This window comes from Henckelia pumila, chromosome 3 (genome assembly GCF_033568475.1).
Source record: "Henckelia pumila isolate YLH828 chromosome 3, ASM3356847v2, whole genome shotgun sequence".
NCBI lineage: Eukaryota > Viridiplantae > Streptophyta > Magnoliopsida > Lamiales > Gesneriaceae > Henckelia > Henckelia pumila.
In genome coordinates, this window is record NC_133122.1 from 149,890,540 (window position 1) to 149,962,628 (window position 72,089).

The following is a 72,089-nucleotide window of genomic DNA, read 5'->3' on the forward strand; positions in this document are numbered from 1 at the left end:
CAAGAGTATTTTATACTCTTGCTTATTTATCTGAGTCTATTTATTTGGTTGCTTGTTTATTTTATTCAAGCTTAAATTATAATCCGCTGCAAATTACTCAAGGTGTTATTGAAGGTGTTGTCAGCACCTTGTGATAACACTTAAAACTGTTTATGTGCAACTACTATTTCCTAACAAAAATTAAAAAATTCACCGTTAATATAAATTAAATTAAATGGAGAAAGTGCAAATTATTACTGAACCAAAACGTAATTTTTTTCCTTTCATAAATATTCTTCTCACACCAAATAAGGGGACCAAACAATATATACATATATTAAAATTTTATTATTTTATTTAATCATTACAGATGGAGAGTGTAATTGACATTATTCTCTTATTTCCATCCCTTCAATAATGGTGTTCATAAAAAAGGGCATTAATGACGCTAGGCCTTGGGCATAGTGGCACCTAATATTTGTTTTTTTGGACTATTGCATTTCTTAATGAAAAAAAAAATCAAAACACATATTTGCGTCGATACTTTGTAGACATTTGTAGCCTGTAGGATCCCGAAAATCTAACATTCAATATAAAAAAATTCTCAATGAGCCCAAAAATATTCTACAAAATAAATTAATATACATTAACAAGTAATATATATATATATGTATGTATGTATGTATATGTATACCATAAAAGATCAAATATGAAGGTTGGGCTGGGCACGAGCAATGAAAGAAGAAAATAAAAAAGATGGAAGAAAGTTGACAGGGACAGGGCATGGAAGATGGAAAGGAATAAAATCCTAAAATGCTGGAATAATAATAATTAGGGCGAACATAGGGAATCTATGTCACAACACCACTTTCACTCCGGACATCAGGCACGTGTCACCACCCCTTGTAATCATTTCATATCATATGATATATCTTACTATATTATTAAAATAGAGACAATCTAATTAACAAACTTTCGATTAATTGGTGGAACTCAATTTGAATTTATCATTATTTTCTAACTTAATTTTCAATAAAACCAAAATTATTGGGCAAAATAGTTATTTTATACGGTTTCCTCTTTTCTAGCCATTAAAAACTCACTTTATGTCCTTTCATATTATTTTATTTACAAAAATGACACTCGCTTTATAAGATATATATTTTTTTGTGAATATTTGTTTAGAAAAACGTTATTTTTTTATTATTTTTAAAATTTTACAATTTATTATTTATTTTTTTGTTAAAAAACAAAATGTACGAGCACGTAACGCGTGCAGCGAAATACTAGTTTAAAATAACAAGTCACTCGTTGAACGATCTCACATATTTTTATTGATGAAGTGTATCGCAATGTCGATTTTGTTCGTAATTAGAGTAAAAAAAATAATATATATAATTTGTAACATGAAAGAGTAAAGTTTTTTTTATAGATAGGATTGGATTACAGATTTGTAGCAGATAATTCATTTGAGATATCGTCTCATAAGAATTTTTGCATATATAACACACGTAAGTTATAATTATGATCGAATCGAGTAAAAATGGGTCTAAGAGCTGAACAAGCATTACAAGGTTCTAAAATCATGAAGACCAAAAAACAAATCAACTAAAAAATAAAACTCACTGCAACACACAAACAGAAAATAAAATCATATTCAATAATAATAATAATAATAATAATAAAGACATGATACTTGACATAATTTGAACAACCTAAATCATCTGGAATAATTTAACGAAGAAATAATATTTTTTAATAAAAAAAGATGATTTTTTATGCAAAGAAAAAAGAAAAACTACAAAAGTTGAAATTTTTTTCCAATTTTCAACAAAATAATCGAGATGTCAATTTAGAATTTAAAATGGAGAAACCAAAAAATAAATAAAAGGATATTATTAAAAAAATTTGAGACCCCACACAAGGAAGGCCTAGGCAGCCGCCTAGGGTGCCTTTCCCAGAGCCGGTTATGGTCCCCTCGGTTTTGTTCATGCCGTCCGCAGGGTATTACCCTGCGGGCGACATGTAACCCTATGATTGGTTAAAATTAGTGGGTTTTACGTGGGGCCCACTGTTTTAACCAATCAAAATTTGCCACGCGGGGTGGCATCGATTTAACCGGTCCCCTCATGTATTAAGAGCTCGGCAATGGTTAAGGGCAAGTATTTTGTTTTTGCTTAGGTTCCATTTGAATATATTTTTAGTATTTTATAAGTGAAAAAATTTTAAAATATTTGTTTTGAGAAAAATTTTGTAAATTTTTTGAAAAATATTTTTAAAAAATTGTTCTCCGATTATAATTTTTAAAATCATTTGAGATGTATTTTTAGATGTTTTTAAATAGAATTATGGAGGCAAAAATGAACATTACATGAAATATAATGTTTATATAGAATAGTTGTTCAAACACATATTTATTCTTAAATTTTTTTTAAAAACATTTTATAATTTTTTTAAAAAAACTCTTTTATAAATTTGTTTTTATAAGTACATGTCTAAACAAAACCTTATATATTTATTTTCTTAGAAAAAATAGATCTCATAGATGCTGGTAGAATTTTTCACTTTAATTTTCTTCTCGTGAGACCATTTTACAAGTTAAATTTTGTGATAAGATCTTTTACATACTTAATTCGATCCGTGAAAAAATATTAATACTTATATAAAATATATTACTTTTTACTCTATATATGAATCACTAATCTCACGTAAATAAAGTATCACAGCATAACTAATATATATTAATTTAAAGTCCAATTGTAAAAAATATTTGAAGCAAAGTTTTGATAGCATGATAGCTGCTCATTACATGTGGGCTTTCGTTATAAATATTAGAAAAAATAGATCCCATAGATGCTGGTAGAATTTTTCACTTTAATTTTTTTTCTCGTGAGATCGTTTTACAAATTAAATTTTTTGATACAGATCTTTTACATACTTAACTCAATCCATGAAAAAATATTAATATTTATATAAAATATATTACTTTTCACTCTATATGAATCACTTCGACTAATCTCACATAAATAAAGTATCACATCATAACTAATATATATTAATTTAGAGACCAATTGTCAAAAATATTTGAAGTAAAGTTTTGTATCAATCCATAATAGCATGATAGCTGCCCATTACATGTGGGCTTTCGTTATAAATATAACGAGACTTATGGGTCCATACTAGCAAGGTGCCCTAGTTTGTTGAATATGGGTTTTACTGCATCGTATCTTCAATACGAAGAAAAAGCCCACATCTGCAAAATGAAAGAGAAACAAACCATGCCATGGGTTGATTCCATTATTTTTATTTATGAAAAGAATTGATTTAAACATATCCTTAATTATATGAAGGTATTATTTCCAATCTTGCATACAAAACACTTGCCATTAAGCAAATACATTGGAGAGGCAACTTTTGATTTCATTTCTTACTTCTTAATTATAATCGAATTTCGAAGTGCATTCGATAATAGAAAGTGCACGTTTGTTTGTATACACCCAATTAAGTCCGAAGAGACAATCTCAAATTTGTGAGTTACATTGTTGTTATAGTTAATAATATTTTGTTATTATTGATTAGAATCATCATATATCTTTAATGTATATAGTTAAATAGAAAGTTGTGATTTTTTAAATTTATCTCAAGAGTTTGGCAATATTAGTTAGTTTGCATGATTTTTTTAAGAAACAATAGTTATTTTATATTTGAAGGAGTGCAATAGAATAAGACGCAATAATTTTTATTTTTTGAACAAATTAACCGCGCGCGGACGTATATGGTACTTGATTAACGAAGATACTAGCTTCTGATGCATACCTTGCGTATCATGTATTTATATATAAAATTTTTGTAATTTTTTAGTTCTATATTATAATTAATTTAATTTGAATTAAATAAAAAATTTGAATATATAAATATGTTAAGCAATAAATAAACAAAAAATTTTGTGAGACTAGCTCTAAGACTGGTTAATTTTGTGAGACAATTTTCTGACTGACTCGATCTGACCCATGACAAAATATTACTTTTTGATGCAACTTGCAAGTACGAATTGAGTCGAATCATCTCACGAATATATATAGACTTATGAAACCGTCACACAATAGAACGACTCTTAAATAATTTGTATTGTTTGTTTGATTGATTAAAAAATTAGAGCGAGTAGGAGACTTAAGGCTACGTTTACTTGCCTTGATAAATGAAGGATAACATATTTGATTGACTGATCCTATGTTTAGTTGTAAAATTAAAAAACATTTTAAATTTTTAAGCCCGTTAATAATGAGATTTACAAATTATTCTTAATCCTATATTTTAGAAGGAATTATAAATCTATATATGGTGAAATTAAAGAGGGAAAAAAAAAAGTAAACCCAAATTTAATTCATCAAACTAAACATATTATTATTTTTTCATAGCCACTTCATATCCTATTAAATTATATTAATAATCACATTTTAATCTATCCTTACATAATCTCATAACTCAAAGTAAACACAACATTAAGAGAGAAAATTAGAAAATAAAGATGGCAGCTTCGCCAATACACCACCGACGAGTTTTAACTTTAATATATAATAATATAATATATATTTTAATGTTATTATATCAATATTTTTTTGACAGGAGTTATTATATCAATATTGATATATGATATCCCTATTTATTTTAGAAAACATTATGATCAAATTTCTTTTTTTAAAAAAGAAGTTTTTACAAGTTACAGTTGAATAATAAGATACGTGGTGGAAAATAAAAATAATAAAAAATGAAATATCGCATAAAGTGATATAATTAAAAATAGAAAATAATTAAATTAGTTTTTTTAAATAGAACATAAATTAAGTTGAAATAAAAGTAATAACGTTGATGGCTGATGGTCCATCTAACACTAATTAGAATATATCTCGAATACGACGTCTAATTTTAACAAAACACTCCCAAAACATTTCAAAAAAAAAATTAATGTAAAGAATAGTTTTTTTAAAAAAAATTTGAGTGTTTTTCTACCTTGATAGATATTGATTGAGAGAACAACTTCTTGACCGAAAAGATGAACAAATTCAAAAGGTGAGGAGTGAAACGAATTTCACCATCATGTTACGATCCACCATATAAACCATCATAAGGCCTTTTGGAATGTTTCGTGTTTCTTTTGAGAAATATTTTTCCAAAATAATAATAATAATTGACCCCTGTACTTCAATTTAATTATTTTTTCCTCAAAAATTGTTTTCACTCATATCTATAATATAATAATTATTATTCTGAAATTTTTTTAAAAAAATGCATGAGTTTTACATTCTCCTTTTATGATCAGAAATATAATATCTTAAAATTTTTGAAATACTTTTATCAACACAAAAGCTCCTGGTGAAACCTTCTCATGATTTAATTTGTGAGACATTTATCGACCGAATTATGAAATTTTTTTTATGTCAAAAGTATTATATTACACTATATGTAGATTAAATCGATTCATTTCACGAATAAATATATATGAAACCGTCTCACGAAATACCTATTTTTCGTCGAATAATGTCTTATAGCAAGCCACAGCTCAATAATATAATATTTTTACAAACTAAATCCATGTAAAATGGAGATTTTGTGACAAGAAATTAATGTAAAAAATAATTTGTATTGTTGTGTCTATAAGGGAACATTTTAATTTGGAGTTGTATATTCCCAAATAATTTCTATGCCCATATTTATGCCACATATTATTAGTTTTAAAAGGGGACACGGCAAAATATCAGACAAATATTCATTACAACAAACAGACAAATCGATCAGTAAATCATACATGCATGTTTACAACACTTTGCGAATATCAACAAAATATTTATTGACATTATATGATCTTATTTTTCAATCATCAAATGATAGTAACACCATCTGCTAAAAAATAATCATGAAATAAATCACATGAGATTATTAAGCTATATATATATGTACTGATGAAATCCCTTTGGAGATCTTGATCAGCAGAATAAACATATATATCAAGAAAAAATCATGACCAAAAAAGGGATTTACATAAAGAAATAAACAAAAATATTCAAATCTTGATCATAATAATTAGAATCAAGAAGATATATATATCATGGTACTGCTATCGATCTCATCTATTATGCAGAGGATTTGCTCCCGAGTAAACCCTCCGCTTCTCATCGCCGAAAATGTCGTCTCCGGTGATAGTTTTGTGCTTTCCATCTTCATTTTTATGCACCAATTTTGAGCCATCTGCATGGATTCTTTCAGAACTTGTGGCTGTAGAACCATAACCATTCCCCATGATTCCGAATTCTCCACTCGCCGGTAAAAATAATAAAAGTAAAAGGAAAAAACATGAGCATATTGATGATCTTCTCCCCAATCCCATGTGAAAACTATTCTTTTTAAAAGCAGAAATCATGGCATATATGGATCCCAATATAGTAGTGATAAAGATTATTTTTGCGTCAATTTTTTTAGGAAAAAAGTTGGATTCTTTGGCTTTGTGTGTTGAAGATATTGGTTTGGAGTCAAAATGGTGGGGAGAGGGTGTGTTATAATCAGTGTTGTGTGTGTGTGTTTTTGGGAAACTTCACTTTTGTGTGTGTGTGTGTGTTTTCAGAGCCAAAATTTCTGCACAATATCTTTAAGGAGATGGAAGGTTGGACTTTACTTGATTATATTATATATAACAATGAACTCGATAAATCCATCTTACGGTCGCTTTTGACTTTACTACATCCTACATTTTGAAGTAATATGTGTACGTATGTCTACATATAAATTTTTTTTTAATACAAAAGCTTTTGTGAGCTCATGTCATTGGTTAATTTTACGCGACAAAATTTTTTATTCGACTTGATCCATTAAAAGCTATTATTTTTTATATCGGTTAATTTTATGAGACGAAATTTTTTATTCGACTTGATCCATTAAAAACTATTACTTTTTTATACTAAAAGTATTACTTTCACTCTACATCATATCGAATCGTCTCAGAGACTACTTTTTTCTTAATGTGCATTATTTCTCGTGTCATGTGATTTTATGTCAAAAAAAATAATAATATCACGATTAAAAACTTTAAATACGATATATGTGTATATATATATATATATTATTTCAATAATCAATTACAATATATAATAATTTACGTAGGAGTTGATGTGGTTATTTTGTGATGATAATGTGACACCAAGTTGATTTACTAAAACTATTGTCGTATGTGTATAAGTCGAAATATTAATTATTTTCATAGAATTATATCATTTTTGGTAATTTTAACAATAAAAAGATCTTATAATATCAAACATATCAATATCTTTAAATGTTTCAAAATAAGTTTACCCAAACACTTTAACAACTTATTTTTTTACAAAAAGAATAACAACTTATTTTTAAAATAAATCCTAACAACTTTTAAACTCTAAGAGCTTAAAAACTCATTTTTAATAAGTTTAGCCAAATATTCTCTAGCTGATGTGTCTTCTATTATGGTGGCTCCCTCCATAATGATTCAGGCCATTTCATTTATAAATCGATTAGATAAACGTTCATGTTATTCTGATTCTCGGAGTCGATCCAACAAGTTAAACGTGATGTCTATATGAATGATGCGGACCTCACATCACCGATTGACCCGTAAAACAGGTCAAACTTGTCCATATATATTTACAATAAAAAATAATAATTTCTTCATAGTTACTCAAATATGATTTCGTCTTACAAAATTAACCCGTGAGATCGTCTCAAATGTGTTTTTCTCTAAAATGTTATATATATTTACACTATAAACGTTAATTTCATAATTATTTTCCGCATTTTCAATTCAACATCCCAATTCCCTACCTATTCAATATTCACATTTCTTTCATCCAAAACAACGTTGAATTGCTCTCCCCTAAATTAAATTATTAACATTAATATTTTCGTCCAAAAGTAACAAAAATAGTAAACTATTAGTTAACTGTTAACATATAAAAATACGCTTAAACATGAATAAGCGAATCGGTGTGAATATTGTACCGTTTTATTTAGATCTAAAATGATTTTTGGAATTGATATAGAATTTAAGTGCTTTGTTTTTTTTAATTTTAAAAAAATATGAGTTGTGCGTTATATATATATATATATATATATATATATATATATATATATATATATATATATATATATATATATATAGTTTCTTTCAAGTGCCCATCTACTATGCCCACCACCATGCCCATCAATGATGTGACACTATTATATTGGATGTGATAAAGATGTGATAAACTGTAGGTCCAATAGAATAGTACCACATTATTGGTAGGCATAATGGTGGGCATGGTAGGTGGACACTTGAAAAAAACTCATATATATATATATATATAAACATGCCCAATTCCGTGCCCACCATGTTCAAGTCAACTCACCTATTGTGCCGGTCAACTCACCTATTGTACATGGTGGGCACGGAGTTGAATATGGTTGGTGGGGCAGCATAACAAAACTCTATTTATATATATATATATATATATATATATATTTATATATATGTTTTCATTTATTCCAAATATATAATCTAATTTCTATATTTAATAGCATTTTTCTTAATTCTTACTATACCTCTATGTAATAAATTTTGGAAAATTTGAATTTTTAAATGAATTAAATAGAAATAAAATGCAAAGTTTGTTAGTAAAATTTACTCTTCCAATTATTTTTCTCAATCTATGTGAAAAAATAAAAAAAATCTATATATTTGGGGAAAGGAGAATTCATTAAATATTTGGATTGCCTTTTCTTTTATTGCAATTTTTCTATATATATATTTTGTGCAAACTAATTTTTTTTCCAAAAAATAAAATAAAATTCAATTTTTCCTTTAAAGTCTCATCTAAAAACATGAATACTGAAAGTGATCACTGGTATATCGTATTGTACTGAAAAAATTGTATAACATATACCGTACCGAAAATTACGGCACAAGCAAATATATACCGACACCGCATCAAATTTTTCGGTATATCAAAATTTTTGGTGCATATAATAATTAGCATATCGATTATACCGATATTTCGATAGGATATCCCTGTACAGTTTTATATCGAAAAAACTCTATATATTTTTTTATTTATAATTTTATTGTTTAAAAATAATATATATTTAAAATTTATATATTATTTTGATATTTCGATATATACCGAAATTCAAAATTCATATCGTTATCAAATCGAAAAGTTCGGTATCAATACCTTATCGTATCAAAATCTTCGGTATACCGAAAATCGATAAATTTGATATTTTTCGTTATGAAAAAGACGGTATACCAAATATTTTGAATTTTTTTCCTCACCCTTAGTAACTGAAATTCGACCAAAAAAAAAAAACGAAAAATACTAAAAGAGATTGTATTGCTTATAAAACATATAAAGTGGGGGACTACATTCGCAAACCTAATGCATCACTACTAGGAAAAAATTCAATTTGTCTTCAAAATCTCATTGAAATGGACTCTAACTACCTCCAATAATTTAGTCAAAAAAGTATGACAAGATTTCGTAAATCATTAATCGTAGAAGTTAGTATGACAAATGTCTTATTTTTTTTAATAAAAGAATTTCGTTAATTCACGTAAATTTTACGTATTTGTTTAGTCTTATTTTTAAATGGCCAACCTACTAATATCTAGCTAGAATATCTGAATTTTATAGTCTGACTTTTAAAATTGTACCTCGACTCATAATTCCACAACCAATATCTTATTCACAAACCCGCTAATCCCAAGAAACTCCGTATCTCTGTAGCATTCTTTGGAGTAACCCAATTTTTACGAGATCGTTTCATTAGTCGATTTTTGTAAAAAAGATATCCGACTCAATTCGATCCAAGAAAAAAAGTATTTATTTTTATATACCAAATATTATTTTTAACTATAGATATTGACCGATTCAATCCATCTAACGAATATAGATACGTATGATCACTAACATGAGACATGCTCTATGTTATTATAGTCATAATTAGATGATGGTTAAGATTCTATATAAGGTCATTAACGGTGTCTTAATTCGATTTTAAAGTGAGATTAGGACCCTAAAGTAGTATATGAGCTATCATCATTTGTAGGAAGACTAGCACAAACAAGAGTTTAATAATAAATGGGCCACAAAGATGGGATACGAATATCATAATTTATTTATAATAATATAATACAAACTACTTTCTTGTTAGAAATGATGTTGTCTCCATATATATAGTCCTTTCCTCACGCTCAAAGTCTACTTTCTTATTTATTTATTTATTTATTTTTTTTCGTATTTTTCAATTACAAATGATAAGCCCATCAAATTTTTATGAACAAATTTAAAAATTTTGATGACCAAAACCTCTATTATAGACACTCTCACATCAAGATCTTGAATTTGAAATATGATCTCAATTTCAAGACTGAATTATAACAATTTCTCGTTTCCAACTCAAAACAAAAATAAAATAAAATAAAATAAGAGATGAATGGTTGGCCCACCATATCTTATATTCTTATGATCTGAAAGAATGTTTGTTGAGGTGGTAACACCAATGGCTGGCAACTAGTTAGCATACCTAGTGCCAAATGCCTTTAATTGAATGCCAAAAAAACACCATAATTTGAAGCAAAGAACTTGAATATCATTTTTCTCTACATGAATCTACTAAGATTTCTCTTAATTTCTCATCATGTCTATCCCCTTCTATTTTCTTTTCGAGACGACCGACCGAAACAATTTCGATAAAAATAAACAACTATAAAATTTCGATTTAATTTTTTTACTTTGCAAAAGAAAAAAAACCATATATATTTTTCATGGAGATGATTCCAAATTTGAGCCTGATTTTGTATTCATAATTGGTTCAAAGCCATAGTCATACACATCAATTCTACATGAAATTTTCCATCATGGGCTTCTTTTATATTACTATACCGGTCATCAATATTATAATTATTCCGGATTTCTAAATGTCCTATTTGATGGACCCCTTTCGCATTTCTTTCTCATATTAATTAATAATGGGCCATCATAGCTCATCAATTCTTTTGCTTTCACTAATTTTTCATATGTACTAGTGATTAACACACATGATTTCATTCATGGATTGCAATATACGTATGTAATAGAAGTTAGAAATCCGCCCCCCAGATATCCGATAAAATTGGAACGATACAAAGAAGTTAGAAAGCTACCATATGAATCGAAAAACATAAAAAAGAGATAGAAAAATATGTACATCGATTGTCATTATATATTTTTTGAAAAAAAAATTTTGTATTTCATTTTTGTACAAAAAAAACATTATTTTATTCCATCTTAATAAGTGGGTACTAAATCTTTAATTTTCATAAGATTTATTTTTAAAAAATAATAAGATTTCTTGATTAGTCATTTATATCAGAATAACTTTTCACATCCTGTATTTCCATTTTCTCCCCCTTGTGTGGAAACCTGAGTTTGAGGGTACTGCCAAATTATATTTGGGCCATTCGAGTTGTTGATCTTGCATGATTTCCTGGGCTATTATCTGCTTTTTGTGTTGGACTCACAATGAGGTTGCTAAGGAATTCAAACTGGGCTGGAGTCTTTTGGGAAAAAAAACCAAATCAACTCTATATATTCATTTACTTCGCCATTTTTTGATAATAAATGTTTGGTGCCAGTTCCATGTATAAACACGTGATGATTATTTCCATAAAAAATTACATTCTTGTCCACGTACAAGAGTATAGACTAGTTGGTAAGGTTTGATGTGACGTGAGAAAAAATTTCTCAGCGTTGTGGGTTTGATCCTCGTGTTGAACATATTTCATGCTGAAATATTGTGGGGTATGCTCTGGGGGTTGGTCATGTTGCTCCCTCTCTCAGGTCCCTGCCGCTCGTGCACATCCCTCGATTTAATCCCACATGAACCAATAAGTCTCTGACTTATGTGGAATGGGGTCCCCTTCGAGGTCAACCCTTTAAATAAAAATTTACATTCTCTGATAAACTTAAAACTCCTATAATGAATACACACCATTTTTTTTGACAGTATAATGAATACACACCATTATTATAATTGAGCAAATAAATTACTATCCAACTTATAATTAAGAATTATATATATATATATATATATATATATATTTGTGTATAGTTTATAATGGATTATGGTAACAAATATTTCGTATTCGTCCTGTTTAAATAAATTTGTTTCAACATGAGAATATGAGTTACGTTTGAACCATGTAGGGGTATTCATTTGGGTCAGGTATTTCGATATTGACACGGTCAGAACCTCATCGTGTGGAATACATTGAGTTTTTTTGTTGAGTTTGGGTAGAATTAGGATGATGGTGCACCGTATTGAAACTCGATCACGTATTAAACTCGTTCTGATAGATCTACAAACGGGTTCACACAAATCTAAACACCGTTAGGCGGATTTCAAGAAAGTAGAAATTGAAGCATTTGTTTGACATTATCGATTGTATTATGTAGTTAACACACATACCTATTTGTCCATACAATCGATTTCTCCTCATTTGTTAGAAAGTTAAGCAACATAAAATAAAAATTGAAACATATGAGGAAGTTTGGTATTAGAGCAAGACAATAAAAATGTTTTCTCATTGTATGTTGGTTTAAGATTTGTCCTATAAAACTGGTTGTTGTATAAAGTCTAACAAAAAAAAATGAAAGTTAAAAAAATTATGTTAGAAATTCAAGATCTAAGTTTCGGTGTTTGAAAACTTACCTAAGTCATCAATTGAAGAAGCAGATCAATTGAAGAAGCAGAAGAAGCAGATCTATGCACAAGAAAGCAGATCAAAAAAACATCATCTGGAAAGCAATCAATCAAGCAGATCAATCAAGCAAGATCAAATGATTATAGAAGATCAAAGAGCCGTTGTGCTAAAAGACAAAGGCAATAAATGAAGATTTGAACGTTGCCAACAAAGAACCAGAAAGTCAAGATTTGAGAGTCATTTAAGGAGATACGTTGGCGGCTCATTCAGATCACCTGTCGGCAGCTTAACAGCTATATTCTGAAGGCTATAAATACTCAGAAATAAAAACACAAGAAGGAGAGCCAAGATATTGAGATTGATATAAATACAAGAATACACGATGAAGTTAAAAGCTTCAAGAGCAGTTGAAGCAGAGCAATTGAAGCACACACTCAGTGTCATATCAGATCAAGTGAGGATCATTTTGTGCTGAGTTTATTCAGTTGTAAGATTGTATCATATCAGTTGAGTGGTCTGTCAAAACACTATCTTTGTAACAAGGATCAGTCGAGGGCTGAGTTCTTGAGTGTCTAGGTGTTCTGAGATAGGCAGAGGTGTAAGTCCAATCTTGGATCGGATCTGTGCAAATTGCTTGTGTAGATCAAAGTCTTCTAGAAGAGAGTGAATCCTTTCGAGGTGGAAGAAGGGGTGACGTAGGAGATTGAGCTCCGAACATCCAAAAAAAAGTCTTTGTATTATTTCTTATCTGTCAAACACATTCACTCACCTCACGAATTCAACCAAGCCATTTGATCTGTGTTCGATCTGTTAGTCAATCTCTTCCGCACTGATTGATTAACATAGACACACGAGAAAGACAAGATTTCATTTACTAACCCATCTGAACTCCATACAGTTGAGAAAGACAATTTTCGATCCTATCAAATTACATTCGAGTTTTTTTAAATTGGACTATTAAATTAAATTCCCGAAATAAAACCTTTCTTCCGCACCTAGGGCTGCATGGGGCAATTAGTCGACACATGGCCGTCTCCATAAGTTTGGAGGCCCGCCCTAGGCTAATTGTTAGGGTAAAGTTTTATATAAATTTTTATATGCTTATCTTATTAAATTATAATGACATTCACAAGTTAAATCTAATAACAAAATATTCATGTTCTTCGTGTTTTTTGTTGCAAAAAATTGTCAGTTAAATAATCGTAATCAAGCGTAGATGCCATATTTTGTCAACAGATAATATGATCGATCAATTACAAGATTATAGCTATCCGAAGACCAAAGTCCAGAAACCAAATAATTTAAAATAAAAACACTAACCACAACTCATAAATATATAAGAAAAATCACATTTAATAAAAAAAGGTCACGCTAATTATCTCAATTTGAGTAACCTAACTCACATGGTCTGAGCAATTTAATGAAGGAATTTTTTTTAAAGATGAAACATGATATTTTATTAGTTTTACCTAAAAAAAGAAAAATAAAAATACAAAATTGACTACTATTTCAAATTTATGAAAATATAAATTATAAGTTCATCCAAAATTTAAATTAAAAACCCAAAAAATAATTTTTTTGGTGAGGTTCCATGCCATCTAAGGGGAGGCCCTAGGGTGCCTTCCCTAGAACTGGGCCTGAGTCGGCACCTAGGACCACCGACTAACACTTTTTATTGTGGTCGACTGACCCCTAATATTTATGTGACGCCTAATTCGATTTTTAGAACATTTATTTATAAATATATATATATATATATATATATATCGTATTTTTATATTTTTTATTGTATTGAATAATGAATAACTTAATCTTATAAATGATATTTTAAGATTGAAATAATAATTATTAATAGTTGTTTTTATAGATTTTTTATTGTATTGAATAATGAATACCTTAAATCTATAAATGATATTTTAAGATTTAAATAATTTTATTCTATTATCATATGTTTAGTATTAAATATAATTATAAATTTCCGTATGTCGTTAGTTGAATATAATTAAAGATATTTTAACTTAAGATAAATTTTTTTTACTCCTAAATATTATTATATAAATTTGGAAGTAACACGACCGATTTATTCAAATTTTAATTTTTATTTCATATTGAATAAATTTAAAAATTATATAATTTTTAGCGAGCCCAATCTAGATTAGACACGTTAGATTACGAATACTACAAAGCGGGTCTCGTAATTTAGCCAAACCTATTTTGTTACCTAAAATAGTTTGAACCCGAACTCGAATCCGACATAATTCTATACTCGATAATAAATTTTTGTATTTTAAGTTTACATATATTTTAATTAATTTAAAAACTATAAATTCATTTTAAAATATTATGTAAATATATATTTTTAAAAAATCAGATAATACCCAACATGAACTCAAACTTATGGTTCTTACTTCTTACAAATAACAAAGGACCCGAAAATGAAAAACCCGATTCTAGAAATAGGGGCGGCCCTGCACCAGGGCGGGCAGGGCGCATGCGTGGGGCCCCAAATTTTTTTTTAAAAATTATTATAAATGTATATTATAAATATTATGTATTAATGTACTTCAATTAATTTTTATTATATTATAGTAGCTATTTAAAAAATCGAAGAATATTTATAATCGTCAACAACAAAGCTATCATCCAAATTAATATGTTCAATTGTCGCTTCGTTCATCACCTCTCAATTTGATGTTGTTTGTTGGTTACCATCACTTTTCACGTTCTTGGCATTGATTTTTATAGCTTGATGTTCGACCAATTTTCTCTTGACCTCTGTGTGCGTTAAAATTTGACTTATGAATCGTTCAATTTATTTTTAATTTAATGTTATATTTTAATATTTATAGTTAATTTCATGTCGTGGTTGAAAATTATGGATTGAAGGTACAAATTTCGAAACTTAATTTTATAAATTGGGACTTTTATTTAATTTATCTTTAATGACTAAATTAACTGCTTTTAAAATAAATTAGCACTTAAATTGTGAGTTTTGATAGTTCAATGTGATTTTTTTTTTGGGATCATAATTATATTCACAAAATATGATGATAATTTCGTATAGCTCGATTATATTTGATTTTTTTAAATGAAATTTGATATTTACACTTTATTTTGTGTTACCTACACTCAAATTCATGTGTAGAATGAAGGGCAAATTTATTTACAAATGGAGTACAAATAACAAAAAATGAAGTGTAAATATCAACTTTTTTTAAAAAATTAATGTAAGAAACTCTTCCTCTAATCTTCGTCCCGGGCCTCATTTTTCTTTGGACCGCCCCTGTTTAGAAATAGAGTAGTCAAAATGGATTAGATTGATCATGCCAACTTATCTTGATTATGAATGGAAAATTGATGGGTTGAATTATGGTAATAGTGGCTTGTTTGGAGGCGGGGCTCTTAAATAAAATGTAGGTTATAGTTGTACGGCACATGGATGCCCGTCCCGTCAAATTTGAAAAAAAAAATTTACAATTTTTTATTAATTTTTTTAAAATTGTTGTGTCAATACACTTATTTTTAATGTATTTTTTTAAAAAAATAAAACTAATATTTGATATGATTAAATACTTGAGTATGTGATTTTTTTTTAAATACAAAATATAGTAGCTGATACTAAAATTTTTAAACGATTTGCTTGATTGATTGTAATATTTATTATTTATTATGATGTGATTTAAAAAAATTATCATGTTGTTGAAAATATATTGTTATGATTATATAATGTTGAATATAGTGTTGAAATTTGAGTTGTAAAATTTGAAAAATTAGTGTGTGATGATGTAGATGATGATGTTTTAATTTTTGGACTAATCTTCAAATGAGATCTATAAATAGGTCTCTCCATTTGTATAGAAAAATACAATTGAATTAAGAGAGAAGATTTTATTAAGTGTAGAGTTTTATATATTTTGAGTTTTGGAGTTTTTACTTTTTACTGTAAATTTTTACTTTTTCACAACACGTTATCAGCACGATCGCTCGAAGATTCTCTATAATTTCCGACGCTTCAAAACACAAGGAGAAGACAAAAATATTCAACAAGCAAGAATATTTATTTTACCGTTTATATATTTTTACTATGCATATATATTAATATATAATTTCATGTTATTATATAAAAAGATGTCTATGACACCAACATTATAATAACATGATATGATATATATTTATTATGTATATATACTAACTATATTAATATATAATTTCATGTTATTATATAAAAGGATGTCTATGACACCGACCTTATAATAACGTAATATGATATATATTTATTATGTATATATACTAACTATATTAATATATAATTTTATGTTATTATATAAAAGGATGTCTATGACACCGACCTTATAATAACATGATATGATATATATTTATTATGTATATATACTAACTATATTAATATATAATTTCATGTTATTATAGAAAAGGATATCCATGAAACTGACCTTATAATAATGTGATAATACATAATTATTTAATTATGATTATCATTATATGCATCAAATGATTATCACAAATTTTTATTCAACACGTAATCAATTTTTTTTATTATTCCCAACGGTCATAAACAATAACAAAACGGCTAGTTTTTGGCCATAAATATGATCACTCAAAAATATTTTTAATCACACCAAATTCACTCTTTCTCCCAAAAATAATTTCTCCTCGATTTTTCGAAGAAGAAGATGATGACATTTTTAAGGCTATTTTTTTATAACTATTATGGTTATCATACTCTCGAGTCTTGTATTTATCGGTAAATATCCGACTCGCACTTTTTATTTATTTTTAAACATGTTTGTACTCGTTGTTTTTCCATTATTTTGTATTGTCATATTAATGGAAATTAACTAATAAAATGCATTGTTATTTTTCTAGTACCACCATGTCAAATTTGACAAATTTTGAATTCGTTGCTCTCAATATCACTAAAAAAGAACAACAAATTGCTAATGAGAAATCATCAATCCCGACCCACTATATCCACGAAATTTCCAGAAGCAAATGTCGTAAGTAAAAATGAAAACCAAAATCAAAGGCATAAACTAGATTTTGGTCGAGGTCGAGGACGTGGGCATGAACGTGGACGTAAAAATGATCGCGGTCATGGTCGAGGCCGTGGATATGAAAACAATCGAGATAATTATTTCAATAAGTCATCTCAAAAGAACGTCACAAACCACCCACAAAAAGATCTGAGAGTGTTTGTTATAGATGTGGAACTCCAGGACATTGGTCACATATTTGTCGAGCCCCTGAGTACCTATGTAAGTTCTATAAAGAATCAATAAATGGAAAAGGATAAGAGACCAATTTTGTTGAAAATAGTAACCATTTAAGTGGTTCAACTCATTTCGATGTTACTGATTTTTTGAATGATTTCGAGAACATTGATTAATATATTGGTGGGACTAGCTATATAACATGCTGTGTTTTTCATGTATTCTTCTGTTATAAAACATGTTATATTTTGAATATATATGATCCTTAATTTTATTTATTGCATATTTTTTTTAAGTATGGAAAATGCTATTTGAGCAAAGATAAACTCATGGAAGTTTGCATACCCGATAGTGGTACAACGCACACTATTCTTCGAGATAAAAAATATTTCTTATAATTAAAACCAACAAAAACAATGGTGAATACAATATCAGGTCCTGTAGACTTGATTGAAGGTTGTGGTAAAACACATTTTTTGTTACCTAATGATACAAAATTTCTGATAAATGATGCTTTATATTCACCACAATCAAAAAAATATTTGTTGAGTTTTAATGACATATATTTTCATGGGTATGATACTGAGACAATGACTGATGGAAATCAAAAATATATGTGTCTTACCACATATAAGTCAGAAAATAAATATGTAGTTGAGAAACTACCAATGCTCCCTATTGGATTGCATTATACACATATATGTCCAATCTAATCAAATATAGTGGTTAATAGTTCTTCAATATTAACCAATTGACATGATCGATTGGGATATCTTGGTTCAACAATGATGCGAATAATTATTGAAAATACACATGATCATCCACTGAAAGACCAGAAGATCTTTCAGAATAATAAGTTTCAATGTAAAGCATGTTCTCTTGGAAAACTTATTATAAGACCATCACCAGCTAAAATCCAAACAGAATACCCATATTTCTTGAACGTATTCAGGGTGATATTTGTGGGTCAATTCATCTATCATGTGGACCATTTCGATACTTTATGGTATTGATCGATGCCTCTAGAAGATGATCACATGTATTATTATTGTCAACTCGAAATGTGGCATTTGAAAGATTAATGACTCAAATAATAAAATTGCGGAATCAATTTTCCGATTATACAATCAAGAAAATAAGACTTGATAATGTTGGAGAATTTACTTTCCAGACTTTCAACGACTATTGTATGTCGATGGAAATCACTGTTGAACATCATGTAGCTCATGTTTATACAAAAAATGGATTAGCTGAATCATTGATTAAACATCTACAACTGATTACTAGACCAATGATTATGAGAACAAAACTCCCTATTTCTATATGGGGACATGCAATTTTACATGCCGCTGCATTGATTCGCATCAGACCAAGTGCATATCATAAATTCTTCCAATTGCAGCTTGCATTTGGTAAAGAACAAGATATTTCTCATCTGAGAATTTTTGGATGTATAGTGTATGTGCCTATTGCACCACCTCAATGATAAAAAATGGGTCCTCAAAGAAAGATCGATATTTATATCGGTTATAATAGCCCATCAATCATTCGATATCTTGAGCCTCAGACAGGCGATAAGTTTACAACACGTTTTGCTGATTGTCATTTTAATGAAGAAATCTTTCCAATGTTAGGGGAGAAAAGAAACACATCGAAAAAGAAATCACATGGTATGTACCATCATTATTACATTTGGATCCAAGAATCAAACAATGTGAAAAATATGTACATCAAATTGTGCATTTGCAAAGAATAGCAAATCAAATGCCCCTGCTCGAATAGAAATGCCAAAGAAACAAATTGAAGACACTCATGATGTCATAAAACGCTTGAAGCGTGGAAGGCCCGTCGGTTCAAAGGATAAAAATCCTCGGAAAATAAAATGCATAGAGAAACACGATGATCACAAAATAGAAAATGGTGTTCCAGAAGAAACACCTGATGATGAAAATATTCTATCAGAACCACAAACTGAAGAGAATCATGAAATCTCTATCAATCATATTAATACTGGAAAAATATGGAACCAAAAACATATAGAAGATATTGATGAGATATTTTCTTATAATGTGGCATGTGACATAATAAATGAGAATGAAGATCGTGAACAAAAATCTTTTGGTAAATGTAAAACTCGGCACGATTGGGCAAAATGGAAAGTTGTCATCCAGGTTGAATTGTATTCGCTAAATAAACGTAATGTTTTTGGGCCTATAGTCCTCACACCTGAAGGTGTAAAACCTGTTGGATACAAATGAGTTTTTATTCGTAAGCGAAATGAGAAAAATGAAATAGTAAGATATAAAGCTAGACTTGTTGCACAAGGTTTTTCTCCAAGGCCTGAAATTGATTATGAAGAAACGTATTCTCATGTTATGGATGCAATTAAGTTTTGATATTTGATTAGTTTGGGAGTATTTTAAATTTTGGAAATGTGTCTTATGGATGTTGTTACAGCTTACTTATACGGATCACTTGATAGTGATATATACATGAAAATCCCTGAAAAATTTAAGATGCCCGAAGCACAAAGTTCAAAACCCAGAGAATTTTATTCCGTGAAATTGCAAAGATCATTATATGGGTTGAAACAATCAAACCGAATGTGGTATAATTGGCTAAGTGAGCACTTGATGAAAAAAGTATATGTAAATGATCCAATATGCCCTTGTGTTTTCATAAAAAAAACAACATCCGGATGTGTAATTATTGCTGTATATGTTGATGATTTAAACATCATTGGAACGAATAAGGAAATTCAAGAAGTTATGATGTACATGAACGAAGAATTCGAAATGAAGGATCTTGGAAAAACCAAGTATTGTATGAGTTTGCAAATCGAACAAAAAGAATGTGGAATTTTTGTTCACCAGACAAATTATACAGAAAAAGGTCCTTAAACATTTTAATATGGATAAATCAAATCCATTAAGTACTCCAATGTTTATTAGATCATTAAATATAGAAAAGGATCCATTCCATCCATGTGAAGATGATGAAGTTATTCTTGGTCCAGAAGTACCATATCTAAGTGCCATTGGTGCACTTATGTATCTTGCAAATTGCACTAGACCTGATATATCTTTTGCTGTAAATTTATTGGCAAGATTCAGTTCATATCCAACAAAGAGGTACTGGAATGAAATTAAACATATATTTCGTTATTTACGAGGAATGACATATTTGAGACTTTTGTACTCAAGAGATACCAATCAAAGTATCATTGGTTATGATGATGCTGGATACTTATCAGTGTTGTTCACATTTATTCATTTTATTATATTTTTGACAGATTGACATGCCTAACCTATCACCTACAATTGGATGGGATGAGGTTTTTTTTGGGGCCCGCCGAATTGTCCCATTTGATGATGGATGGACGGAGGACCCATTTGATACTCTTATTAGAAATATTTTGCCTTAACATAGAATTTTGGGCTCGGGAGGAATTCACATATTTTTGCCCAATATCAAATCCTTCAATTCCTAATAATAGAAATTTTTGAATGATTGAGACTTTAAAATTTGGATTTTTTAGTCGGCTAAATATTATTCCTTAGCCAGATCTACTTATTATATGTTGTCACAGTTGGATATAGCAAATTATATTTAGTTTGGACACCGAAAAATTCGCTGCAACTAGATATGGTTAACACATTAAACCAATCTAGATCCGATCTAAATTCGATTCAATTAATCCAAAAACATTATAATCGTGCCGATCTAAAAATAGATTCGAAACCATTTAAAACAGATCCATCAAAATACGATAACTAGGTTAAAACCATTTTCACACCGCTATATTATATAGCATGCACGCTACATATATAAATAAATAATTCATAAATAAATTAAAAAATTACTAATGACTTATATATGCTTTCTTTAGACACATTTTAATAAAATATTTTCAAAATGGTGAAAACTGATTTTATTCGAGCGTAATCCAATTTTCGATTTTGTATCAAGTTATAGTTATAATCTGGTAAATCTGAAACCGATACAATAAGATATGACATCGGATTGGTTCAATATTTCGAATTTAAAAATGGAAAATATTTTAAAATCTATTATTATTGTAATGACGATTTCTCCATTTCTATTTTAATTTTGTATACTGAAACTTTTTAAAAAGTAGTGGGTCCCGCGTAAATTCTTGCGGACACCCTTTGCTCTAATTGTCACAGGTGAGTGAATTTAGCACGGCCCAAATAAAATCGAGTCGCCGAATATCTATCCGATGCAACAGTCTCGTTGCCTGCCTATTTGTTCCAAATTACTCAACGCCACTTTTATGCATCAAATCTAATTAATGATTTAATTATTAAAACAATCTTTTTAAGCCTTTATCGTATTATTATTTATTCAATCAAACCCAAAAAGACAAAAGTCAAATTTAAATCTATAAATTAAAAAAAAGCAAGCATTAGATTACAAAAACGATTACAACGTAATTTTTAAAATTACAAAATTATCTGACATGTACTAATAAAAATAGGATCATGTAGCAGACACAAATTAGATCACACATTAGGTTATTAAATGCATATGAAATTACAAAAATACATTTTTGAAAGTGTTTTTTTTTTAAAAAATAAAATGTAGGGATGAATTTATGATTTCAAATATAATTTGTAACCGAATTTGTAATTTTCATTGTATATTTCACGAAAAGATTTCTTCATCGAGATAATTTTATGATATGGATAAATTGTAAATAATAATATTTATGAATTTTGTAAGCAGCATCACAAATATTTGTCGCAGCATACGTACGCAAAGAACTGAAACCGCCCCGTTATATTTGTGCACATCACCTGCCAATTTCTTCATATTTTTCAAACTTTTAAGCCCACAGAAAATATTCCTTCTTCTATCCAAGCGATACATTCGCTCTCCATATAAGGTTCTCTCTCATTCGGGAAATAGACTTTCTTTAGACTGTGTTCTTTTCTTTTTCTTGGGATTTGTCGGAGTTTTTTAATCTTGAAGTGAAGAATTTAAATTTACATGCAGAACCCAACTTCTTGAAAGAGATTGAATTCGGACGCCTTATCTTTGATCAAGAAATCCATTTTCTTTATCTGGGTAGTCGAAGAAACGCTAGCTTGGAACTGAATCTAATCGTCGAATTCTGACCATGGGCGATGCATCAGTGAGTCTCGATACATGGAGGGATTTTTTCAGAAGTTCAAATTCTGATATCTTTAATGTGATCGAGCATGCAATAATGGTTGCCGCCTGCGATTACCCTTACGACTTCAAATTGAAGAGGGATCGAATCGCTGAGATGTTATTCGTGAGTCAAATGACCAAGTGTTCTGGCTGTGATAGGACTGAACCTTCTGTTATAAATTGTGGTGGTGTGGAGAACAATAATAAAAGTAGGACTGGTACGGAGGAAAGCAAGGCGAACAATAATGGATGTGGTGATGAATTTGATGAAAGTCGAAGAAGGGCGGTGAAGGCGAGTTGGAATTGTGACAACAATTGGAGTTTCGGAGATGCTGAAGCATTGACTGATGAAATTGATGAAGAATTTAAGGTTTTTGATGAGGTTTTGAGGATCAAAGAAATTTTGGGTAATAAGGATGAAGAGGTTGGTTTGTTTCTGTGTTCATTATGGTTCAATCTATGTTGTATTAAATATTGCTAAAAACTTGGTATTTTTATCTACCAGATTGAGGTCTACTTTTGTTGATGTTTTCTCGGTTGAACTGACGAATGGGATTCTTTTACTTGTTTTTGTTTTTTTTTATTTGGTTTATGTAGATGTTCTTTGTATAATTGTTGCTTACTACTTTAGCTATTGCCTGTGTTTGTTTTAGTTATGGTTTTGATTGTTGCCTTGTTTTTCTTGACCAGCCGGTGGAGTTATTGTTTGATTCATTGAGGCGGCTTCAACTTATGCATATCTCCTTAGAGACACTAAAGGTTCGACCGGAATCCTTGTTTAGGATTATATTCTTCTGCGACATTTTGTTCTTAATCTTGTTTCAAATGATCTCATCTCAGGTTACTCACATTGGAAAGTCTGTTAAGGTTCTGCAAAAGCATGCTTCCAAGGATATTCAGAATCTTGTTGCGGCATTAATGGAGTATGAACTGTCTTCTATCGCCTAATTATGATACTATCGGTTTTGTTTCTCCTTGGAGTATAGTTTGTTTTGGAGTACTAAAGAGAAAGAACCTAATCATACTGATACGTGTCAAAATACATTGCATTACTATATATCTCTTACCTTGTATGTTAGATGGCGGCAGAGCCAAAAGACTGAAAGAGAAGTGGAGAGGAGTGAAACTAGAAGTTGAAATATTTTGAGAAAGTGAAACTATACTTCGTTGTATATAGAATGCGAGAGGAGCTGTCCTCTGCCAACTCAACTTTGGTTCCCCCACTTTTGTTTGTTCCTTTTATGCCATACCACAATACCCCATTTTGAGTCTATAGTTATTACTGATATTTCGAATAGTGGCTACGTTGGTGAACTAACAATCTAGAATGTTTTTCTGGCGCATTTAAAGCTGTTAATGAACGTTTGTTCCTTTTCTGTTTGAAAATTCAGGGAATGGAGAATTATGATTGATGCATGGATGAAAGCTACAACAGCCATTACAAGAAGTTAGTCATAAAGATTTTCTGATTGTGAACTAAAATTTGTGTTTCTTAATTGTGAATAATGGATTATTTTCTTAGGTGGAGAAGCCGAAACGGAATCAGTTAAAATGACCGCTGAAGAAGAAGAAGAGGGAGGGCTTCCGTCTCCTCCGCTAGATGAAGGAGCTTTCTTTACTACTACTGCTTCAATGGAGCTGTCAAAGGTGTCATATCTCCTCATTTTGCTGTTAAAGTTCTGCAATTTGTGACTTTTCTGATTTCATGACATGGTTAACTTATTTGTTTTTTTCTATCTTTTCATGATTGGTGAAGTTCTTTGATGGCATGGATGATGATGGAAGTGAGTTTCTTTCTCCCTTTTAACGCTTCATATGTTATGTTATATTTTGGCTATTCGGTTCTTTTAATAAGAATTGCCCTTTTGAAAACGAATAAAGATTCATGCTCTTGGTTACGGTTTCAGACCTTGGAAACAGTGGGGCCTTCAACAAGAACCAAGAAAATAGCAGAGAGCTGTCCCTTGAGAAGACGGACATTCCGAAGTTGAAGCTCAAGGATCCCGGTAATTCAAGCATTCCTCCGACTAGCAGGAAGGTTGAAAAGAAAGAAAATCAGGAAGCTACATTGAAGAAACAAATGCTTGAACCAAATAGGCCTCAAAATGGTGAATGTCCACTAGCCAAACCAAAACCACACTGTACTGAATCTCGACTAGATGGGCGAAAGCCTCCGAGCAATCAATCTAGGCCCATGAAACCAAAACCAGCGCTGCAGCCGAGGGTTGAGAGTAACATCAAGATTCAGCAGAAATCAGACACAGGCACAATTCAGAAAAAACCAATGCCTCCCAAACAGGTGAGTTGTGCAAGTACAAGAGATATCAATGTGAACCTGTACGTTGGCTCAATTACTATCTCATGTCTCCAAGTTTTCTTGTATCTGCAGAAGTTGGATTTTAACAACGAGGCTTTGGTTCAGATGAAATTAGAGGTGGCAAAAAGAAAGCTACAAGAGTGTTATCAAGCAGTCGAAAATGGTTAGTTTGCCTACTTCCTATTGTTTAGCACTTGTTGTATATATTATTACATCGTGTCACGCCTCGGAGCATAAGCCATACAGGAACAAGGCCGTAAACAAGACTCTATGCAGTGAATCCTGATAACGAATGCTTTGCATTTTTCGTTGTCTTGGAAAATTATTGACCCAACTTACAATATAGGTCTATTACACTTTAAGACCTTCTTTCACAAAGCAGGATAAGGTTCTATATATATAGTGAGAAACTTGTATATATGTCATATGATATATCATTAAACTCTTTCATCTAATATTAATCATCACACATCTCAACAGCCAAGAAGCGGAGAACAATACAAGTAGTGGAGCTTCACGATCTTCCCAAAAAGAGTTTTGCGCCGAGGAATAATCAGCACATGAAGGCCGGCTTATCCAACAAGAACATGTGCCGGTAGCTACTGTCAGGGGCGGATCCAAGATTGTAAATTTGGGGGGCCATATATTAGGTAACGACGGGTGCAACGATGACGGAGCTACCAATTTCAAATGAGGATTTTCATTTTAGCTCTTAGGATTTTCATTTTCGCTCTTTCATAATTGTAATCCGTTAATTAGTTACAAAAAACATTGTATTTGAGTTTGATAAATATAAAGAGGAAAAAATTTGAGAACTAAAAACACGAACCTTGTGCAAATGTAAAAAGAAATGATGATCTCATAATCGATAAATATATATTGGAGTATGAATAAATACAGAAATAAGACACACATGTGTATAATTGTTTTTTGTATAGCAATAAAGTTTTTTTAAATTTCAAGGACCAAGGAGATCCACCACAACTAGCGAAATCAAATTTTAAATAAATAAAATTGTTTTTTTTTTTGTAAATTTACACTTTATTTTAAAATTTAATTTAAAATCCAAAAAATATTGTTATTTTTACTAATTTTTTAGATCTTTTTCAATACAAAAATAATGATTAAATATAAAATTTTAGAAATCTAGGTTTCGATTTATGGGGAATGTTACGCTTAAATTAAGTACAATAAGCATATTAAATTAATTAAGTACAAATGTACAATAGGCCTATTAAACCATTTAAAATTAATAATAAAATTAAAAATGAAGGATTTAAGCATTTTAAAATATAATAAATAAAATTGAAAATGAAGTACAATAGAACTACTAAACCATTTAAAAATAATAAATAAAAGTTTATTTAAAAATAATAATAATAATAATAATAATAAATAAATAAATAAATAAATAAAATATGTAAAATAAAGGAGCATCTCATAATCGATAAATATATATTGAAGTGTGAATAAATACATAAATAACACACACATATGTGTATATATGTTTTTTGTATAGCAATAAAGTTTTTTTAAATTTCAAGGACTAAAGAGTCCATCACTACTAGCGAAATCATATTTTAAATTAATAAAATTCTATTTTTTTAGTAAATTTACACTTTATTTTAAAATTTAATTTAAAGTCCAGAAAATATTGTTATTTTTACTAATTTCTAGATCTTTTTCAATACAAAAATAATGATTAAAAATAAAATTTTAGAAATTTAGTTTTCAATTTATGGAGAATGTTTACGCTTAAATTAAGTACAATAGGCCTATTAAACCATTTAAAATTAATAATAAAATTAAAAATTAAGGATTTAAGCATTTTAAATAATAATAAATAAAATTGAAAATAAAGTACAATAGACCTATTAAACCATTTTAAAATAATAAATAAAATTTTATTTAAAAAATAATAATAATAAATAAAATATGTAAAAGAAAGGAGCATCTCATAATCGATAAATATATATTGAAGTCTGAATAAATACATAAATAACACACACATATGTGTATATATGTTTTTTGTATAGCAATAATTTTTTTTTTTAAAATTTCAAGGACCAAAGATCCACCACTACTAGCGAAATCATATTTTAAATTAATAAATTTCTATTTTTTTTAGTAAATTTATACTTTATTTTAAAATTTAATTTAAAGTCCAGAAAATATTGTTATTTTTACTAATTTCTATATTATTTCAATACAAAAATAATGATTAAAAATAAAATTTTAGAAATTAAGATTTCGATTTATGGGGAATTTTTACGCTTAAATTAAGTACAATAGGCCTATTAAACCATTTAAAATTAATAAATAAAATTAAAAATGAAGGATTTAATCATTTTAAAAACAATTAATAAAATTAAAAATGAAGTACAAATGTACAATAGACCTACTAAACCATTTAAAAATAATAAATAAAAGTTCATTTAAATAATAATAAATAAAAGGGAGAATGAAGGTAGAAAGATTGGAACATCGCTCCTATTAGAAATCACCATTACCTTACAAACTAAGCTTGTCATCTTACATGCAAATCATGTTAACTGTTTATATATATAAATACTATAAACAAAAATTCATCTACTTTTTTCCCATAAATCTACTTTTTTCTAATCAATTATTGTTGAATACTTTAAGTGGATGTATAATTCTTATATTTAGTTATTATGAGAATTATTGGGGATAATTTTTTTCGAAAAATGTAGAGACATGAGATAAATTAAGATGTATAAAAATATCTTTTGATTATGATAATATAATATTAAGATACTAATATAAAAAAAAATAATTTAAACAGAAAAAGATAATTAAATTATCATATAAAACATATAATGAGTTGCATGTAAATTGTAATAATTCAATAATTTTTTGTTTCAAAAATTAATGTAGCGGCATGAGATAAATTAAGATGCATAAAAAAATCTTGTGATTATGATAATATAATATTAAGATATTAATAAAAAAATAAAATAAAACAGTTATTTTAGTTTGAAATTATCATATTAAAATACATAATAAGCTATATAAATTGTAATAGTGTACCGAAAGAAGAAATACACATACTTTTTACTCTATCATTATAAAAATAACTAAATGTGTAGCGATCCAACCCGGATCACCTACTACTAAGCTAGATTAAGCATGCAATTTACTTAACAAACGATAAACAGAAATTAACAGCGGAATAAATATCTCAGCAATACAAAACAAGTCGGCAGAATACAATCGACACAAAAAACCCAATTAGAATACTTTGTTACACAACCAAATCAAAACTGTAACAAATCCCTAGAACTATAAGGGAACTCTAGAAACCACTGCTCCAGATCTCAATCCTGCCTCGATCCCTCTGCGTCTTCTAGTCTGAGAACCGCCCCGTCGAATAATGTAGTACCTAAAATCTAATCTACTAAATCGCATGTATTAAATTTAATAAATATTACGATTATTATTTTTTAAGTTTAATTGATTTAAATTCTTTATTTGATTATGTGTTAATAAAATATTAATTGTTTAAAATATATTCATTTAAAATATTTTATTATGCTACTTAATTGTTTTAAAGATTATAAAAGGTTTAATATTTATTTATTTAAATAATTTTAATTTTTTAAGATTTATTTATTTAAATGATTTTAAATGTTTAATATTTGTCTATTTAAATGATTTGAATTGTCCAGTTTATTTATTTAAAATAATTTAAGTTTATCGATTAGTTATTTTAAATTATTTTAAATGTCTAGCTTATTTATTTTAAATGCTTTTAACTGTTCAAGTCATTTTAAATGTTTTTATTCCGTTTGTGTATTTATTTAAATTAGTTTTAAACGTTCGTCTAGTTTGTTTAAATTATTTTAATCGCTCTGTTTATTATTTAAATATCTTATTTATCGCTGAGACATCAAAATATTTAAAGTGTTGATTTTAAATTCCTAAGTTAGTGCTTAAATTCCTTCAGATGTTATTTGTTTAATTATTAAGTTAATTATTATTGAGATTCTTGAGTTCGGTGACCTCCGGTTCCGGCATACGGCAATGGTGGATTTCGGCAATAAATTCTTAGATTTTATTTCAAGAATTTTAAGTTGGGATAAATGAGGAAAATAGATGAAAGTTTGATTTTAAGAATATTTCGGTTGTCAAAAATCATTTTTAATGCATTCTTGAGCTTATTCTTTAACTTTTCAAAAGTTAGAATTTTGTGTTGGGTCTGGCCAAACGTTGTTGCAAATAATGGTTGTAAGTTGTAACAAATACTATAATTTTGTATAAATTAGACATTTAGGAAAATATATAATTTGATATCATGACATATTTAATAAATAATATTTAAGAAAAAATATAATAAATAACACATTGTGTTGAAAAATTATTTTATCACTACTGATTTTGAGAAAATAATAATAATAATACAAATAATGCATTCTAAACATTAAATTAAATTACAGCGTCTTTTTTTTCTTTGCATAACCATTTTTCTACTTTCACGACTTTTTCATTTGCCATCCATTATTTATTCCTAAAAAAATTAATTCTGTCATTTTTTTCGATAATAATTCTTGTGATGTTTTCTCTATCAATTATTTTTGTTTTTATATCTTTATTCTTTGATTTTTTTGTTGGATTATGCTGAAATAATTCTTTACAACTCCAACTAAATAATTTCATTGTCTCCAACCTCCATTTTTGTGTTATTATCTTCTATTATTTATAAGTCAATATCGTAAATAATCAATGTATTATTTAACGTTTTTTATTTTTAATTTCATGATAATTTGTTTGAAATCTACTATTGCAATAATTTTTATTGCTAAATTTTTGCTTGAATGTTGAATGCTTTTGATTAAAAATGTTAACATTTCGTCTTGTATTTCAACTGTCTTATCCATTTTGAGAATAAATGTATTTTTTTTAATTTAATATCTCTAAAATTTTGTAGTATATGAAATGATGTTGTTCTATAAATAAAGAAGATTTTATTAATAATTTGTAATAATATATAGGACCGAGCGCTTTCTACTTTACCAAAAGCTATAATTGGCGGTAATATTGCAACTCAAATATTTTAAACCGCACGACAACCAAGCGTCATGGTTCAATTGTTTTACCAAGCAAGAACACTTATTGCACTCAACAATCTTTCATTGCACTCCTTGTAATCAATGAGAATCGAACTCATTACATTAGCTCTGATACCAGTTGTAGGATTGATCGCTTGTCACTTTACCAAAAGCTTACAGTTTTAATGTTCATCACTTACAGTCATCGTTATTCTATAGCAATATATATTAACAATTCATTATCAATAACTCATGTTATCAATATTGATATTGATTTTTATGCAATTATTAACTCGAGTTTTTATTATTTGGTTGATTAATATTGAGCAAGTATGACATGTTTGGTATAATGCATTTTATTTATTTCTTTCTTATGTATGTATGCTCTGAAACGATATGATTTATTATGTATTTGCTAATAAGTGAGATATGTTAATCCAATTAAATAAAATATTTATTTTGTAATGTTCTAATTTATGTGTTAATTAATTATTTTACGAGTATTGATTTATGTAATAATAATAATAATAACAACAACAACAACAACAACAACAACATATATAATGCATTTTAAACATTAATTTAAATTATAAATAAATATTTTTTTCCTCCATATGTTGAATTTTTTTTTATCTCTTTCACGATTTTTTCTCATTTATCATGTATTATTTTTCCTATATGAAAAAGTCAATATTATTATCATCTTTATTAATAGCAATTTATATGGTGGGTCTGGCCAAACGCGAAGACCCACCGGGACCTGCTTGTGAACATGTTTGGGCGAGTCTAAACTCGTCTCTCCGGGGCGGGTTAATACAAGGCTAAATTTAGATCCGATCAATTACCATCCCTTTATTGAAGTGTTGTCGTTCTTTAAATAAAACATATTTTATAATAATTGATAATATATACTATTTGAAAGAAAAACTATCACATGATTAGTTATGGAATCAATATAATCTTTAACATTGCAACTAATAAAAAAATTTGTAATATTTTCGAACAATATAACCCTCGTGTTTTAATATTTTTGTTAGGATCGAAAATACGTGTAGAGGGGGGGGGGGGGTGAATACACTATTTTTAAATTTAAAGTTTCTTTGATCTGATTTATGAAAATCAGACAGAAGTTTTGTTGCTTAAAACTTTGATCTGCTCGAAAGATCTGTAATTATCAGGCGGAAGAAATCTTCCTCGCAGATTGAATACTTGTAAGGTTAAGACAGATAGAATAATGTAAGTGCAGTAAGTAAAGAGATAGAGTTGTTTTTGGATGTTCTGAGATGAATTTTCCTACATCACCCCATCTTCTGTTTCCAGAAGGATTCCACTAGAAGACTTTGATTTATAAAAGGCTTTGTACAAATCCAATCCAATCAATCCTTTGAAAGGAACTCCTAGCAATATTCTCTCTCGAAGCAGAACAAACCAAATCCAGCGCTGCAGCCGAGGGTTGAGAGTAACATCAAGATTCAGCAGAAACCAGACACAGGCACAATTCAGAAAAAACCAATGTCTCCCAAACAGGTGAGTTGTGCAAGTACAAGAGATATCAATGTGAACCTGTTAGCTCAATTACTCTCTCATGTCTCCAACTGTTCTTGTATCTGCAGAAGTTGGATTTTAACAACGAGGCTTTGGTTCAGATGAAATTAGAGGTGGCAAAAAGAAAGCTACAAGAGTGTTATCAAGCAGTAGAAAATGGTTAGTTTGCCTACTTCCTATTGTTTAGCACTTGTTGTATATATTATTACATCGTGTCACGCCTCGGAGCATAGGCCATACAGGAACAAGGCCGTAAACAAGACTCTATGCAGTGAATCCTGATAGTGAATGCTTTGCATTTTTTGTTGTCTGGGAAAATTATTGACCCAACTTACAATATAGGTCTATTACACTTTAAGACCTTCTTTCACAAAGCAGGATAATGTTCTATATATATATATTTAAGTTTTTTAATCTTGAAGTGAAGAATTTAAATTTACATGCAGAACCCAACTTCTTGAAAGAGATTGAATTCGGACGCCTTATCTTTGATCAAGAAATCCATTTTCTTTATCTGGGTAGTCGAAGAACCTAATCATACTGATACGTGTCAAAATACATTGCATTACTATATATCTCTTACCTTGTATGTTAGATGGCGGCAGAGCCAAAAGACTGAAAGAGTAGTGGAGAGGAGTGAAACTAGAAGTTGAAATATTTTGAGAAAGTGAAACTATACTTCGTTGTATATAGAATGTATAGTAATTCTGCGAGAGGAGCCGTCCTCTGCCAACTCAACTTTGGTTCCCCCACTTTTGTTTGTTCCTTTTATGCCATACCACAATACCCCATTTTGAGTCTATAGTTATTACTGATATTTCGAATAGTGGCTACGTTGGTGAACTAACAATCTAGAATGTTTTTCTGGCGCATTTAAAGCTGTTAATGAACGTTTGTTCCTTTTCTGTTTGAAAATTCAGGGAATGGAGAATTATGATTGATGCATGGATGAAAGCTACAACAGCCATTACAAGAAGTTAGTCATAAAGATTTTCTGATTATGAACTAAAATTTGTGTTTCTTAATTGTGAATAATGGATTATTTTCTTAGGTGGAGAAGCCGAAACAGAATCAGTTAAAATGACCGCTGAAGAAGAAGAAGAGGGAGGGCTTCCGTCTCCTCCGCTAGATGAAGGAGCTTTCTTTACTACTACTGCTTCAATGGAGCTGTCAAAGGTGTCATATCTCCTCATTTTGTTGTTAAAGTTCTGCAATTTGTGACTTTTCTGATTTCATGACATGGTTAACTTATTTGTTTTTTTCTATCTTTTCATGATTGGTGAAGTTCTTTGATGGCATGGATGATGATGGAAGTGAGTTTCTTTCTCCCTTTTAACGCTTCATATGTTATGTTATATTTTGGCTATTCGGTTCTTTTAATAAGAATTGCCCTTTTGAAAACGAATAAAAGATTCATGCTCTTGGTTACGGTTTCAGACCTTGGAAACAGTGGGGCCTTCAACAAGAACCAAGAAAATAGCAGAGAGCTGTCCCTTGAGAAGACGAACATTCCGAAGTTGAAGCTCAAGGATCCCGGTAATTCAAGCATTCCTCCGACTAGCAGGAAGGTTGAAAAGAGAGAAAATCAGGAAGCTACATTGAAGAAACAAATGCTTGAACCAAATAGGCCTCAAAATGGTGAATGTCGACTAGCCAAACCAAAACCACACTGTATTGAAACTCGACTAGATGGGCGAAACCCTCCGAGCAATCAATCTAGGCCCATGAAACCAAATCCAGCGCTGCAGCCGAGGGTTGAGAGTGACATCAAGATTCAGCAGAAACCAGACACAGGCACAATTCAGAAAAAACCAATGCCTCCCAAACAGGTGAGTTGTGCAAGTACAAGAGATATCAATGTGAACCTGTTGGCTCAATTACTCTCTCATGTCTCCAACTGTTCTTGTATCTGCAGAAGTTGGATTTTAACAACGAGGCTTCGGTTCAGATGAAATTAGAGGTGGAAAAAAGAAAGCTACAAGAGTGTTATCAAGCAGTCGAAAATGGTTAGTTTGCCTACTTCCTATTGTTTAGCACTTGTTGTATATATTATTACATCGTGTCATGCCTTGGAGCATAGGCCATACAGGAAGTAGGCCGTAAACATGATTCTATGCAGTGAATCCTGATAGCGAAAGCTTTGCATTTTTCGTTGTCTGGGAAATTATTGACCCAACTTACAATATAGGTCTATTACACTTTAAGGCCTTCTTTCACAAAGCAGTATAAGGTTCTATACATATAGTGAGAAACTTGTATGTCATATGATCTATCATTAAACTCTTTCATCTAATATTAATCATCACACATCTCAACAGCCAAGAAGCGGAGAACAATACAAGTGGTGGAGCTTCACGATCTTCCCAAAAAGAGTTTTGCGCCGAGGAATAATCAGCACATGAAGGCCGGCTTATCCAACAAGAACAGGCGCCGGTAGCTACTGTCAGGGGCGGATCCAAGATTGTAAATTTGGGGGCCGTATATTATGTAACGACGGGGTGCAACGATGACGGAGCTACCAATTTCAAATGAGGATTTTCATTTTAGCTCTTAGGATCTTCATTTTCGCTCTTTCATAATTGTAATCCGTTAATTAGTTACAAAAAACTTTGTATTTGAGTTTGATAAATATAAAGAGGAAAAAATTTGAGAACTAAAAACACAAACCTTGTGCAAATGTAAAAAGAAATGATGATCTCATAATCGATAAATATATATTGGAGTATGAATAAATACATAAATAAGACACACATGTGTATAATTGTTTTTTTATAGCAATAAAGTTTTTTAAATTTCAAGGACCAAGGAGATCCACCACAATTAGCGAAATTAAATTTTAAATAAATAAAATTGTATTATTTTTTTTTGTAAATTTACACTTTATTTTAAAATTTAATTTAAAATCCAGAAAATATTGTTATTTTTACTAATTTTCTAGATCTTTTTCAATACAAAAATAATAATTAAAAATAAAATTTTAGAAATCTAGGTTTCGATTTATGAGGAATGTTTACGCTTAAATTAAGTACAATAAGCGTATTAAATTAAGTACAAATGTACAATAGGCCTATTAAACCATTTAAAATTAATAATAAAATTAAAAATGAAGGATTTAAGCATTTTAAAATATAATAAATAAAATTGAAAATGAAGTACAATAGAACTTCTAAACCATTTAAAAATAATAAATAAAAGTTTATTTAATAATAATAATAATAATAATAATAATAAATAAATAAATAAATAAATAAAATATGTAAAATAAAGGAGCATCTCATAATCGATAAATATATATTGAAGTGTGAATAAATACATAAATAACACACACATATGTGTATATATGATTTTTGTATAGCAATAAAGTTTTTTTAAATTTCAAGGACCAAAGAGTCCATCACTACTAGAGAAATCATATTTTAAATTAATAAAATTCTATTTTTTTAGTAAATTTACACTTTATTTTAAAATTTAATTTAAAGTCCAGAAAATATTGTTATTTTTACTAATTTCTAGATCTTTTTCAATACAAAAATAATGATTACAAATAAAATTTTAGAAATTTAGATTTCGATTTATGGAGAATGTTTACGCTTAAATTAAGTACAATAGGCCTATTAAACCATTTAAAATTAATAATAAAATTAAAAATGAAGGATTTAAGCATTTTGAATAATAATAAATGTTGAATCCGATATTTTGGTGATAACAAACAACAACTCATTGTATAGGAATGTGCTGCCAACCATTGTATTTCAGGAATCTACTACAACTTCTACCGGAAGCTTGTCAACCGCCTATGTCTCTCGACCGGTTGAAGTCTCAAGCCTATCGACTGGTTATTCAAACCAGCAGAGGACAAATATCCCTACCGGTAGAATGCCAACTGCCTATCAAGATATCTCGAGACAAGTACCTGTGACAAGATGTTCTTTGCAGGATCCTTTATTAAAAGCAGAACCGGCGTATCAGAAGATTTGTTGACTCCTGCAAATCAAGACAACAGGTTGTACCAAAATGGCAAAAACACAGAATGACTGCAGATAAAGCACTCGACCGTTTATTCCAGTTTTGGACCCTGGAAGTTGTCTGCAGTGTACGATCCTCATGCAGAATCATCAATGCATTTATGAGCATTAAATGTGCATTCAATGCAGCATCAGAAAGTTCAAAATAAAGACGTTGATGATTGACCTATTTAAAGGGAGGATTGCTCAAGAAGTCAAAAAATAACAACAACAACAACAAACAAAAAAGGAACAACATCAAGTGATACGAGACAACGAAGAGAGACATTTCAATCACTTGAGTAATATCAGAAGTCCTCATCTGATATACTTGAGCACACTCACAAGATCATTCATCTGCTGCTCAAATAAACCCTCGCTTATAGTTCACGTATCTGATCATCAAGGATCATCCTAGGGTTTCCAAGCCTCTCGACCGCTCTGCAGTCTGAGAAGCTCAACTCAACTATACTCAGTGTTGAAGAGACCTGAAGCTGCTCTGAAAGCTTCCACCAGTCTGATAAGAACTGAGAATCTTATTTGTGTAAATCTAGGAGTTTCGGATTAGGCATTGGATAAGTCCTAAGTCTGAAGTGGGTGTATTACAAGACGTTGTAATAACCAAAGTCTTCTAGTGAATTCCTTCCTAAGTGGAAGAAGGGGAGACGTAGAAGGATTAAGCCTTCGAACTTCCATAAAATCGTGCTTTAGCCTTTACTGCCATTTATCTTACATCCTGCTCATACATTGCTTTATAAACTTTGCATCACTAAAACCTCTGAACTAGTTCCGCACTATTTAAGTTGTTCAAAACGTTTTAGAAGTTGAGAAAACAGATTAAGTAAACTAAACCTCACTTGATCATTTTTTTAAAGAAGGAAAAGAAAAGTTTCAGAGTGTATTCACCCCCCCCTCTACCCTCTGAACCGATCCCAACAAGTGGTATCAGAGCGGGTTCCTTTCTCAACTGTTGATCTAAAGTTTTAAAATCATGACTTCTTTCAACAGAATTCCTATGTTTTCTAAAGAAGAGTATGATGATTGGAAAATTCGCATGCAGGCACATCTTGCAGCACAGGATGATGACATGCTATATGTCATAACAGACGGTCCTATCAAAATTATGAAGGTCAACCCAGCTCTAGCCGATGGTGCAGGACAAATGATTGAGAAACCAAGAGCTGAGTGGACCACTGAGGACAAAAAGAAGGCCAATCTTGACAATGTGGCCCGGGACATCCTATACAAAACACTGGACAAGAATATGTTCAGCAAAATCAAGTCATGTTCCACAGCAAAGGAGATTTGGGAGAAGCTCACTCAGCTGTGTGAAGGGAATGACCAGACAAAGGAAAACAAGCTCACCTTGGCCATTCAAAAATATGACAACGCCAAAATGAAGCCAGGGGAAACCATGGCTGAATTTGATGAACGGTTCAGTAGTATCATTTGTGATCTTATTGCTTTAGGTAAAACTTATACTAACCGTGAAATTGCTGTGAATGTTATGAGAGCTCTGCCCAAAGAATGGGAGATCAAGACAGTGGCCATGAGAGAGTCGAAAGACTTGAGCAAGGTTGAACTGCATGATCTCTTTGCAGATCTTAAAGCCTACGAGTTCGAGCTCAATATGAGAACAGAAGATGAACCATCTACCTCTCAACCAACCAAGGCTTTAACCTCAACCGTGATACGTCCACCGGTCGAGGAAGCTCCAAAGAGATCAGCTGAGCAAATCAGCAATGAAGCCATGACACTCTTTGTCAAGAAATTTGGTAAATTTATGCGTAAAAACAATTCTAAATTTAAAAATTACCATAAATCGGACCATACAAACGATGGTCCTACTTGTTTTAACTGTGGCAAGCCAGGCCATTTCATTGCAGAGTGCACCAAGCCTAAGAGCAATGATCAGAAGCAATTTTCTGAAAGAAGAAGGGGCAAGGAGGACAAGAGGACCCTTAGAAAAGGAAGAGACCAAAGGGTTCTAGTAGCAGACGAAAGCAAAAGCAAGTGGGCCGAGTCTGACTCCGACAACTCCAACACCGGAAGCTCTTCAGATGACAGCGATGATGAAAAGATGGAATGCCTTATGGCTGACATCGAAGAAGAAGCTGAGGAGGTATTTGACTTTGGCTCACCTGAATTTACTCACAGTGAGTTGGTTACTGCTTTACACGAAATGGCTAATGAATACAAAGCATTATCCAAGGAGTTCGAGGAAGTAAAGGCAAAAAGAGCCGACCTAAAAGATAAGTCAAGCAAATCAAGCTGCATGCAGCAAAAAGAGCTTGATGGTCTTAAGGTCAAGCTAAGTCTGCTGGCTACTGAGAACGACACCTTGAAAAGAGTATTCCAAGCTACCTTGATTGAGAATAAAAAACTACTTGAAACCATTAAGGCTTGGAATAAATCTTCTGTAACCATTGACAAGATTCAAGAAATCCAAAGACCGGTACATGATAAGACCGGTCTAGGGTTTGGAACAAATGAACAGTCTATGGAGTCCTGTATTCATTCAAGCCTGGACAAAGGCAATCTTAACAAAATAAGATTTGTCAGGTCCAGCACGATATATGAACACGATAAGTGCAGCTTTGACAAAAATCAGAAAGTATCTAACGAACAAAGTTCTAAGCATAGAGGGCTGGGATATGTGGATCCCCAGATCTCTAATCAAAGAGGAACTTGGATCAAACCTAAACCTAATGAAAGAAGAAAGGGAAACCAATCTAATTTCAAAAGGCCATGGAATGAGCCTAACTACTCTAAGAAAAGATGGTCAAAGGAGAAGCCTTACCAGTACTTTAATTGCAGGCCAGTTCAAAAGAGGTACAGGCTAACTGATAAAAATCAAAAAGGCAAGCAGCACACAGTAACCTCACAAGCACACACATTTACTGCCTATCGACCGCACAAATTTCTGGACACACACACGGGCAAACCTGTAAGGGTGTTCCAGGTGTGGGTCCCGAAAGGGCTAATCCGACCTGGACCCTACTAGATATGGGTACCAAAAGTTCTTCACCCTTTGCAGGTACTAAAAGTCCAAATAGGCGAGAAAACCACTTCTATCAAGGACACTACCTGGTATTTAGATAGCGGTTGTTCACGACACATGACAGGGAATCCAGAACTTCTAACAGAAGTGGTGTTGTGCAAAGGACCAAAGATCAGCTTTGGAGACAACTCCAAAGGTAAAACCATGGGTAAGGGTAAGATTATCCATGGTAACATCATTATTAAAGATGTGTTACTTGTTGACAAACTATGTCATAATTTGATAAGTATTAGTCAACTATGTGACAATGATCATTCGGTCGAGTTTCACAAACACACTTGCCTCATAAAAAATGACAAAGGTGAGACTCTTATGACCGGTGTACGAGACCTAAACACCTACAAGGTAAACTGGTCTTGCTCACATATTTCCTCACCTACTTGTCTTACTGCTCATCATGATAAACATTGGCTGTGGCATAAGCGATTAAATCATCTAAATTTTAAGTCCATTTCTAACTTGAGGAAGCATGGTTTGGTTTCTGGATTGCCCGAAGGAGATTTTATAAAAGACAAAGTTTGTCCTGCTTGTCAACTAGGAAAGCAGGTGAGAGCAACTTTTAAAAATAAAGAGTGTATATCTTCTTCCAAATGTTTAGACTTACTTCACATGGACCTATTTGGTCCTATACCAGTAAGAAGCTTAGGGGGAATGAGATATGCTCTTGTTGTTATAGATGACTTTTCTCGATTTACTTGGGTCATCTTTCTCTCTTCAAAAGATCAAACTGCACCTCACCTGATTAAGCTTTTTAAACGCTTGCAAAATGAACAATCTACTGTGATAGATAGGATCAGGAGTGATAGAGGGACTGAATTTTTAAACACCACTCTTATGACTTATCTAGATGATCAGGGAATCAAGCATGAGTTGTCAGCTGCTAGATCCCCACAGCAAAATGGGGTGGCTGAAAGAAGGAACCGTACTTTAAAAGAAGCAGCCAGAACTATGATTGCTGATTCAAATGTTTCTCAAAGGCTTTGGGCAGAAGCAGTTAACACAGCTTGCTATACTCAAAACAGATCTATGATTAATAAACGATTTAACAAAACTCCATATGAGATCTGGAATGGCACAAAACCTGATATTTCATACTTCAAAATTTTTGGGTGCAAATGCTTTATCCACAATAATGGCAAAAACCATTTGACAGCCTTCGATGCCAAAGCAGACGAAGGAACTTTTATTGGTTACTCAGCCGTTAGCAGAGCTTATCGAGTGTTCAATCAAAGATCACTAACGGTCGAGGAAACCATTCATGTTATTTTTGATGAATCTACTCTTTGTACAGAACAAACTCAAGGGAGCATAAATGATCTGAGTCACAGATTGGAAAACACAAATCTACAGGAAGAGAGTGACAGTGATCTATATCCTCCAAAGAAGGATGATCCAGCTCCCTCTACCGTTTGTGATCAAACAAGGCCAGGAGTGGATCCACCGGTGGATAACGATCCTCCTGCCAATGATGATCCAGTAAACGAGGACGTTCATCAACCAATTGATGACAACCCTTTAGGGAATTATTTTAGGTGGAACAAAAATCATCCACCTGGGTTGGTCATAGGTGACCCTTCTGCTCCTCGAAAAACACGTGGTCAAATGATTAATGAATTCTTGCATGCAGCTTTCATATCTCAGGTAGAGCCCAAGAAGATAGATGAAGCCCTATCAGATGCCAGCTGGATCGAGGCAATGCAAGAAGAACTGAATCAATTCACCCGCAACAATGTTTGGCATCTAGTTCCTCGACCGGAAAATCAAAATGTGATTGGAACTAGATGGGTGTTTCGTAACAAGCTCGATGAACATGGCACTGTTGTGCGTAACAAAGCTCGACTTGTTGCTCAAGGATTTAGACAAGAAGAAGGCATAGACTTTGAGGAATCCTTCGCGCCAGTTGCAAGACTAGAAGCAATCCGCATCTTTCTTGCCTATGCAGCTTTTAAGGATTTTAAAGTTTATCAAATGGATGTCAAGTCTGCATTCCTCAATGGTCTACTTCAAGAAGAGGTGTACGTTGAACAACCACCAGGTTTTGTCAATCCTACTCATCCTCAATATATCTATAAACTTGACAAAGCTCTTTATGGATTAAAACAAGCACCACGTGCTTGGTATGACACATTACTAAAATTTTTACTGGAACATGATTTCCAAATTGGAACGGTCGATAAGACCCTGTTTATATTTGTAAAAGGTGATCATGTGTTACTAGTACAAATTTATGTTGATGACATTATATTTGGGTCAACTAACCCCAAGTTGTGCTCAAAGTTCTCTAAGCTAATGCAGGAGAAGTTTGAAATGAGCATGATGGGCGAGCTAAACTTCTTTCTTGGACTTCAAGTGAAGCAACTTGAAACTGGAATATTTATCAATCAGTCCAAGTATGCCAAGGAATTGGTAAAGAAGTTTGGAATGGAACAATGCTCAACTGCATCTACCCCCATGAGTACATCAATCAAGCTTGATAAAGATGAAGGGGGAATCCCGGTCGAGGTAACCATGTATCGAGGCCTTATTGGATCATTGCTTTATTTGACTGCCAGTCGACCGGATATTATGTATTCAGTCTGTCTATGTGCTAGATTTCAAGCAGCACCTAAGCAATCTCATTTTATTGCTGCCAAACGAATCATTAAATATATTAAAGGAACTACTAATGTGGGTCTTTGGTATCCCAAAGATTCAAATCTTAACCTTATTGGCTATTCAGATGCAGATTATGCAGGGTGTAGAATTGATCGCAAAAGTACAAGCGGCACATGTCAATTCCTTGGAGATAGACTGATTTCGTGGTCAAGTAAGAAGCAGACATCAATTTCTACCTCGACCGCCGAAGCAGAATACCTTGCTGCTGGCAGCTGTTGTGCTCAAATACTTTGGATTCAACAGCAGCTTAAGGATTATGGAATCCGGTCGAGTGAAGCTCCAATCTACTGTGACAATACAAGTGCCATAGCCATCACTCACAATCCAGTGATGCACTCTAGGACAAAGCACATTGATGTCAGGCATCACTTTATCCGAGATCATGTCTTAAAGAAAGAAATCAAGCTGGAATACATCTCTACCGATCAGCAAGCAGCAGACATATTCACCAAGCCTCTACCGGACGCTAAGTTTTCTTATTTTCGAAATATTCTTGGCTTAGTAGATCTGAGTTAGTATGCATGTGTTTAGGGGGAATAATTGCCATTATGACATTAATAGCTTAGCTTTTACATTGCCATAAATAGTGGCATATCATCCGCCTTAAACTAGTGTCTGACAGGCTTAGTACTAGCAGCCTTGTGCTTTGAACCAGTTGACATTAATTGGGCGCGGTGATTATTCTCCTCAAAATTTTTTTGAATTTCAAAAACACTTTTTCATGACGTCACCCTATGGCCCATAGGTTCCTATATATACCTCTTTACACTCGTATATCAACCTTTCACATTTGCTAAAGCTTTCATATTGCACTAAACGTTCCATCGAATTACTCTCTAGATTTTGCTTACTTTCTGCTCTAGTTCCTATCTACAGCTATCATGTCGATCCAGAAGACCTGCCTGGCAATCAACTTTGACTCCGTGGTTAAGGCAAACAATGCAGGAATTACAGAGGTCTTCACCATGCTTGAAGCCTCTGGACTGAAGAAATTTCTGGAATGCAGTGCCATCTGCGATTTGCCTGTTTTGAAGGAGTTCTTCACTACCGCTCAAATCGAGCATGGGACTATCAAATGCGTGATCAAGACAGAAGTCTACTCTTTCAATCAGCAGTTCTTCGCTAGCATTTTTGATCTGCCCTCCAGGGGTTTGACAAAATGCACGGATCTTCCAGACGGTAATTGCTCTTACTGGTTGAAGGAGTTCTCAACCACTGATGCTCCAATCAAACTGCCGGCCCAGAAGACATCTCTCAAAGCTCCATTCAGGCTCTTGACCAACATCGTAGCCAAGAATCTTCTGGCCAAGGCTGGTTCTTACGACAAAGTGACACTGGAGAAATTTCAATACATGGCGTGTATTGCCTCCAAGATCAACATAAACTGGTCAGACATTCTGTTCAATATTCTATGTGAAATGATCAGGGGCAAAGGGCAATCCGAGGGATTTGCTCTGCAAATTTGCCACATTTTGAGCATCCTTGGAGTGGACTTCTCCAAAACTGAGCCTCTGCATCCCACCAAATGGCTCAACAAGTCCACGATTCACAAATTCCTGAACAAAAAGGAGACTGCGGTCGACACCTTGCCCGCTACCGCAAAGGTTATTGCTATCCCACAACCGCTTTCAACGGTTCCGGTCGTGGCCAAACCAGTCGACACCAAAAAGTCTGCCAAGCGCCAACTGATCATCGAATCTGACTCTGAAGACGAATCACGTGAGAATGTTCCACTGATTCAAGCTTTCAGCAAATCATCTCCTTCTCTATCCAAAGCAGCTGTGTCATCTACGCCTGCAGGCGAGAAGAAGAGGCAGCACAAGAAGCTAAAGTCTCTGTCTGGCCTTGCTCCTACCCTGCCAACGGTCGAGACCACTACCGCTGCTGCTTCTACTGCTCCTCATCCTACAAAGGGTGTGACAATCCGGGAAGGTGCCTTATCAGCTCCTAAGGTCACTCTAGCTGATCCCAAAGACAAAGGGAAAGGTGTGATGATCTACACACCCAAGGCTCAACCAGCAGCTACGATAGAGCTAAATCTGATCATCTCACACGTCCTCCGCACTGTCAAGCGTCACCTACAACGCTTTGACAGATGGCATCACTCCCGCACACACCTGACTCTGGCTCAAATATTTCCTAAATGGAAATCTCTAAACCTTATTGAGCAAAAGATGCTTCTATTTGCTGATACTAAAGACATCGTGGAGGCTTTGGGAAGAAGACAGCTCATAGACTTGAAGCTTCGAGGAAGCCTGCTATCTCTGTTAATTAATGAGCGTGTCAAGAATTTCAAATCTAAGAGTTCTACCGCTGCCGATGACTTTGTGATTTTGACTGGACTACAGGATAGTCTACGTCAAATCACTCAACTGCTTCAGCACTATCAAGCTCTCAACACTGACAACACACCAGCTTCAGCAGCCTGTTTACAAGCTTATGTGCTGGAAGGACAAGTGATGATGAAGACCTTTCTCACTCAAGATCAGGGTGAGGAAGACGTCTATGCTTTTTCTTCTTCAGATGGGATTCTGACCGATCTCATCACTGCCGACCTCTTTCAATAATCTGCTCTAAAATCGAGTGTGGCAGCCTCTTCATCGGTCGACCCCTCCTCCACCGCAGTCCAAGCAGTCACTCAACCGGAAGTAGTTGTGATTGCTCACTCCTTTCCAGTGACGACCGCTTTCACCTCTCCAAGTCATCCACAAGATGTTTCAGAAGTGGTTGCACAAGAGATACCTGTCACCTCTGTGACAGAGGCTCCTTGCAGTAGTACAGCAATAGTGCCCCCAATGGAGACACCAAGCACTATTGTATCACCTGCATCTCCAGTACAGCAAGTGACTGATGCTGATCAAGCACATCAACCGTCTCCATCCACTGAAAAGTTTATGGAAGATCTCATTATGGATGAACCAAGTGCTGATCCTGATACTCCACCAACCATATTGGCTGCAGTCGAGACTATTACATCTCCAACTGTACCATTATTGGAGGGTCCATCATCTAGCTCTCCAGCCAGATCACCATCACCACATCATCGTGAGCCTAGCCCGGTTTCACCAAGAAATGACCAACAAGGGCAAATGCTTCAGACTGATGAGTCTTTGATTGACGCCATGGCCGCAGCTCTAGATCATACCTTGATTAATAGGCTACATGAGCTCACGCAAACGGTTAGGTCCTTCTCTCAAGATATCACTAACTCCTCCTTCTCCGTTGATAATTCACGCCAGACGATGATTCGCATTTCGAGACCGTGTCTCGAGATCTTGCTCGTATGACCACAGAAATCACTAATCATCATCGCACTCAAATCAACACGCTCTCTACCGTCTCTGAACAAGTTATCCGCTCCGAAAATCGCCTTCACAAGCAGTTGAATGATCGGATGGACACTATGCAAGCTACTCTACTTGCTCAACTCGATGCAAAGATTGACAATATGCAATCCTGCCTTGGCACTCAACTCACTGAGATCATCGTTCGACTCAACCAAGGTGATGCCAAAAAGGGGGAAGAAGAGCAACGTAGAGCAGCAGAGGCAAGAAGACGAGAAGAAGAGTCCAGAAGAAAGGAAGAAGCCGACAGAAGAAGAAGAGAAGACGACAGGTCAGGCGATAGGTCGGGAGGAGCCAGTTGGTTCAAAAGATGAACAATCTTCACTTATCTCAGCTGCATCTCATTTTGACTTTCTTCTGTAGGTGTAATAAAAATGTTTATTGTACTTAATGAAATTCATTCTCTCAATGAAGTTCATTGTACTGCTTTCATATTGTTCTTGGGGCACTTAAGTTTTGTCATCACCAAAAAGGGGGAAATTGTTGAATCCGATATTTTGGTGATAACAAACAACAACTCATTGTATAGGAATGTGCTGCCAACCATTGTATTTCAGGAATCTACTACAACTTCTACCGGAAGCTTGTCAACCGCCTATGTCTCTCGACCGGTTGAAGTCTCAAGCCTATCGACTGGTTATTCAAACCAGCAGAGGACAAATATCCCTACCGGGAGAATGCCAACTGCCTATCAAGATATCTCGAGACAAGTACCTGTGACAAGATGTTCTTTGCAGGATCCTTTATTAAAAGCAGAACCGGCGTATCAGAAGATTTGTTGACTCCTGCAAATCAAGACAACAGGTTGTACCAAAATGGCAAAAACACAGAATGACTGCAGATAAAGCACTCGACCGTTTATTCCAGTTTTGGACCCTGGAAGTTGTCTGCAGTGTACGATCCTCATGCAGAATCATCAATGCATTTATGAGCATTAAATGTGCATTCAATGCAGCATCAGAACGTTCAAAATAAAGACGTTGATGATTGACCTATTTAAAGGGAGGATTGCTCAAGAAGTCAAAAAATAACAACAACAACAACAAACAAAAAAGGAACAACATCAAGTGATACGAGACAACGAAGAGAGACATTTCAATCACTTGAGTAATATCAGAAGTCCTCATCTGATATACTTGAGCACACTCACAAGATCATTCATCTGCTGCTCAAATAAACTCTCGCTTATAGTTCACGTATCTGATCATCAAGGATCATCCTAGGGTTTCCAAGCCTCTCGACCGCTCTGCAGTCTGAGAAGCTCAACTCAACTATACTCAGTGTTGAAGAGACCTGAAGCTGCTCTGAAAGCTTCCACCAGTCTGATAAGAACTGAGAATCTTATCTGTGTAAATCTAGGAGTTTCGGATTAGGCATTGGATAAGTCCTAAGTCTGAAGTGGGTGTATTACAAGACGTTGTAATAACCAAAGTCTTCTAGTGAATTCCTTCCTAAGTGGAAGAAGGGGAGACGTAGAAGGATTAAGCCTTCGAACTTCCATAAAATCGTGCTTTAGCCTTTACTGCCATTTATCTTACATCCTGCTCATACATTGCTTTATAAACTTTGCATCACTAAAACCTCTGAACTAGTTCCGCACTATTTAAGTTGTTCAAAACGTTTTAGAAGTTGAGAAAACAGATTAAGTGAACTAAACCTCACTTGATCATTTTTTTAAAGAAGGAGAAGAAAAGTTTCAGAGTGTATTCACCCCCCCTCTACCCTCTGAACCGATCCCAACAATAAATAAAATTGAAAATGAAGTACAATAGACCTATTAAACCATTTTAAAATAATAAATAAAATTTTATTTAAAAAATAATAATAATAATAAATAAAATATGTAAAAGAAAGGAGCATCTCATAATCGATAAATATATATTGAAGTCTGAATAAATACATAAATAACACACACATATGTGTATATATGTTTTTTGTATAGCAATAAATTTTTTTTTTAAAATTTCAAGGACCAAAGAGTCCACCACTACTAGCGAAATCATATTTTAAATTAATAAATTTCTATTTTTTTTAGTAAATTTATACTTTATTTTAAAATTTAATTTAAAGTCCAAAAAATATTGTTATTTTTACTAATTTCTATATTATTTCAATACAAAAATAATGATTAAAAATAAAATTTTAGAAATTAAAATTTCGATTTATGGGGAATTTTTACGCTTAAATTAAGTACAATAGGCCTATTAAACCATTTAAAATTAATAAATAAAATTAAAAATGAAGGATTTAATCATTTTAAAAACAATTAATAAAATTAAAAATGAAGTACAAATGTACAATAGACCTACTAAACCATTTAAAAATAATAAATAAAAGTTTATTTAAATAATAATATAATAATAAATAAAAGGGAGAATGAAGGTAGAAAGATTGGAACATCGCTCCTATTAGAAATCACCATTACCTTACAAACTAAGCTTGTCATCTTACATGCAAATCATGTTAACTGTTTATATATATAAATACTATAAACAAAAATTCATCTACTTTTTTCCCATAAATCTACTTTTTTCTAATCAATTATTGTTGAATACTTTAAGTGGATGTATAATTCTTATATTTAGTTATTATGAGAATTATTGGGGATAATTTTTTTCGAAAAATGTAGAGACATGAGATAAATTAAGATGTATAAAAATATCTTTTGATTATGATAATATAATATTAAGATACTAATAGAGAAAAAAAATAATTTAAACAGAAAAAGATAATTAAATTATCATATAAAACGTATAATGAGTTGCATGTAAATTGTAATAATTCAATAATTTTTTGTTTCGAAAATTAATGTAGAGGCATGAGATAAATTAAGATGCATAAAAAAATCTTGTGATTATGATAATATAATATTAAGATATTAATAAAAAAATAAAATAAAACAGTTATTTTAGTTTGAAATTATCATATTAAAATACATAATGAGCTATATAAATTGTAATAGTGTACCGAAAGAAGAAATACACATACTTTTTACTCTATCATTATAAAAATAACTAAATGTGTAGCGATCCAACCCGGATCACCTACTACTAAGCTAGATTAAGCATGCAATTTACTTAACAAACGATAAATAAAAATTAACAGCGGAATAAATATCTCAGCAATACAAAACAAGTCGGCAGAATACAATCGACACAAAAACCCAATTAGAATACTTTGTTACACAACCAAATCAAAACTGTAACAAATCCCTAGAACTATAAGGGAACTCTAGAAACCACTGCTCCAGATCTCAATCCTGCCTCGATCCCTCTGCGTCTTCTAATCTGAGAACCGCCCCGTCGAATAATGTAGTACCTAAAATCTAATCTACTAAATCGCATGTATTAAATTTAATAAATATTACGATTATTATTTTTTAAGTTTAATTGATTTAAATTCTTTATTTGATTATGTGTTAATAAAATATTAATTGTTTAAAATATATTCATTTAAAATATTTTATTATGCTACTTAATTGTTTTAAAGATTATAAAAGGTTTAAGATTTATTTATTTAAATAATTTTAATTTTTTAAGATTTATTTATTTAAATGATTTTAAATGTTTAAGATTTGTCTATTTAAATGATTTGAATTGTCCAGTTTATTTATTTAAAATAATTTAAGTTTATCGATTAGTTATTTTAAATTATTTTAAATGTCTAGCTTATTTATTTTAAATGCTTTTAACTTTTCAAGTCATTTTAAATGTTTTTATTCCGTTTGTGTATTTATTTAAATTAGTTTTAAACGTTCGTCTAGTTTGTTTAAATTATTTTAATCGCTCTGTTTATTATTTAAATATCTTATTTATCGCTGAGATATCAAAATATTTAAAGTGTTGATTTTAAATTCCTAAGTTAGTGCTTAAATTCCTTCAGATGTTATTTGTTTAATTATTAAGTTAATTATTATTGAGATTCTTGAGTTCGGTGACCTCCGGTTCCGGCATACGGCGATGGTGGATTTCGGCAATAAATTCCTAGATTTTATTTCAAGAATTTTAAGTTGAGATAAATGAGGAAAATAGATGAAAGTTTGATTTTAAGAATATTTCGGTTGTCAAAAATCACTTTTATTGCATTCTTGAGCTTATTCTTTAACTTTTCAAAAGTTAGAATTTTGTGGTGTGTCTGGCCAAACGTTGTTGCAAATAATGGTTGTAAGTTGTAACAAATACTATAATTTTGTATAAATTAGACATTGAGGAAAATATATAATTTGATGTCATGACATATTTAATAAATAAAATTTAAGAAAAAATATAATAAATAATACATTGTGTTGAAAAATTATTTTATCACTACTGATTTTGAAAAAATAATAATAATAATACAGATAATGCATTCTAAACATTAAATTAAATTACAGCGTCTTTTTTTTCTTTGCATAACCATTTTTCTTCTTTCACGACTTTTTCATTTGCCATCCATTATTTATTCCTAAAAAAATTAATTCTGTCATTTTCTTCGATAATAATTCTTGTGATGTTTTCTCTATCAATTATTTTTGTTTTTATATCTTTATTCTTTGATTTTTTTTGTTGGATTATGCTGAAATAATTCTTTACAAGAGTATAAATAATTTCATTGTCTCCAACTAAATAATTTCATTGTCTCCAACCTCCATTTTTGTGTTATTATCTTCTATTATTTATAAGTCAATATCGTAAATAATCAATGTATTATTTAACGTTTTTTATTTTTAATTTCATGATAATTTGTTTGAAATCTACTATTGCAATAATTTTTATTGCTAAATTTTTGCTCGAATGTTGAATGCTTTTGATTAAAAATGTCAACATTTCGTCTTGTATTTCAACTGTCTTATCCATTTTGAGAATAAATGTATATTTTTTTTAATTTAATATCTCTAAAATTTTGTAGTATATTGAAGTGATGTTGTTCTATAAATAAAGAAGATTTTATTAATAATTTGTAATAATATATAGGACCGAGCGCTTTCTACTTTACCAAAAGCTATAATTTGCGGTAATATTGCAACTCAAATATTTTAAACCGCACGACAACCAAGCGTCATGGTTCGATTGTTTTACCAAGCAAGAACACTTATTGCACTCAACAATCTTTCATTGCACTCCTTGTAATCAATGAGAATCGAACTCATTACCTTAGCTCTGATACCAATTGTAGGATTGATTGCTTGTCACTTTACCAAAAGCTTACAGTTTTAATGTTCATCACTTACAGTCATCGTTATTCTATAGCAATATATATTAACAATTCATTATCAATAACTCATGTTATCAATATTGATATTGATTTTTATGCAATTATTAACTCGAGTTTCCATTATTTGGTTGATTAATATTGAGCAAGTATGACATGTTTGGTATAATGCATTTTATTTATTTCTTTCTTATGTATGTATGCTCTGAAACGATATGATTTATTATATATTTGCTAATAAGTGAGATATGTTAATCCAATTAAATAAAATATTTATTTTGTAATGTTCTAATTTATGTGTTAATTAATTATTTTACGAGTATTGATTTATGTAATAATAATAATAATAATAATAACAACAACAACAACAACATATATAATGCATTTTAAACATTAATTTAAATTATTAATAAATATTTTTTTCCTCCATATGTTGAATTTTTTTTTATCTCTTTCACGATTTTTTCTCATTTATCATGTATTATTTTTCCTATATGAAAAAGTCAATATTATTATCATCTTTATTAATAGCAATTTATATGGTGGGTCTGGCCAAACGCGAAGACCCACCGGGACCTACTTGTGAACATGTTTGGGCGAGTCTAAACTTGTCTCTCCGGGGCGAGTTTAATACAAGGCTAAATTTAGATCCGATCAATTACCATCCCTTTATTGAAGTGTTGTCGTTCTTTAAATAAAACATATTTTATAATAATTGATAATATATATACTATTTGAAAGAAAAACTATCACATGATTAGTTATGGAATCAATATAATCTTTAACATTGCAACTAATAAAAAAATTTGTAATATTTTCGAACAATATAACCCTCGTGTTTTAATATTTTTGTTAGGATCGAAAATACGTGTAGAGGGGGGGGGGGGTGAATACACTATTTTTAAATTTAAAGTTTCTTTGATCTGATTTATGAAAATCAGACAGAAGTTTTGTTGCTTAAAACTTTGATCTGCTCGAAAGATCTGAAATTATCAAGCGGAAGAAATCTTCCTCGCAGATTGAATACTTGTAAGGCTAAGACAGATAGAATAATGTAAGTGCAGTAAGTAAAGAGATAGAGTTGTTTTTGGATGTTCTGAGATGAATTTTCCTACGTCACCTCTTCTTCTGTTTCCAGAAGGATTTTACTAGAAGACTTTGATTTATAAAAGGCTTTGTACAAATCCAATCCAATCAATCCTTTGAAAGGAACTCCTAGAAATATTCTCTCTCAAAGCAGAACAAACCAAATCCAGCGCTGCAGCCGAGGGTTGAGAGTAACATCAAGATTCAGCAGAAACCAGACACAGGCACAATTCAGAAAAAACCAATGCCTCCCAAACAGGTGAGTTGTGCAAGTACAAGAGATATCAATGTGAACCTGTTAGCTCAATTACTCTCTCATGTCTCCAACTGTTCTTGTATCTGCAGAAGTTGGATTTTAACAACGAGGCTTCGGTTCAGATGAAATTAGAGGTGGCAAAAAGAAAGCTACAAGAGTGTTATCAAGCAGTCGAAAATGGTTAGTTTGCCTACTCCCTATTGTTTATCACTTGTTGTATATATTATTACATCGTGTCACGCCTCGGAGCATAGGCCATACAGGAACAAGGCCGTAAACAAGACTCTATGCAGTGAATCCTGATAGCGAATGCTTTGCATTTTTTGTTGTCTGGGAAAATTATTGACCCTGTTGGAAAACCGTGTTCAGATCAATTGAATCGATACCCGGTGCAGCGGAAGTTTAAAAATTTTATTTTTCTTTGATATGAAACAATTTCATATCATGGGTATCAAAACGTTTAACGATTAAATCACACAAGTAAAATAAATAATAATTAATTAAATATTTTACCTCCAATCTCGAAGCGAGATTATGGACACCAACAGAATTTAATCTGCTCTTCTTGTATATCCCGGGAACCGATGGCGTCACGATCAACCACCGGAATAAGGTCCACGAACAGAAAACAGAAACCCTCTGATTGACTGCACTAGAAATAAATCAGAAGTTTTGCGTAGAGAATAAACAGATATGATCTGTTAATTCAGAATTGTAATTTTTCACAAAAATCACAAGTCTGAATTTTCTCCGGGAGGGATAAGGATTTCGAAAAACCCTTAGAATATTTAGAGTGTAATTTTGAAAATTATAAGACACAAAAGTGTTTGATTTTCGAACCCAACACCTCTATTTATAGATAATTTCTAGTTATAATTGTATCAGGACTCTAACTCCTTAAAGCCCACAATCCATAACTTAAGCCCAACAAGCCAAGCCCGTTGTTATAGAAATTAATATAAAATTCATCGTGACTCCGATTGATAAACTGATTTCACCAATGTGCACAGAAACCATTTCTGCATCTTTTAGAGTCAAGATAATTTTTCTGAATCCGAATTCAGTGATTTCCAAAAATGCCCATCACTATGTCATTTTAGGAAATTCCACTCCCTTTAGTTGAGAAATCCAATTTCTCTTTCATTAAATTTAACTCTTTAAATTTAACTATCTCTATGGGGTTTTAGTAATCCATTACTTGTGTAACCCTCAATGGTTCAGGAATACAGCTAGCCGTGGGCTCACAACTCCTTGTGACTCGGAACAACAATTTCCGACTTACCCAACGAATCATGGTAAGAGCGTCTAGCAACATCGCCCCATGATTCCCTAGGTATTACTGATAGTGCCTGCAAGAACCAGTAGATTTTGGTTAGCGTACAGTACGGTCCCTTCAACCAAATATCCCGATCGAATCAATAACCATTGGTCCATCGAGAGTCGTTCGAGATTCGATAACTATGCACAATATCTTGGAGATCTATTAGTGACATCGCATGTGTTACTAGGATAACCATTAACCCAAAACACATCATGTACTCTGGCCAGAGATTCGTCACACTAATATCTCCTCAGATCGCATAGGATATCCACACTCACAAGTATATGGTGAATCCTTGACAACAAAGCATCGACTCCTATATGCGTCGTAACTATACCCAATCCCGACACCTGATGACCCCCATAGAGTCGGTAAACGAGTCAAAGCACAGTACTAGCATATAGAGTCTCAATGATGTTTCAAGTAATAAGGACTAATGGTGTAAAACAAAAAACGCGGACTTTATCCACTCGATAAGTGATAACCACTTGGAAAGTCCGAATAGGATAGTTCGATCATTCATCATATGAATATCCATTTGCATGCTTCGAACATCTCTATGTTCCCTACCAATGAAACGTGGTAGTCTGCATCGCAAATGCTAGTCTCAAACTCGAGCGATCCTTATCCTTATTTTCGGACGGCTCAATCGACTAGGAACCGTTTAGAATATACAGTAACTATAAGATGTGTTTCATGATAGTCATCCCCATGTACTACCATATCTTACATACACTATAGTATATTCAAGGTCTTTATCAAAACAACAATAGTATATCACAATATAACAATATGAAGAAAGATAAAGTCATTGCCATTAATAAAATGTAAATTATATTAAACAAAGATTGTTTACACAAAGAGTCATAAAAGCCCTTAGCCACAAGTTGGCTATCCGGGCACCCACTCTTTCAATCTCCCACTTGCCCTAAAGCCAACTAGTCATATTACGTAATCCCATTGCTTCGTGATGTTTGTCAAACAATGGTCCTGGCAAGGGCTTCGTATGCGGATCAGCGATATTGTCTGCAGAGGCCACTCTCTCGACTGTAATGTCTCCTCTTTCCACGATCTCCCGGATGATGTGGTATTTCCTCAGTATGTGTTTGGATCTTTGATGAGACCTTGGTTCCTTTGCCTGAGCAACGACACCAGTGTTGTCGCAGTACACCGGGACTGGACCAACAGATTCTGGAATCACACCCAACTCTTGGATGAATTTCCTCATCCAAACCGTCTCTTTAGCAGCAGCTGATGCTGCAATGTATTCTGCCTCAGTAGTGGAATCCGCTGTGGTGTCTTGCTTGGAACTCTTCCAAGAGACAGCACCGCCATTGAGCACGAATACAAATCCAGAGGTTGATTTCGAGTCATCCACGTCACTTTGGAAGCTAGAGTCGGTGTAGCCTTCCAACTTCAATTCTCTTCCACCATAAACCATGAATATATTCTTAGTTCTTCTCAAGTACTTAAGAATATCCTTCACGGCTTTCCAATGCATTTGACCTGGATTGGCTTGATATCTGCTCGTGACGCTCAGAGCATAGGCCACATCCGGTCTAGTAGATATCATCCCATACATGATACTACCTATGGCTGACGCATATGGTATATGTGTCATTTTCTCTATCTCTTCGTCAGTCTTGGGACATATAGACTTGGATAGAGAAACTCCATGACACATAGGTAGATGTCCTCTCTTGGACTCATCCATTGAAAACCTTTTCAATATAGTGTCGATGTAGGTTGCTTGAGTGAGTCCTATCATTCTCTTAGATCTATCTCTATAGATCTGTATCCCTAGAATATAGGATGCCTCACCCAAATCCTTCATCAAGAATCTACCTGATAACCATATCTTTGTTGACTGCAACATCCCTACGTCATTCCCAATGAGTAGGATGTCATCAACATAAAGTACTAAGAATGTTACCGCATCCTTAACTACTTTCTTGTACACGCATGGTTCCTCCGGGTTCTTGATGAAACCAAAATCCTTTATTGTTTCATCAAATTTCTGGTTCCAACTTCTTGATACTTGTTTTAGACCATAAATTGATCTCTGAAGCTTGCATACCTTATGCTCGCTTCCCATGGAGGTGAATCCTTCAGGCTGCATCATATAGATTTCTTCCTTAATGTTTCCATTAAGAAATGTAGTCTTCACATCCATTTGCCATATCTCATAGTCATACCATGCTGCTATGGCAATTAGGATTCTTATGGACTTGAACATTGCGACTGGTGAAAAGGTTTCATCATAGTCAACTCCTTGTCTTTGAGTATAACCTTTTGCAACCAATCGTGCCTTATAGGTCAACACCTTGCCATCAGGCCCAAGTTTTCTTTTTTAAATCCATTTACATCCTATTGGAACAATTCCATCAGGAGGATCTACTAAAGACCAAACTTGGTTTGAATGCATCGAGTCTATTTCCGACTGCATTGCTTCAAGCCATAAATTAGAATCCGCATCAGAAATTGCTTCCTTGAAGTTTCTTGGATCACATCCAATATCGGGTTCACTTTGATCCCCTTCAAGAAGAAGACCATATCTTACAGGAGGCCTAGAAGTCCTCTCGGATCTTCTAGCAATAGGCGTGTCTTGTGATGATTCTTGAGGTGTAAGATCGTTAATTTGTATTTCGGGTTCTTCTCGAATTTCTTCGAGTTCCATCATCTTGCCTTTCTTATTCAATAAGAATTCCTTCTCCAAGAAGGTGGCATTCCTTGAAACAAACACCTTTGTTTCAGCAGGATGATAAAAATAATATCCGATTGAATTCTTCAGATACCCCACAAAATAACATAAGATGGATCGACTATCCAACTTATCTCCCACTGTCTGCTTCACGTAAGCAGGACATCCCCAAATCCTCAAGTACGAATACTTAGGAGCTTTGCCATTTCATAACTCGTATGGTGTTTTATCTACTGCTTTAGTGTGAACTTTGTTCAACAACAAAACCGCCGTTTCAAGCGCGTAGCCCCAAAATGATGGTGGGAGCTCAGTGAAGCTCATCATGGATCGAACCATGTCCAACAAGGTTCTATTACGACGCTCCGAAACACCATTCAGCTGTGGTGTCATAGGAGGAGTCCACTGAGAGAGAATCCCATTCTCTTTTAGATAGTCCAAAAACTCGGCACTTAAGTATTCTCCACCACGATCCGATCGAAGTGCCTTAATACTTTTGCCTAGTTTGTTTTCTACTTCAGCCTTGAATTCTTTGAACTTTTCAAATGCTTCAGACTTATATTTCATTAAATATAAATACCCATACCTTGAATAATCATCAGTAAAGGTAATGAAGTAGGTGTGGCCAAATTGAGTACCAATTCTAAATGGACCACAAACATATGTATGGATCAAATCCAACAGATTTTGACTACGCTCAGGTTTCCCCTTGAATGGAGATTTAGTCATTTTTCCTTTCAGACAGAATTCACAAGTAGGTAGAGAGTTAATATCAGACATATCAAACATGCCCTCTCCCACTAGCTTGTTCATCCTCCTTGAGGAAATATGACCTAGCCTAGCATGCCAAAGATTTGCCGGGTTTTGACTATCGTTTTTCCTTTTATTTGTTGTTACCGGTTTATCGACATAATTCATTAAAACGTCTTTTAATTTGAAGTTATATAGATCGTTTTTAAATTGTCCACTTCAAATCAAACATTCATTCTTGTAAATATTGCAAATCCCATTCACAAAATTACAAGAAAACCCATCTCTATCAAGCATAGAAATAGAAATAATGTTTTAATGAAATCTTTGGCACAAATAAAAAATATATTTCTCATAATACAACTTAAAATTGGTTTGCAAAATTAAACAAATATTTCCCATAGCTATGGATTTAACTCTGGAACCATTCCCGAGCCTTGACTGGGTCTCACCCATCCTTAGCCTATTACTTCTTGTCATCATTTGCAACTCATTGCAAATGTGAGATCTACATCTGAAATCCAATACCCAAGAAGTAGTATTAAGAAAAACATTTATTTCAATGTAAAACATACCCTTTGCAGTTCGCAACTGCTCGAGGTATTCCTTGCAGTTACGTTTCCAATGACCGGGTTTCTTGCAGTGATGGCAAACTTGTTTAGACTTGTCCAATTTTTCATGTAACATTTGGCCTTGAGATCATGGTCCAACCATTTCTCTAGTTCGGCCAACCTTTCGACAGTTACATCAGCCGGGGCTGTTTTCGAAGAAGCCTTTTCTAACACTTAGAAAATCTTTTCCGAACTTAGGACAATCTTAACTTATGGAATCATTCCGTATTGTTTGCGCCCGTAAGTTTGTTTTGTTCGAGAATTGAAACATGTGGATTACGAAGATTCATCATAATGATATACTGAGATGAAACAGACAATTATCGATGCTTGTTTAATTAATTTACTAAGACATAAAATATGGCGAATTTTAATTTTATGAATTACACTCCCACTATTTTAACGATTTCACCACCCTCTAGTGAAAACGGGAAACTTTTTCCTTAGTGAGAACATGAAGTCCAATTGACAAATCATAGTCCCGAATAATATCAGCCAACCATAATTTTCAAAAGGTAGAGCCCAATTACTTCCAAAGTAACCCCCATGTATTTACCTCATGTCCAATAAGGGCCCAATAATATGACGCCGTTTATTGTGACATGTCAAGATGACCCATCAATATTAAGTTGTGATGGACGGTCGCCATGTGGATCCCCCAATAATATGAGCCGATCCCATGGGAGTTCCACCCAACTTACAACATTTGTCGATCCAATGTACAGCTTTTCGACGAACGGGCCCCCCCAATAATATGAGCCGGACCATATCCGCGGGTAGCATCTCATACATTGATCGTTGATGGAAGGTAGGAAAATTTAAACAATATTTAAATTCCCTTTTATTAATCTTGATATAAATTTTAAATCATATTTAAAATGAGGGATTTTTAATTTTGAAAATTTGTCTCATCATTCATTTTTATGTATGCTTGCTGGATTCATACAATTTGTTCTAAACATGCATACATCAATAATATCATATATTATTTAAGGATGATCGATCCCATTATCTATTTGACCCGTGGTTGCCAATCACGAGTTTAAGTCCAATCCTAGGTAATATGCAGGTATGCAATGCAATCCTATTACATTGAGCTTCCAATTTACATTTCTTCAGTCTTCATTGTCTGCTGGGCCCACCATTTCTTCAAATCTTTGTCTCCCACTAAGTCTAATAAATTTACAATAAATTTCGATGACAAATATGGTATACATTTGTAGGGGTGGGAACGGGCCATAAACCAGGCCCACTTTTATTACATATGACAATCATATTGGGCTATAAACCAAGCCCATTAATAAACACCAACAACAATAAGACAAATGTAAATTCCTAACATACACCTACAAAATTGGTTATGGCAATCGATCATCCCATTATCCAATTTTAAATTCAAAATTTAAATAATTGGATAAACATGCTGTGGCATCATAATTTAAAAGATAAAATCATATTTTATCTTATCCATCCATAAGATCACATCTTATCATCAATTGTACCAAAATAATCAATTTTAAAAATTTAATTTAACGGATAAAATATTTAAATTTTCCAAAAATTCAAATTTATCCAAAAATCAATTTTAAAAATTTCGGACTCGAACAATTCAATCCGATGCCTGGTGATCTTATCAAAAACATTTTTCGATCGGATCAAACACTAGAATTTCAAAAATTCAAAATTTTCAAAAATCAATTTTTAATTTTTCCGGGCTGCCCGGGACAATCCCGGGCAGCCCGTGCCCTGACCGGGCGCAGGCTGGGCAGCGACGATCGCTGCCCTGGGAAGCGATCACATCGCTGCCCTACGCAGCGCCGTGCGCTGCCCTGGGCAGCGACGATCGCTGCCCTTGTGCAGCGATCCAATCGCTGCCCTTTTTCTTGCCCGTCAGAAAAATAAAATTTTTGATTTTTAAAAATATGTTTTGTTTCAAAAACCCGAGGCCAAAATTTTTGTACAATCGATTAATTTAATCGTTTGATCTGAGCAACCTGGCTCTGATACCACTATTGGAAAACCGTGTTCAGATCAATTGAATCGATACCCGGTGCAGCGGAAGTTTAAAAATTTTATTTTTCTTTGATATGAAACAATTTCATATCATGGGTATCAAAACGTTTAACGATTAAATCACACAAGTAAAATAAATAATAATTAATTAAATATTTTACCTCCAATCTCGAAGCGAGATTATGGACACCAACAGAATTTAATCTGCTCTTCTTGTATATCCCGGGAACCGATGACGTCACGATCAATCACCGGAATAAGGTCCACGAACAGAAAACAGAAACCCTCTGATTGACTGCACTAGAAATCAATCAGAAGTTTTGCGTAGAGAATAAACAGATATGATCTGTTAATTCAGAATTGTAATTTTTCACAAAAATCACAAGTCTGAATTTTCTCCGGGAGGGACAAGGATTTCGAAAAACCCTTAGAATATTTAGAGTGTAGTTTCGAAAATTATAAGACACAAAAGTGTTTGATTTTCGAACCCAACACCTCTATTTATAGATAATTTCTAGTTATAATTGTATCAGGACTCTAACTCCTTAAAGCCCACAATCCATAACTTAAGCCCAACAAGCCAAGCCCGTTGTTATAGAAATTAATATAAAATTCATCGTGACTCCGATTGATAAACTGATTTCACCAATGTGCACAGAAACCATTTCTGCATCTTTTAGAGTCAAGATAATTTTTCTGAATCCGAATTCAGTGATTTCCAAAAATGCCCATCACTATGTCATTTTAGGAAATTCCACTCCCTTTAGTTGAGAAATCCAATTTCTCTTTCATTAAATTTAACTCTTTAAATTTAACTATCTCTACGGGATTTTAGTAATCCATTACTTGTGTAACCCTCAATGGTTCAGGAATACAGCTAGCCGTGGGCTCACAACTCCTTGTGACTCGGAACAACAATTTCCGACTTACCCAACGAATCATGGTAAGAGCGTCTAGCAACATCGCCCCATGATTCCCTAGGTATTACTGATAGTGCCTGCAAGAACCAGTAGATTTTGGTTAGCGTACAGTACGGTCCCTTCAACCAAATATCCCGATCGAATCAACAACCATTGGTGCATCGAGAGTCGTTCGAGATTCGATAACTATGCACAACATCTTGGATATCTATTAGTGACATCGCATGTGTTACTAGGATAACCATTAACCTAAAACACATCATGTACTCTGGCCAGAGATTCGTCACACTAATATCTCCTCAGATCGCATAGGATTTCCACACTCGCAAGTATGTGGTGAATCCTTGACAACAAAGCATCGACTCCTATATGCGTTGTAACTGTACCCAATCCCGACACCTGATGACCCCCATAGAGTCGGTAAACGAGTCAAAGCACAGTACTAGCATATAGAGTCTCAATGATGTTTCAAGTAATAAGGACTAATGGTGTACAACCAAAAACGCGAACTTTATCCACTCGATAAGTGATAACCACTTGGAAAGTCCGAATAGGGTAGTTCGATCATTCATCATATGAATATCCATTTGCATGCTTCGAACATCTCTATGTTCCCTACCAATGAAACGTGGTACTCTGCATCGCAAATGCTAGTCTCAAACTCGAGCGATCCTTATCCTTATTTTCGGACGGCTCAATCGACTAGGAACTGTTTAGAATATACAGTGACTATAAGATGTGTTTCATGATAGTCATCCCCATGTACTACCACATCTTACATACACTATAGTATATTCAAGGTCTTTATCAAAACAACAATAGTATATCACAATATAACAATATGAAGAAAAATAAAGTCATTGCCATTAATAAAATGTAAATTATATTAAACAAATATTGTTTACACAAAGAGTCATAAAAGCCCTTAGCCACAAGTTGGCTATCCGGGCACCCACTCTTTCAGACCCAACTTACAATATAGGTCTATTACACTTTAAGACCTTCTTTCACAAAGCAGGATAAGGTTCTATATATATATATAGTGAGAAACTTGTACATATGTCATATGATCTATCATTAAACTCTTTCATCTAATATTAATCATCACACATCTCAACAGCCAAGAAGCGGAGAACAATACAAGTGGTGGAGCTTCACGATCTTCCCGAAAAGAGTTTTGCGCCGAGGAATAATTAGCACATGAAGGCCGGCTTATCCAACAAGAACAGGTGCCGGTAGCTACTGTCAGGGGCGGATCTAAGATTGTAAATTTGGGGGGCCATATATTAGGTAACGACGGGGTGCAACAATGATGGAGCTACCAATTTCAAATCAGGATTTTCATTTTAGCTCTTAGGATCTTCATTTTTGCTCTTTCATAATTGTAATCCGTTAATTAGTTTCAAAAAACTTTGTATTTGAGTTTGATAAATATAAAGAGGAAAAAATTTGAGAACTAAAAACACAAACCTTGTGCAAATGTAAAAAGAAATGACGATCTGTAGTAACCCGGACTTCATTTTAAGATAATGATATGTTAAACATGATTAAGGGTTGGTAATTAACCAATTCCAGGGCTTAATCAAAATTACCAGATGGATCGCTACATATAAAGGTAGTAGCCAAGTTCCACTTTCCGTGCTATGATATGTCATATAATTTTAAAAGTGGCAAAACATGATTAAGGAGTCCTTATTTGGTAAAAATAAGTGGAAAATCAGCTTTGGAAAGTCCGAAAATGGTAGGAAGGGTCCCGGGGGTCTCGGACAGTTCGGAGGCACCAAAATGAGTTCGGACCATTCGAACTCAAAGACCAAGTTCGGACCATCTGAACCTGGGTTCGGAGGATCCGAACCCAGCACTTAGGAGGCTCCGAACTCCCCCAGACAGCAATGCTAGATGACTAATCCGCGATTTTCGACAAGTGTCGGGCATGCAGGTTCGGAGGGCCCGAACCCCAGTTCGGAGGCTCCGAAATCCGGCATATTTTGCCTATAAATAGGGCCATTCGGACGAGAAATTAGATATAAATCAAGTATTCCGAGTGTTCAGTTATATAGTGTGAGTTATACACTTGAGGGCCCTATCGGTTATAATAGAGGTTCTGGAATAACCAAGGAGTGGTTATAATCATCCGGGACTAGCGACTCCAAAGGGCTATCTACGGACGAAGGTATGGTCCGGGAATCTATTTAAGTTTTGGGAGTACTTATTAGCTTAGTTAAGGCTTATAGAATTTATGTAGTGATACGGTGAACTTTTGAATATAGGCTTGAAACCTAGGATCCTACTATACTTGAACTAGCCTAGAGGTACGTACACATTGACTGAGATTGCCAGCGAGTATACATGTTTATATGTTGCATTTATTTGGCATTATTATATGGAATGATATATGATTTACCGCTTTATATATTCATATGTCATGTGCATATACATGTTGAGCCTATATCCTGTTATACTTGAATATAGAGCCGCTCAGCTCTATACTCGATAGTCTGTCACTGAGAGTACCGCGACGCCGGGAGCATTTATGTCTGTCTACTCTGGTGTACTTGACGAGTGTGGTTGCACCCAGAGGTTGATCCGTGTGGTGGTAGCACTCATTTGGCGCCGGTTCTGCGCATGACTTTTCAGATGACCTTTTACCAGTCATCATGTTGCATGCATCATATTTATATGTGTACTCATGTTTATGTACTGGGCGTTAGCGCTCACGTCCTAGTTGTTATCTTGGACACCTTATTCCACGGGGCAAGTCGCAGGATGGACGGAGCTGGTAGTTCAAGGCAGGACTAGGGAGCAGGAGCCTTGAGGAGTTAATTATACAGCAAGATTCGATATAGCTGTATAATGTTTACTTTTAAGTATTTTGATATGGTTGTATCACTACTGATGAATAAGCTTGACACTTTTATACTAAGCTGATATGTAATTTATGGTTATGTTTCCACACGTTTTACTCTGTTAAGTTATTTTGCTGTATTAAGTTTAATGCATGCTATTAGCTGCCAGTTAGTAGGTGATACCATGCAGGGTCACTACACGATCTCATAATCGATAAATATATATTGGAGTATGAATAAATACATAAATAACACACACATGTGTATAATTGTTTTTTGTAGAGCAATAAAGTTTTTTTAAATTTCAAGGACCAAGGAGATCCACCACAACTAGCGAAGTCAAATTTTAAATAAATAAAAATGTATTTTTTTTTATATTTACACTTTATTTTAAAATTTAATTTAAAATCCAGAAAATTTTGTTATTTTTACTAATTTTCTAGATCTTTTTCAATACAAAAATAATAATTAAAAATAAAATTTTAGAAATCTAGGTTTCGATTTATGGGGAATGTTACGCTTAAATTAAGTACAATAAGAATATTAAATTAAGTACAAATGTACAATAGGCCTATTAAACCATTTAAAATTAATAATAAAATTAAAAATGAAGGATTTAAGCATTTTAAAAAATAGTAAATAAAATTGAAAATGAAGTACAATAGACCTACTAAACCATTTAAAAATAATAAAGAAAAGTTTATTTAAAAATAATAATAATAATAATAATAAATAAATAAATAAATAAATAAAGTATGTAAAATAAAGGATCATATCATAATCGATAAATATATATTGAAGTGTGAATAAATACATAAATAACACACACATATGTGTATATATGTTTTTTGCATAGCAATAAAGTTTTTTTTTAAAAAAATTTCAAGGACCAAAGAGTCCACCAGTACTAGAGAAATCATATTTTAAATTAATAAAATATGAGATAAATTAAGATGCATAAAAAAATCTTGTGATTATGATAATATAATATTAAGATATTAATAAAAAAATAAAATAAAACAATTATTTTAGTTTGAAATTAGAGTTATTTGCACCAACCACCCCTGTGAAATATTGAAAATGCACACTTTTCCCCTGTGAAATTTTAATATGCATCTTCAACCCTAACCTTTTAAAAAATTAGCACACTCGCCCCTTCAGATGAGTGATTGTTGCGCACGCGCCCTTCATGCGACTGAGCAAAGATTTTGATATTTTTTGCACCAAATACCCCTATGAAATATTAAAAATGCATATTTGACCCCTGTGAAAATAATTTTTAAATCTATTCAACCCATAATACACAATTTTTAATAAAATACAATTATAAATATTTAGAAAACATTTTTTGTTTTATTATTTTTTATTTTTTATTTTAAATGTATTATCATTAATTAATTATTTTCTAAAAGATATTATTACTTTATCCTGTTATCATTATTTTACTAGTATCTCACCCGTGCGATGCACAGAATATTATTTATATACAGCCCCCCCCCCCCACCCCCCCCCCCCCCCCCCCCCAAAAAAAAAAAAAAAACAATTTAGTGTATATATATATATATTGGTTTTGTTTGGTATTCTTTTTAATAAACTTTAATGGGTTGTGCTCCATTTTTTTAATATATAATAAATTGGCTTCTCAAATAAAATAAAGTAATTTATTTTAAGTGGCGATCAAACTCTTTTTCTGTGGGATATTTGATTTATTTTTTCTATTCGACTTTTTCGAGTGGACGACCAACACCTAATTAAGATTTAAGGTCGTTTTTCCTTAAAAAAAATATTTAAGGACATTTCGTAAATGATTTCAGGTTTTTTTTGTGTATTTTTTTTTCATATCGTGTATTTTAAATCATTTTTTCTCAAACAATTTGGTTTTGGTTTCTTGAGAGCATATATTTCTTAATTCTTCTATTTATTTTTTTCTTGTTTTAAATATTTGTTTCATTTAATTATGGGACAACACATTCGATATCAATGTTAGAAATACTAAAATTTATTGTAAAAAATAAAATTAGCATTGTTAATTTTTGCGTTTTTGATTATTTTTGTTTGACTATTTCTATATGTTGAATAATTGGTCGAAAATATTTGTGGATAATAATGTATTTTTACAATATTCATGAATCATAATGTAATTTAATTGATAAAGATAGAATAGATAGTGTTAAATAAATTTGCAGAAAATTGAATGCAATGAATCTCGTTTTATGTACTAAGTTTTATCCAAAAAAACTTTGCAGAACATGAGATGCTGCAATTAAAAATCCAATTTGAGCATTTTGATCATGTTCGACAACTTTATTATATTAGAATTCACTCGAAACTTATTTAATTATTTAGATCTTGAGAGAGGTTTGAGCTTACCTCCCTTTCTTGTTTTTCTTTTTTTTTTTTTTTCATTTCTAATAATATCTCTATTTTTTTTTTTTAAAAAAATCAAAAATCTATCATGTTTACGCTTTGAGTTCTCTTAGTTGCCCCAATTTGTAATAAATAATAAAAAATAGAGATATTATTAGAAATATGCATTGCACAATTTGTAATAAATAATAAAAAAATAACATGCTAATATAATTCTAAATCGAAAAAGTAACATTCATAAACTTATCATTTGGTTCAATATTTTGGTATTTTTAGATATTTAAATCTTGATTTATGAATCATGTTTAATGAAGAAGTTGAAAACACGAAGTGATTTGATAAAATAATGATAACGAGATAAAGTAATAATTTTATTTAAAAATAAATTAATTAAAAATTTAAAATTTAAAATTTAAATAAATAAAATGAAAAATATTTGGTACTTATCATTCACTTATCATTTAGATTTAATATTTTGGTACTTTTAGGTATTTAAATCTCGTTTATGAATGCATTTTTAATGGAGAAGTTGAAAACAAGAAGAAAGTTTAATAAAATAATGATAACAAGATAAAATAATAATATTTTTTAGAAAACAATTATATAATCATAATAAATTAAAAATTAAAAATAAATTAATAAAACTACAAATGTTTGCTAAATATTTTATAATTAGATTTTAATAAATATTATGTATTATGGGTTGAATAGATTTAAAAATTATTTTCACATGGGTCAAATATGCATTTTTAATATTTCACAGGGGTATTTGGTACAAAAAAATATTAAAATCTTTGTCCAGTCGCATGAGGGGCGCGTGCGCAACAAGCCCTCATCTGAAGGGAAGAGTGTGCTAATTTTTTAAAATGTTAGAGTTGAAGATGCCTATTAAAATTTCACAGGGGAGAAATGTGCATTTTCAATATTTAACAGGGGTGGTTGGTGCAAATAACTCTTTGAAATTATCATATTAAAATACATAATGAGCTATATAAATTGTAATAGTGTACCGAAGGAAGAAATACACATACTTTTTACTCTATCATTATAATAATAACTAAATGTGTAGCGACCCAACCCGGATCATCTACTACTAAGCTAGATTAAGATGCAATTTACTTAACAAACGATAAACAAAAATTTGCAGCGGAATAAATATCTCAACAATACAAAACAAGTCGGCAGAATACAATCGACACTAAAAACCCAAGTAGAATACTTTGTTACACAACCAAATCAAAACTGTAACAAATCCCTAGAACTAAGGGAACTCTAGAAACCACTGCTCCAGATCCAGCCTCGATCCCTCTACGTCGTCTAGTTTGAGACCCGCCCCGTCGAATAATGTAGTACCTAAAATCTAATCTACTAAATCGCATGCATTAAATTTAATAAATATTACGATTATTATTTTTTTAAGTTTAATTGATTTAAATTTTTTATTTGATTTATATGTTAATAAAATATTAATTGTTTAAAATATATTCATTTAAAATATTTTATTATACTACTTAATTGTTTTAAAGATTATAAAAGGTTTAAGATTTATTTATTTAAATAATTTTAATTTTTTAAGATTTATTTATTTAAATGATTTTAAATGTTTAAGATTTGTCTATTTAAATGATTTGAATTGTCCAGTTTATTTATTTAAAATAATTTAAGTTTATCGATTAGTTATTTTAAATTATTTTAAATGTCTAGCTTATTTATTTTAAATGCTTTTAACTGTCCAAGTCATTTTAAATGTTTTTATTCCATTTGTGTATTTATTTAAATTACTTTTAAACATTCGTCTAGTTTGTTTAAATTATTTTAATCGCTCTGTTTATTATTTAAAAATCTTATTTATCGCTGCGACATCAAAATATTTAAAGTGTTGATTTTAATTCCTAAGTTAGTGCTTAAATTCCTTCAGATGTTATTTGTTTAATTATTAAGTTAATTATTCTTAAGATTCTTGAGTTCGGTGACTTTCGGTTTGGGCATACGACGATGGTGGATTTTGGCGATAAATTCTTAGATTTTATTTCAAGAATTTTAAGTTGGGATAAATGAGGAAAATAGATGAAATTTTGATTTTTAGAATTTTTCGGGTGTCAAAAATCACTTTTATTGCATTCTTGAGCTTATTCTTTAACTTTTTCAAAAGTTCGAATTTTCCTAAACCCGGCCTAGTAAAACCCAATTTAATACTTTAATTTGAGATTTTTAAACTTAGCTATTTTATAGGTGCAAGTTAGTTAGACAAAAGTTGTAGCATTTTGAGTAGTACTTTTAAATCACACAACACACCCACCTATGCATACTTACACCTATACATACACACACATATACACCTAACACTTAATTATATCATTGATCAACATGGTTCAGCAGAACCAGTTTAATGGGAGTGCAACTGCTGATCCTCATCTTCACCTGAGAACTTTATTAGAAATCACTGATATGGTAAAGATGAATGGAGTTCCCGAGAATATTATACGTTTACGTTTGTTACCTTTTTCTCTCAGGGATCAAGCAAGGAGTTGACTACAGTCACTGCCGTTGGGTAGTATTACTACATGGGAGGAAATGACGGTCAAGTTTCTTTCATAGTACTTTCCACCTGCCAAGTCCACCCAATTGAAAATCGAAATCAGCACCTTCCGGCAGATGGATTCTGAACAACTCTATGAGGCATGGGAAAGGTACAAAGATTTACTTAGACGTTGTCCTAAAACAAAATAAACTCAAAACTCTAACACACAAGCTAGCCGCCTGTTCTCTTTTCTTCCCCCCCCCCCCCCCCACCCATTTCTCTCCAAGGATCGGCCGTTCCCTTCCCTTGCAATTCCGGCCACCGCCGTCCCTCCTTCCACCGCCGCCGTCGCCGGGAAGTCTGCCTTGGAAGTTCAACCTAGCTGGTGGTTCGAGTTTCAGCTTTAGTTCCATCTCTTTTCTTTGGGTTTTGTCAAGTGAGGCAAGTATAAACTTTTATTTGGCCCTAAGCAAGCTATTTAATCTTTTGTGCTATGATTCTTGAGTAATTCGAAATGTTCATATATTTTGCAAGTTAGGTTCGGTTTTGTCAAGTTTTCAGCAAGGTTGATGTATAAAATTCGAGCTATGCATTTGTTTTGAAGTTATTTGGGTTGTATGATGAAATTTGACATGAGACTTGAGGAGTTTTTATGCATACCATAATATTCAGATTTTTCAGAAGTGTATCACAACTAAATTCGAAATTTCATTGTGTTTTTGATTGAGTTTGGAGTTGTGTTATGAGGAATTTAATGAAAATCATTGGTCTCTTTGATTGCCCAAGTGTTTGTTGCATTTTGGTGTGTGTTCTTGGCATTTTCGAAAAAAATGGATGTGGTGTGGTTAGGGGCTGCCCTAGTGCTGGATATAAGACCAAAAGGATGGTATTAGAGGGGTGTTATGGGTTGGAAAGGGTTGGAGTTAAGGAAAAAGGGGCTTAGAGTTGGAGTTGGAAGTGTAGGTGGAATTGATTGTTTAAACTTGTGTGCAAGGGCTGCTGGTTGTTGGAGCAGGGGAGTGGACTAGTTAGGTCTGGTCGGGGCGTGGCTTAGCCCTAGGTCGAGTTTAAGATGTCGTGGTCGTGTCAATCAAAATGAGCTTGATTCGGTCAAGTTTTGGATAGGATAAGGGTCATTTAAGTTAAAGGGTTGGAGCAGAATTTTAGAGCAATATGTTGAGATGTTGGAATGTTTGATTAAACTGAACGGTTTGGCCAACTATGGATGGGAGAGGGCTGGTTCTAAGTCGAGTTTATGATGTTGTGGTCATGTCGGTTCGATTTGGGAGCGACTCGAGTTAGTTTTGGTTAAGTTAAGAATTTCTCAAGTCGGGGTGACTAGTGCAGAATTTTGACAAGTTTGAGGGCTGCCCGGAAATCCATTTTGACCGGGTTGCTCAGGTGGTCTTTCGAAGTCATAACCTAGTCCTTGGGATAGTTTGAAGTGTGTGGAGAGTTTCGGTTCAAGCGGGATCGAATTTGATTAAGGTAAGATTGAGTTAAGGGCTTTTCGGTTTGATTGCTCGGGTTAAGACATGTTTGAGGAAAAATAGAGTCTAAGTTGGGTAACCAACTTAGGGGCAGCCACTCACTCACCTAATATCCATATTTTTTAGTTGGGTTTCATTCCCTAAAGTTGCACATTCGTGTGTGTGAGTACTCGATTTCGAGTTGATTAAAGTTTAAGCAAGTTGAAGCATTTCTTTTGCATTTCAAGTAAAGTAAAGTTTCAAGTTAAGAAAGTAAAAAGAAATTTTCGAATGAAGTGAGTTGATCTGTGACACAGAGGGGCTTGGACGAGTTGGGAGAAATCCTGGCTTTCCTTGCCAACAGAGGGGCTTGGACGAGTTGGGAGAAATCCTGGCTTCCCTTGCCAACAGAGGGGCTTGGATGAGTTGGGTGAAATCCTGGCTTCCCTTGCCAACAGAGAGGTTTGGACGAGTTGGGAGAAATCCTGGCTTTCCTTACCATTTAGAGAGGCAATGTGGTGTTTAACGGGAGAAATCTCCGCATCCTTGCTGGCATAGTATACTGCAGCCATGATCGATCAAAAACAAAGAAAACCTCACAATCAATGATCTAAATTCACTGAAAGGAAAAGTTAAGTTAAGAAAGTTTCAAGAAAAATTTCAAGTAAAGTCTAAGAAAGTTCCAAGTTTCAAAGTGTGAGTTTGTGTGAGTTCATTGCATACAGTTAGTTTCATTCTCTTTTATCATACATCTTTTCAATGCAAGTTTCAAAGTATTATATGTATAGTACTTTAAGTATTGCCGCAGGTATTTTTAACCCTTGTTATTACAAAGTTTATACTTATTGAGTCATTAGACTCAATATGTTTGCTTGGTGCAGGTTAGATTATCGTTGAGATCGAGGGGCAGGACCATTGAGTAGACTGCGATGCAGGCACGACACATCCCTCCGGCCTATGCTAGACTTCCGCAAAAGTTTACTTTAATTCTTTAAAGTCTTTCATTTTTGTTGATTGGATAAATGGAAGCTTAAGGATTTACATAATTGTTTGTGGGCATGTAAAGTCAGAATGTTGAACTTTGGATGTTGTATTTTCAAAAGATTATGATTATCGTGTTTGCCTTCCTTTTTAGCGTCTATTCTATTTTTGAATTGCTGAGTGAGACAGGTTGGTTTTAAGTATTTTCAAATAGGTCATGGAAATTTTTTAAAAATCCGTATTTTCTTTATTATTTAATTAAGTAGAGGTTAAGGTCGTTTCAAATAGGGTGTCCAAAAATAAAATAAAGGATGTCAGCGACTATGCTCAGCACAATAAGCACAAGTATACATACTCAAATGACGATGCAGGCAAGTGACTGGGTACTGATTATATCTGAGTAACTGCTCAGTTTAGGCGCATCGAGTATGCAGTACCATTTGGAGTCAACTCCGCTGGGTACATCCACACACTCGTACTAATCACTGTAGCGTCAGTCTCCATCGTCACGGCATCTCCCGGTGATAGATAATATAATTAGGGGTGAGTTTTCGGTATACCGTATCAAAAATATTAGTATGAAAAAAATTCATACCGGTACCGATATCAAAATTCTGAAATTTTGGCATGGAAAAAATCCATATTGATACCGTATAGATACCGAAAAAAAATTCGATATACCAAAAAAAAAATATATTTTAAAAAAATTTCGGTACGGTATCTCGAAAATTTGGTATTTTGGCTCGGTATACCAGCCCTAAATATAATCAATAAATATAGGGCTGAGCGACTCTACTATAAATGTTTATCTCAAAGGAGAAACATGTTAAACATGATATGCACATGCATCATAATATCTTAAAGAAGTAAAAAATGTATAATGACACATAAATGCAATACATAAGCATGTATACTTGCTGGCTATCTCAGTCAGTACTTACGTACCTTTCTAAGATAGTCTTAGAAGCACCACTCTAGGGTCCAAGCCTACAAGCCAATATTTACCATATCACTATTACTGGTCTAAAAGACTTAACTAAAATAATACATACTCCTAATTACTATTAAGTATTTCGAAGTATACCTGCATCCGTTGTTAGCCCTTTGAAGAAGAAGGCCCCAACTCTTAGGCACAGCTCCTCTACGACCCTGGCAACGCCTCGCTATTTGATGGACCCCTTCCGCATTTCTTTCTCAAATTAATTAAAAATGGGCCATCATAGCTCATCAATTCTTTTGCTTTCACTAATTTTTCATATGTACTAGTGATTAACACACATGATTTCATTCATGGATTGACAATATACGTAAGTAATAGAAGTTAGAAATCCATCCCCCGAGATATCCGATAAAATTGGAACGATACAAAGAAGTTAGAAAGCTACCGTATGAATCGAGAAACATAAAAAAGGGAAAGAAAAAAAGATGTACATCGGCTGTCATTATAGATTTTTCGAAAAAAAAAATTATTTCATTTTTGTACAAAAAAAAATTATTTTATTCCATCTTAATTAGTGTGTACTAAATCTTTAATTTTCATAATATTTATTTTAAAAAAAATTATAAGATTTCTTGATTGGTCATTTATACCAGAATAACTTGCCAAATTATATTTGGGCAGTTCGAGTTGTGGATCTTGCATGATTTCCTGGGCTATTATTTGATTTTTGTGTTGGACTCACAATGAGGTTGCTAAGGCATTCAAACTGTGCTGGAGTATTTTGGGAAAAAAAAACCAAATCAACTATATATATTCATTTACTTCGCGAATTTTCGATAATAAATGTTTGGTGCCACATCCATGTATAAACATGTGATGATTATTTCCATAAAAATTTACATTCTCGCCCACAGGGCCATAGGCGAGTTGGTAAGACCTGAGGTGACATGAGAAGAAATTTTTCAGAGTTGCGGGTTCGATCCTCGTGTGGAGCATATTTG

General features: G+C 32.5%; 2 protein-coding genes across 2 annotated transcripts; both read left to right on the top strand.

Moving 5' to 3' along the window:
• Nucleotides 1–22,849: 22,849 nt before the first annotated feature.
• On the top strand, nucleotides 22,850–26,040 carry LOC140889729 (probable mediator of RNA polymerase II transcription subunit 26b). Its single transcript, XM_073297451.1, has 9 exons — nucleotides 22,850–23,548; nucleotides 23,815–23,883; nucleotides 23,965–24,047; nucleotides 24,516–24,571; nucleotides 24,647–24,771; nucleotides 24,881–24,908; nucleotides 25,032–25,423; nucleotides 25,514–25,604; nucleotides 25,922–26,040. The coding sequence occupies exons 1-9, from the start codon at nucleotides 23,090–23,092 to the stop codon at nucleotides 26,038–26,040; spliced, it is 1,422 nt and encodes a 473-aa protein (XP_073153552.1). The 5' UTR covers nucleotides 22,850–23,089.
• Nucleotides 26,041–32,022: 5,982 nt separating this feature from the next.
• LOC140889730 (probable mediator of RNA polymerase II transcription subunit 26b) lies at nucleotides 32,023–34,561 on the top strand. Its single transcript, XM_073297452.1, has 7 exons — nucleotides 32,023–32,037; nucleotides 32,124–32,214; nucleotides 33,107–33,231; nucleotides 33,341–33,368; nucleotides 33,493–33,884; nucleotides 33,971–34,061; nucleotides 34,374–34,561. Exons 1-7 carry the CDS (start codon nucleotides 32,023–32,025, stop codon nucleotides 34,490–34,492), a joined length of 861 nt encoding a protein of 286 aa, XP_073153553.1. The 3' UTR covers nucleotides 34,493–34,561.
• The last annotated feature ends 37,528 nt before the right edge of the window (nucleotides 34,562–72,089 follow it).

Excerpts from the sequence above, each read along its gene's own strand:
- LOC140889730 (XM_073297452.1), top strand. Across the intron at positions 33,232-33,340 it reads CTTCAATGGAGCTGTCAAAG|TTCTTTGATGGCATGGATGA; the intron begins GTGTCATATCTC and ends TGATTGGTGAAG. Across the intron at positions 34,062-34,373 it reads TTATCAAGCAGTCGAAAATG|CCAAGAAGCGGAGAACAATA; the intron begins GTTAGTTTGCCT and ends ACATCTCAACAG.
- LOC140889729 (XM_073297451.1), top strand. The coding sequence starts at position 23,090 with ATGGGCGATGCATCAGTGAGTCTCGATACATGGAGGGATTTTTTCAGA. Across the intron at positions 24,048-24,515 it reads CTTGTTGCGGCATTAATGGA|GGAATGGAGAATTATGATTG; the intron begins GTATGAACTGTC and ends TTGAAAATTCAG. Across the intron at positions 25,605-25,921 it reads TTATCAAGCAGTCGAAAATG|CCAAGAAGCGGAGAACAATA; the intron begins GTTAGTTTGCCT and ends ACATCTCAACAG.